This window comes from Panthera onca, chromosome A1 (assembly GCF_046562875.1).
Source record: "Panthera onca isolate mPanOnc1 chromosome A1, mPanOnc1 haplotype 2, whole genome shotgun sequence".
NCBI classification, from domain to species: Eukaryota; Metazoa; Chordata; class Mammalia; order Carnivora; family Felidae; genus Panthera; species Panthera onca.
In genome coordinates, this window is record NC_138339.1 from 227,291,800 (window position 1) to 227,363,888 (window position 72,089).

Here is a 72,089-nt window from a genome sequence, read left to right on the forward strand (position 1 = left end):
GGCCAGAGATGTGGAGATATATAGATTCATGGAAAGTTATTAGTGATTCTGTGGGATGGCCTGAAATTTGTAAGAAAGAAGACTGAAAGACTGGTGATAAGGAGGCCTAAAAAAAGTAAGTCAGAGGAAGTCTCGGAAGTGACCTAGAGTGTGAAAGTGTTCATGTTCCATGTGAATTCTCTCTGAAGGTATTCCAAGGAGCCCTTGAGGCCATTTCAGATGGTCTACACATTCAAAACTACATCAAAATAAGATGGGCGTTTCCAATTTTCACTTACGATCTTTCATGAGTGTAGGGTGGAATTTTCCAGAAGCTACATGATATGTTATATTTCAACGAATTGACTATAAAATCAGACAGGAGACCCCAGCTGTCATCTGGTAGGCTAGATATTAAGAAGACTTGCAAAAATGTAAAATAATGCCATGCTTGCCTGTTGCTACTTTAGTTTTCACAAAAACGTTATTTGTGTTTATATACAATGATATTACTGTTACTTTGAAATGAATTAAATATACTGCAAAATTCCTCAATTTTAATTTCTAATATATATCATTCATACAAATAAAACTCTTTGAAATTCACAATAGTTTTTTGGGGGTAATGAAAGAGTTCCGAGACCAAAGTTTTAAGAATCACTCTCTTAGTCTATCACTTGCTTTGTTACATGTTCTCACACTTTCTCATCCACTTTCCTAAGCATTTGTCCACTGAATCACATTCTACTAAATTCTAACCACTTCTCCAGCATATCAAGGCCATTTGAATCTGGATCTTTATGACTCGAGCTTCACTATTTCTCTTTGTCCCATTTGGTCACTCTATAAAACAATCCCTATTTTACTTGATAGCATCTTAATGAAAATATCTTATTACCCTTGACACAGATCGATTATGGCTGCAAATCCACTGACAATTATTCTTCATCATGGTTCACCAAATGGTGAACCATCAATCCCACACATCTGTGGTCTAGACCACATTTACCCACTTTGTTACTGATCTGGTCTTCTGAGACAAAATCAAAACCCACAGCAAAGTCATATTGGCTACATTAGATTGCAATCTTTTAATATTTCAGGTTTTTCCTTCTAGTCTACAAGGTTCCTGGCAGGACTCCCACTCCAAATTCTTTCTTTTCTGTGCTGGGTAGCAGCTGGAACATGTATCAAGTTCTTTTACCCTTCCAGCTGCTGCTTCCTGCAGGACCCTCTACAGTCTCCTTTGGGCACATCCAGTTCGGAGGTCAGCAAACTGTTCACCAGTAATTTGTAAATGGGTTTCGGGTGATCTGTCTCCTAGCCTTCTAGCTGTCGCCTTTCCAGGATTTCCCCCTTAATTTCAAGAGGAAATTTATAATTGAAGCACTTCATGAGAATGCTACTTTCTACTAGAGTTCTAACCATCTGTGCCTCACAGGGAAGGGAGTGTCCTTGGGAGAGAAGTTGTATAAATGTGGCTCTCGCTCAGTGCAGTTCCTTTTGTCATGTCCCCTTCCTCCCACCTGCAGTCTACATCTGCTTTAGAGACTCTCTGTGTCATGAAATGTTTTTTGGGTTTTTTTTAACAGAATTTATAATAATTATCTGTATGGAGGTTAGTTCATTACAAGATAAGCCACCAGTATCAGAAGACCATTTAATTTAAAACCAGCATTTTTTTTTGCAGTTTTTAAGAGTGGTTTTTAAAAGTTTTAACAGTAGTATAAATTTATTTATATATCAAATTCCCTAGACTAAGAGAACAAATGAATAAAAGGTACTTCGTTTTAAAATTTATAATCAAATGGAAATTGTAACTTCAAGTCACTATTCATCTGGGGCTCCTGGGCGGCTCAGTCAGGCTTCGGCTCAGGTCATGATCTCGTGCTCTGTGAGTTTGAGCCCTGCGTGGGGCTCTGACCTGACAGCTCAGAGCCTAGAGCCTGCTCTAGATTCTGTGTCTGCCTCTCTGTTTCTGCCCCTCCCCCACTCGCACTCTGTCCTTCATTCTCAAAAAAAAACCCATTAAAGTCATTAGTAATCATTTTGCTAACTCCCTCTTATACATACACACACACACACACACACACACACATGCACACACATACACACATGTTCTTATCTTGAAGACAGTTATCTATTTCTATGAGGACTCTATTGGATAATTAATAATGGATAGTGCTTCTTGTGGGAAAGTAAGTAATTGTTTAAGGGAATTCCAACTCTTTATTCTGAGCACACAAGCTGCTTTTAGGACTGTGATAGTTTGATTTCGTGAGTCAACTCATCTAGGCTGTGGTGTCCAGTTCTTGGTCAAACACCAATACAGATGTTGCTATAAAGATGTTTTTTAAGTGTGATTAGCATTTACAATCAGAAAGCTTTTAGTAAAGCAGATTACCCTCCATATAGTGGGTGGGCCTCACCCAAACAGTTGAAGGCCTTACGAGCAAGTCTGAGGTTTTAGGAAGAAAAATTTTTGTATTAAAACTACAACATAGAAACTCTACCTGAGTTTTCAGCTTGACGGTTTGCCCTAAAGATTTCAAACTCAAAGCTGCAACATCAACTCTAAAATGAAATCTGCAGCTAGCTGGCCTGACCTAACCAGTTTTAGACTTGCCAGTCTCCAAAGTCCTGTAAGCCAGTTCCTTAAAATCTCTCTATATATGTGCAGTTGACCCTTGAACAACCTGGGGGTGAGGAGTGCCAACCCCCTGGACAGTCAAAAATCTGTGTATAACTTTCGAGTCCCTCAAAACTTAAGTAATAAGAGACTGCTACTGACCAGCTTTACTGATAACCTAAGCAGATGATTTACACGTATTTTATATGTTATCTGTATTATATACTGTATTCTTACAATAAAGGAAGCTAGAGGAAAGAAAATCAGAAGGAAAAGAAAATACATTTACAGTACTGTACAAAATCCACATATAAGTGGATCTATGCAGTTCGAACCTGTATTGTTCAAGGGTCAGCTGTATATCATGTTGTTTCTTTCCCTGGATAACTCTGACACAAGAATACTTATCAACTTGTATTATTTTTCAGAAACTGATATGTTATGCTCGTTTTTGCCAAATTTTAAAATGTTTCATCCGGATTTCTAGAATGCCTTTCAACTTGTATTGGCTCTGTGATTACCTTTGGTGAATGTTCTCACATTGTGAACCTTTGAGAGAATTAAGATAAACGGAAGGATTTAAAGAATACTTTTTTGTTACTTAGCAGTTAAATAATTTTATATTAAAAGGACAATTTCAAGATATAAAAGGAATTAATGAATTTAACATTAATTTCCACGAGTCAAAGGAAACACACCAATGTTACCCTTACAAAAACGTTCTAAATTATCCATGAACCAGTTTGACTGTTTGCTCTGAAGTTTAAAAAAATGTGTTCAGAAAGGCTGAAATGATTGTATGCTAATTTGAAGAGCTGGGTTGTACAAGACATGACTTGGAAATTCCCTTTTTTGATGTCCTTCAGGAGTTAGATTCCATTCTATGTGTCTTGTTCTTCAAACCTCTGACTTCAGACTGTCGTTGAGCAGGAATATGGCTTGCAGTCTTCCTCAAATCATTCTTGGGCTCCAGACAAGGTGCTGGACCTTTGAGCAAACAGGTTCTAGCAATAATAGCTAGGGAAAGGCAAACCTGTGAGTGACAAAGGTGATTCACACGTGTCATCTCCCCACTCTGTCTTCTCCATTTTGTTACCTTTCATCCCAGATCCAACATTTCCTTCAAGCCCAGTCAGTTTGCCTTTAAAAACCAGACAAAATAGAAATCAAAGAAGGTGACTTGGATTCAATTTTCTGTCATTTTCTTTTCTTGTTTTACCAAGCTTTTCTTTTTTATTTATAAGATATAAAGTTGTTGAATTATTCGCAAAAAACAACGAGATTTTGAATTTAAGCCTGGAGTTCAATGATACCGGTGGCATTGTGTCTCATGCTTAAATGTATGGTAGAAAGAGAAAACTCCCATTAACTCAAAATGACTGATCTGACCATACCAACTCATATGACTGTAGCGTGTGGCCAAATTTCACACTGACTTCCAGTCTGGGCTGATAACACCTGGTCTTTTTACCACTGAGTATTCATTTCATAGGTATCGTACAGATCGTTGCTTATAGGTAAATTTAAGGCATGTGGGTTTATGTCTGTGCATGAAAACCAAGAAAAGTGAAACAGAGCCTTTCACCTTTTTAAAAAATTACATTAAATTACATTAAATTACATTAAATTACATTAAATTAAATTTTATTTTATTTTGGGGCACCTGGGTGGCTCAGCCGGTTGAGCATCCGACTTCCACTCAGGTCATGATCTCATGGCTTGTGAGTTCGAGCCCTGCATCAGGCTCTGTGCTGATAGCTCGGAGCCTGGAGCCTGCTTCAGATTCTGTGTCTCCCTCTTTCTCTGCCCCTAACCCACTCACATTCTGTCTCTCTCCCTCTCAAAAATAAATAAACATTTAAAAATGTGTTTTTTAATGTTTATTTTATTTATTTTGAGAGAGAGGGCATGTGAGCAGAGGAGGGGCAGAGAGAGAGAGAGAGAGAGACAGAGACAGAGACAGAGAGAGACAGAGAGACAGAGAGAGACAGAGAGAGAACCTTAAGCCCAGCAGTGCAGATCCAATGCCGGACTCCATCTCATGACTGAGATCATGACCTGAGCTGAAATCAAGAGTCGGATACTTAACTGACTGAGCCACCCTGACTGAGCATCCCAAAACTTACTACCTTTTCAAGAGAGGTTCTACACTATTTGAATTTGAGGATCCCTCCAATGCATTTCTTGAGAAGAGAATATTCATTTATTAGTAGGCAGACTACCCCACAAGCGTATACATAAAGCCCATGGACTCTCTGTGCTCGGGCATGGAGTGGAGGCATTGTGGCCTGTCTGGTGAGAAACGGGGGCACAGCATTCCTCTTGGGAACAATAGTCCCAACGGCTATTACCTGAGATGTTCCCTCCGTTGTGTTTCTCTGGAAGAGACAGGGCATTCTGATCTTTTATTTCCTATCAAAGGTGGAAGGATTGAGAGTCATTCTTTACTGCTTGAATGGAGAATTGCACAAATGTTTCTTTGCCAGGGAAAAGCAAGCAGAAAATGAGCACAGCTGGGCCACACTTGCCCAGAGTGCAAAGTGGGCTATGGGGAGGCCAGGAAGGCTTTGGAAAACAGCCACATGTGCAGCACCACTAATCACAATCCAAGGGTAATTATGGCTGGGTTTTCTGAAGCTGGAGAATGTATTTTACCTGTTTCCTGTTTTTCAACAGCCTGTCTGCTTCTTCACAGAGGTTAATTCACCAGAGTCACCACTAAAAGTACAATAAAGCTTTCGAGAAATCTGAGATCAGGTCTATTTATGGCTTGTTAAGCAGTAAGGATTTTTCTGTGTTCATGTGAAGGCATGCTTTCTGTTGATGGCCATTTTATAAGACGAGTCTTATGCCGAATGACACGAAGCAAGGGAAAAGGCTGTTGGCTTTTCATCTGTCATTTCCTAGCACATCCCCAGGGTCTAGGTGCAAGACTTAAGAAGGGCCAGCTCCCCACTGTGGAAGCTGACACATTATGACTCCAGTGCTGGTAGGACACAGGCTATTTGGGGTTATGGAAACTGGAGCACTGAGGACTGGTTCTCCACATTCTAAAGCAATGCTCCCACAGCACCTTCTTTAAGGGGTGAAGGTGGTGGACATCAACAAGTAGGGTACAGCAGAAAACCCTGAGGGAAATCATCATGAGCACATTCAAAGTACTCCAAACATTCTCAGATTACTTGGGGAAGTCTTTGCAGATGGCCTATCGTTATATAGGGGAGCCTGTAATCATGTAGGCCAGCAGACTCTATGAATTCATGTCAGTGTGATCGCAATTAAACTTGTAGTTTGGGTGGCCTGGGGACATTGGAGCTACATATATTAATAAAACTGATGAACATTTACTTTTTCCCATTATTTTACTCCGATGATATTGAGTGAACAATCCCTCTAGTGCCTTGTAACTTAATGTCACTCATTACTGTTTATACATTAACCAAACACACTCAATTGAATAATCTTACACTTGATTTATTTCTATTTATTTTTTCACCATTAGAAGCTTTCACATTTCTTTCTATTTCTCTAGCACATATGAAGAGTTATTTATGAACATAGTAAAACAAAGAAAGCCTATTCAAGTAGGCCTGTAAAAAAGTACTAGTCATAGTAATGACTTCTTTGAGTATATTTGTTATACTCTTTGGGGGAAATAGGAAAATAATTAAAATAACTTGCATTTGTTTTACAGTTCATGTTTCACAGCCTTTCATAGTTTAGATATTAGCTTATCTTTCTCAAACTGAAATCTGGGTAAGGCAGATATTATTCTTGTTTTTATTAATAAGAGGCATACAGTAGCTTGACTGCCATTCTGGGCAAGATAGATACTGAACAAGTCCAGGTCTTAAAACCAGGGTGTAAGAGAACCAGTTTGTGTCATTCAAGAAATACTGTCTTTCTAGAACTATGTGTTCCAAGTATTGTTCTGGGTGTGAGATACCCCACAGTGAACAAACTGGACTAGAATTCCTGTGTTCATGAAGCCTATATTCTAGGGGGTAAGATTCAGACTATGAACAAACAGATAAGTAAAATATACAGTGTGGGAGGTAGTGATATGTGCCATGGAAAAAATGAAATAGAACTAGGGGGACAATGTGAGTTTGTGTGTGTGTATCTGTGTGCCCATGTGTGTGTCCGTGTGTGTGTGTGTGTGTGTGTGTGTGTGTGTGTGTTGGGGAAAGGGCTTGGTGTTTTAAGCAGGTTTCACTGAAAGACAAGAGAGTGAGCCATGTTGATATTGTAGGAAGAACATTCCAGGCAGATGGAATAGCTGGTGCAAAGCCCCAGACTCGCCTGGTATGTTGGATGAATGTCATGGCAGTTAGCCTGGACAGAGTGAGATTGGGAGGGAAAGAGATGAGCTCACAGAGGTATGCAGAGGCCGTTAAAGTTTGATTTCCAACTCCTCAATGGCATATCTTTTTCAAGATGACATTTTCTTTGCTTTTGCAAGGGAGTTTGTATACCCTAGGTGGAACGTGGGTTATTTCCCACTGGAAAGAGGCAGCAAAGTTGATTTTGATCTCAGCAGCTATCCAAGGAAGAGCTGAACTGAGGCATCCTGATTCACCTGCAGCAACAACAAAAAAACCTGTGGAAACCATTAGCAACCACTTTAGGGTGGGAGCGGGACAGCAGGGGGAGCCAGGGATCCTCAGCCAGCGAGTGGCATGAGGGCAGGGGCCAGAGCATCCTTTCTCAGGGAAAACAAACACCAGAAATGATGCTGCCCTTCTCAAAGCCTTGCTGCTGGGCAAAGTAGGGTGCTGTGCTGGCACCCAAGCTGGAGCTTAGCCCAACACCTGTGGTGGCCCAGCCCTAGGCAGAGGGGAGGAGACAGTAGACAGGAAGGAGCGGTGAAGCATGCCCACTGGTTCCCTCAGGGCTTTCTCTAGGAAAAACCAAGGTGCCTCAATTTAAAATGCAAATATTTTCCGGATAGTTCTCCATTAACCCACTCTCTGACGCAACAATATTCAAAGCGTGGTGCTAGATGAGCAGGCTCAGGGTTAGCTGAGAATGTTAGAAAAGTGAATGTGCAGGCCCCATCCCCGATGTGCTGAATCAAAACCTTTTGCAGGGCAGGTAGAAATCTGCATTTTTTGTCTAGCCCTCAGGTGCTTCTGATGGAGGGTGAAGGCTTAGAGTCGCTGGCATGCAGGACAAAAGCCAAAGCGGCAGGGCAGTGGGCATTCAAAGACCTCCCCACCTGGGCTCGGCCTCCATCTCCAGCCACATCCCATCACTCTCGGGCTCAGCCAACTCCAGCAGCACCGACCCCTCCGCCTAGGGTTATTTAGGCTTACACCAATTCCATCAGTGTTGGCTCTTTCTTCTTTGCCGGGAGGCTTTTGCTTCAAGTCCTGTTGGTGAAATCAGACTCAATAGCCCAGACCTAGCTAACGCTGTTCCACCTTGGCACCCCCACCCCTCGAGGTTCATCAACAGCAGCCCCCTTCATAACCACTTTCCCTGAAGTGTAAGAGCTAATTACCTATGGGTCTTCCTTCCTTTCCAGATCAGACTCTCTGTGAGGACTGGGGTCATAAGTGTGGGTTGTATCACAGTACCTGGGCCACAGTGACTTGAAAGCCTGCCTTTTGTGCTATTGTTGAGTAAATGAAAAATAATTAAGCCACCATCCTCCCTAGATATTTGAGCAGACGGGTGTGGCCACTCTTGCATGAGACAGCCAGGGGCCTGCTGAGGGGAAAGATTTGGTCGAAACTATGTGGCGTTCTCTAGGGAAGATGGGTTTTAAAGGAGAGCCCTGGGCTCTTGTTAGAAGGGGAGCCTAGGAGGATGCTGTATTCCCAGAAGGAGACAGAAAGGCAGAAGTCTGATCTGAAAATGGTCAGGGAGCCCCCAAAGCAATGTTGCTCCAAACTGTTAGGCAGGCAATTGTGCATAATAGTCAGCGCTATGGGGGAGGCGGGGCTTCCGTTGGCCAAAGCTTAGACTAGAACCTTTTCTCCATAATTAGTCGTGTGACCTGAACATGTAATTTAGCTCTTCTGAAACACAGGTTCCTTTTAAAAGTGGGATGTAATATGTAAAGTGGGAATAATTACGATACCTGATAATAGGAACTAACATTTATTGAGTGTTCCTATAGGCTCTCTCTCTCAATCTTTACAGCCACTCTATGACATTGTAATTTGGACCTCCCATGTCATAGCACAAAGAAGCTCACTGACTTGCCTGCAGTTATATGGGGAGGTGAAAGGTGGGAGTGTGAACTTGAGTCTAACTATTTGACTCTGGGGCCTGAGATCTTTGTCCTTATGCTATAGCACCTCCTGTAGGGTCTGTGAGATAATATATGTAAAGCACCCAGCAAGTGACTAAATGATAGTTACAGTTTTTCTGGGACCAAGCTGGCTTCAGGATGTAGGAGAAATAATCCCAGAATGTGGGAAAGAACTTTGGGACCAGCACCAAACCTCTCCGTGTTTCTATGTCCTTCCCTTGGCTGCAAGAAGGATGTTCTAACACTGTTACATGTGCCCATTAACCTTTCCTCACCTGAAATTAACCATCCTTATTTGCAGAAAGGAAATTGCTATTTCAGTAAATGGCCTTAATCCAATTGTTAAGGGTGCTGTTTCAAACACAGTATTTGCTTCTGCTGAAAAATTTGGGAGCCTCCCTCTCTATACACCTTTGGAGAAAGCACGTGAGTGGAGTGGCATCGTCTCCTGGTCTTTTATGCTTCTAGGAGTGGAATTAAATACTACCTTCCTTGTTTTACTTTTTAACAATGTTTTTTATTATTTATTAATTTTTGAGGGAGAGAGAGAGAGAGAGAGAGAGCAAGCAGGCGTGGGGCAGAGAGAAAGAGAGAGAGAGAGAGAGAGACAGAATCCAAAGCAGACTCCTGGCTCCAAGCTGTCAGTGCAGAGCCCCATGCAGGGCTGGAACTCACCAACCATGAGATCATGATCTGAGCCAAAATCGGACACTTAACCGACTGAGCCACCCAGGCACCCCAGAATGCTACCTTTCTAAAGAGTTCTGGTAGGCTTCTGACATTAAGATAATGCAAAAACACTTTGTGATCTTAAAAGAATGGCCTCTATTAAGAGAGAAAAGACAAACACATCTCACTAGAAATGTTTTCTCTGGACTGCCAAGGATGGACCGTTCATAGGACTGAGGAAACTGCCCAGTCTCGAGGTCTTGGAGAGTATTACTGAACAGAAAGCCAGGATAACATCCTGTCTGTGATTACGGGAAGGGAAACCCTTCCCAGATGATTTTGTTGAGAGCTCCTTGTCCCATACACCTTCCCTTAGAGCCACAGGAAGGGAGACAGGAGCAACTATGAAGCTATTGGCAAGTTCAGAATCATGAAGTGACCTTGCTATCCAAGGCCACAGTGTTGTCTCCATTTCCTCAATGGCTCCATTTTAACAGCTCGACTTTGGCTTGACTTTCCACCTGGTGTTCCGTGAGTTTGTTACACAGCCAGGCGTGGGCCTGCCATACCACAGGCCTGGGGAAGTGATTGTGCACTGGAAGAGTGGGCCTGTTATGAACTGAGTTGCGTCCTTCAACATTGAAGTCCTCACCCCAGTACCTGCGAATCTGACCTTATTTGGAAATAGGCTCTTTGTGTAATCAACTTGAGATCAATTCAATAGGACTGGTATCTTTGTAGGAGAGGAAAATGGAGACAGGCACAGAGAGGAGCACCTCACGTAAAGACACTGCTGCACAGAAGGAAGGCAGCTCAGCGAGGACGGAGGCTGCTGCCCACCAAGGAACACCTACCTGGGGCCATAAGGGGCCGAAGGGGCCGGGCCAGATCCTGCCCTAGAGGCTTCACAGGAAGCATGGTGCTGCCGATACCTTAATCTCACACTTCCAGTCTCCGGAAGGAGAAGAGAAGACATTTCTGTCGTTTAAGAACACTCAGGTGGTGGCACTTCATACGGCAGCCCAGGGAACTAATAGAACGAATACAGGGTCCCATTCTAAAGGCAACAGGAAGCTGGGGCCTGGGCTCTCTGGGAGCGAATGGTGCCCTCAGCAAGCTTCATAGCCTCCTTCAGATGTCAGGCTGAGGACGGTCAGGAAGAAGTCTTCCGGAGCTCCTGGCAGGTGCTAATACCAGGGAGGGTCTTTCCTACCACACAGTGGACGACAGAATTGCTGTACTGCTGAGACCTATCTCAGGATCCAGCCTAGAAGATATCCCAGCATAAATGTCATCTCTCTGAGCCTGGGCTGCTGGCTGTCATGCTTCAGGCTGCAGGCCACCTCTCTACTCCTCCCCTGGTCTAGAGAACACGTCAGCATGGACCACAGGATGCCAGAGAGGCAGCCTGGCGAGTTCCCTTGACAACCTTATGATGTAATGCTTTAAACTACTTCCTGGCTGCAGGTCTAATGAGATTCTAGACACTGCCGGCTCCTCCCAGCCTGGGAGGCAAGCAGCTGAAGTGAGAGCCGTAGAGCTCACTTTTAATGATCCTTTTCAGTGATATCTATAGGATGCATTTGCATTAGCAATGAGAGGGGAGTCTGACTGTCACCGAGCTGCATGGGATTTTTGCCCAGGAGACCCAAGATTATTGCTGGCAGATCAGCGTTTGCTGTGGGCGCCCCCAGTGTGGCTCAGCTGCTGCGAGGCTTTCCTCATTCTCCTTGTTATGCTTTAGTTCGGATTCCCTGCAGCAGTTCAATAGTAAAGAATGAACACGACCCTCAGTAAAATGGATTTCTGGGAACTTCCGCACCCAAACTGAAGCCTGAGTATATCAGAGAATTATCCCAAGGGATTTCTTAACAAAGCAGTTTCTCTTTGTCTCCAACCATTTGTATTCTAGAAGTCTTCAGGGTTTTGAAAGTATGTTTTTAAAAAGCAAAGGCGCTGGAGCAAAGTCAACATCAGCACATTGCATACACGGCTTCCCCTGTGCTTTCTGGTGCTTTCTCTCTAGTCCTCAGGAAGAGGACCCCCAGGCCACATCCTGATTAGACAGAAAGCAGAACAGGGACGGCTTTCTCCATCTACTGCTGCACTCTGACAGATGCCGAAAGTGGGTGCACATTCAGTTCTGAGTGTGAGAAATTTTATTTGTTTGTCCCTTTCAATGACTAAGTGGCCATTCATCGCCTAACAGCAGACAGGAGACGGGATGAGCAGGAAGACCCCACGTGCTGTGTCTCTCCAGCATGGCATTAGTGTCAGTTGCAATACACCCGGCAGACAGAGCCGGAGAAGTGAAAGCCAGGCCTCCCTCTCCAGGGTTTACGCGACGTGAGAGCCAGGGGGCCTTCTGAGAGGAGAGGAATCCATTTTGTGAGGATTCTTTTATCTGCTCAGATGGGCAAGGAGTTCTGATAGACACAGTCTGATAACAGACTGTGGCTGACAGTCCAGATGTCTAGGGTCAGAGGCTCCATATCATCCTTGAAAGCCATACTGGGTGTCAAAGCCAGGGAATCCTTTGTTAAGAAGCTCTCAGGCCCGGAGGGCATTTTCTGGATGGTGGCAGGGAACGTCGTGCCAAGTGGTTCAAAAATCTCCTCAAACATATGGATACTATTTTCCAATGCGAAGCCAACTTTATGGCGACAACAGATTCCTAATTCCTACTGCTGTTCTGCCCCTTGGGTTATGCCTTTGAGATGCTGACATGCCATCTGGCTGGAACTGGGGGCCTCAGTCTAGACCGCAGGACGAATATGAGAAAGAGAGTCAGAACAGAAAGACTCCGGGTACGACCCTCTCATTTGCAAGACTAATGGAGTCATGTGCTGGCTGTGGAGACCCACTTTCTGTGCCTCTGTCTTGGGGTAACATGCCTGATGTGTCTACAAATAAACATGGATACTTTTTCATTTGATTGGGCATCTCAGTATAAACGGGGACCTTAGGATGCAGTTATATGTCGAGAAAACAGCTATATTGGTATGTCACAAGTTGTGAGCACATTTTTTTTATTTCTGTGATGATAAATAATTAACATAAGCATGCTGTGTACCATCTTGAGATATCGCCTCGAAATTGATCAGTGCCACAGGATTTCAGTGACTGCTTTGCACTTTCATTTATGATCTCTCTTACGCTGAGGGAAGGCAAACGATATCATAGCATCCTGAAAAGGAAGATTATACAGCGGTTCGAATCGGGAAGGCGATAGGAGAGATGAATCATGTTGGGGGCTACAGGATATAGGCATGCCAAAATCTAAAGAATTTGTGCTGTAGCAGCCAGTACCGTATTCATGTCGGGAGCAGATGTATTATGCAGATTGCATTTTTGCACAGGCAAACTTGCAGCCATTCATCAGCAAAAAGCATAGCAGTAAAAAAGCAATGCAGATTTTCTGTTGATTCTAGCAGTAAGTGGATTAGATATCTACTTAATGCAGGTTTCAATAACACTGCAATGTGAAACTTATCTTCAAGTGAACAAACAAGACAGTCATAGAGTTATCAAGGGACACCTTATTAAAATTTGTATCCCAGGATTGACAAAGTTTTGGGGTTTTGAGGCCTGATTATTCTGAACAAACAAAACTTTGAAAAGTTATAGCCCATGTTTGTACAACTTATTTATGTCAAAGGTCTCGACTTGCTTTCGTCTCTTTGCAAGTTCAAGTAACACAATGCCAGAGGTCTGTTGAATTTATTTTTTCTTTAAAAGGAGTCATGGTAGGCAGCCTCCATGATGGTCACAATGATCCCAGCTCTTGTTACACACAAGATCACACTCTGTGTAAGCACCTCCCTAATGGTGTTACTGTTAGTCTCTGTGTGACTAATAGAATACGGCAGAATTGGTGGTATGTCATTTCTGAGGTCAAGCCATAAAATACACTGTGGCTTCTGCCTCTCCCTGCACCCAACCCCTCAGGTCACTCACTCTGGGGAAGCCCACTGCCATCTCAGGAAGACCCTCTGGCTGTCCTAGGGAGAGGCTTACGTGATGAGAAACTAAGGCTTTCTGCCAAGAGCCATGGAGTCAGCCATCTTGGAGGCATCTTTCAGCCCCAGCCTTTAGATGATTGCAGATCACGCCCAAAAGCTTAAATTGCCATTGTCACGGAGGTTCTGAGTCAGACCATCCAACTACCCGACTAAGTTACTCTGGGATTCCCGACCCTCAGAAACTGTAAGATAAGTGTCTGTTATTTTTAGCTGCCAATTTTAGAGTACTTATGCACCTACAGATCGATGATGCAGGAGTCTAGATATGACTAAATACTGAGAAGCACTAATGAATGTCACTTCCTGATTTGAGCCCATGATTCAGGAAGTAGATATATTTACTGCTTAGTCACTGACTAGGACTTCAACATGAGCAATTTTTTAGTGCTATTGGCTTTGCCTCTTAGAGTGAGCTAATTAGTGAGATTCATTCCATTTTCATGTATTCTTTCAAAAAATGCATATTGAAACAGATTCAACATTGTCATTCCTCAGTATTGTCATGAATCACTCGGTGCAGGGGTTCATCTTGGTGAGGCAAAAAATGCCCAGTCCTTCTGTGTGTTTGTCCGTCTTTTCCCAATTCTCATATGATCTAGCTACAGAGTAGGACTGAGAATTTCACTCACACTTCAGCTGGGATGTACAGAGAACATATAGCTCTTTTCTTTTTTCTATAACCAATCTGATTTTCCTCCCACTGATCACCTGGGAACAAACTAACCAAAACAACTGACAACTGAATTTAATACTTGGGTTAAAACGTAATCTGATTTGCAAACGTAGAAAGCACTTTGAACTCAGTCCTTTAGGGAAAAACAAAAAACAAAATCAATTTTTTCTCTCTCACATTTGTCCGTCATCTGCTTATCACCTAGCTTCATTTCAAGAAGTCATCTGGGTATGTGGTAGGAATAGTGAGGCATGCGAGATCTCATAGTGGAGGCAAAATCAGGGCTTCTCCTGTGTCTCCCTTTCTCTTTGCCCCTCCCCTGCCTGTGCTCTGTGTTTCTCTGTCTCTCAAAATAAAAAAAACATTATTTTTTTTTAATAAAGAAGAGAAAGAAAAAAGAAAATAATCCTTTTAGCTAAGTTCTGACCAGACAGTGAGTCAACAAGGCTTACGGTTCTATAGTAGACTAAAGACATTACACAGGAAATGGGGGATAGGAGCCCAGGGATAAAAGTGACCAGAGGAAAAGGAAGTGAGAAAGGGGAGACCCTTACACAGTCTATTACACTGTATGATAGACATTGTTCTCTCATGGCTTCAGCCTGGATTGGGTGTGCATATCAGGTATCAAATCAGTGCCTTGACGTTCAGGCTGAGGGCAGATGGGAGCTCCTGGGACGGCACAAGAATGCTGTCTTATAGCTGTCATCTACCAGCCTTGTTCACAGCCACATCAAAATCATCTTGGTTGTTAGGCAGAGTTAGGCAGACGCAGGCCTGAGTTTTGGCTTCCCTGGGCCACTTTGGTTCTAAGCAGCATAGACAGGACCTAGGTCTACTGAGTATCTGGTTGGGGGCCATGGAAGAGAGCGACACCACCTTCCCCAGGGCCAGACGGCTCTGCAACAAGGACCAAGGAGGATGTGGCCCAGGTGGGAGCCAAGTCAGAATTACCCTCAGAACTCACAAGGCTTCATAGCATCCACAGGAGAGGGGCTGGGGACTAGGTCACCTACAACAGACATGGGTCAGGAAAGGAGAAGAAATAGCAGCTAGAATGCTGCCACAAAGGTACACAGGACAAGAGACATCCCTCCAGAAGCCAGGAACCCAGGACCCTGGGACTGGGGGCCTCAGTCTAGACAGCAGGACGAATATGAAAAAGAACAAAAAGCCTCTAGGTATGACCCTCCCATTTGCAAGACTAATGGAAGCATGTGGAGGAAGTGGAGACCCAGGGAAGCTCAGTTGGCTGAGTGCCTGACTCCTCATTTCCGCTTAGGTCATGATCCCAGGGTTGTGGGATCGAGCTCCGTGTTGAGCCCCTGTGTAAGAGTCTCTCCCTCTCCCTCTGTCCCTCCCTTATCTCCCACCCTCAGAAGAAAAAGGGGCCATTGTGCCATCATTGAATCGTTTTTCCCCACCAGGCACACCATCACAGAGCCACCCACCTCTCAGTACTTCCCCTTGTGTTTCGTATGACTTTATTGTATTTGTTGACTTAAAATAAGACCTGCTTATGCCTTCTAGATGCCTTCTTATTGCTTTCACATTGAGCCAAACTTTATAAAAGACTGTTTGGATGAGAGCCTTTATCACTCTCTAGCGTCTTCCATATCAGCTGCTCTAGCTACAGTCTAGGTCTGGCTCCTACAGGCTTTTCCTATCAGAATCCTCAGCCCGCGGGTAACTCATTGTTCTCCCTCTTTGTATTTGTAGGTGACAGTATTTAGTGTCTGCCCCTACTTTCATTTAAAGGCAAAATTTAGGGACCAAATTCTCTAAAGGTGACATTAACACTTGGTGTTGGTCAGCTCCAGGCTTGCCCGTGTTTAAGTCTACCATATTCGTAACAGTGGCCAACCGTTGTTAACCACTTTCTGTACTAGAAAACCCCTTGTGAGCATTTTTTCACTTGGTCTTCACTGACAACTATTATTTTCTCTCTATTTTATGGATGAGGAAACTGAGGCTTGGATAGGATACCTAAGCAAAATACCCAAGGTCACATTTACTGAATGGTGGTGCCAGGGTTCACACCCAGGGCTGTCTGCTCTAGAGCTCTTGCTTCCCCTGGTCTGCTTGGTTCACGTTATAATCTCAACACTTTATCAAATTTGTGTCTTATTAAAAATGACAAATTAGGGGGGCCTGGGTGGCTCAGTCGGTTGAGCGTCCAACTTCGGCTCATGTCATGATCTCACAGCTCGTGGGTTTGAGCCCCACATTGGGCTCTGTGCTGACAGCTCAGGGCCTGGAGCCTGCTTCCGATTCTGTGTCTCCTCTCTCTCTGCCCCTCCCCCACTCATGCTGTCTGTCTGTCTCTCTCTCTCTCTCTCTCTCTCTCTCAAAAATAAATAAAGATTTTTTAAAAATTTTTTAAATGACAAATTAAGGGGTGCCTGGGTGGCTGTGGGTTAAACATCTGACTTTTGGCTTCGGCTCAGGTCATGATCTCACGGCTTGTGAGATCTAGCCCTGCATGGGGCTCTGCACCAACAGTGCAGAGCCTGCTTGGGATTTTCCCTCCCCCCTCTCTCTCTGCCCCTCCACCCCACCCCCACCCCTGCCCACACACACGCGCACATACACGCTCACATGCTCACTCTTTCTCTCTCTCAAAATAAATACATAAACTTCAAAAAAAATTAACAAGTTAAAAGAAGTCAGCTTTCTGGAGAACTCCAGTTAGGCATCTTCCAGGCATCTCTGAATCAGGGAATTGCAGGTGAACCCATCATGGTCCATGGAAAGCCCGCTCATCTAAGCCCACTCATCTCCCTGAAAAGCAGCAGCAATGCTGGCCTCTACTTCTTTGAAGGCCCATATTCCTGTGGAAAAAAGCCATAGAGGTGTCTATAAACAAACAACTGGTGTGTGCCTCATCACGGGTGGGTACTTTGCCTTTCTGAGACTAATTCCCAGCAGGAATCATCTTTTTAAGAGCACTTTCTTAGAGCACATCACAGCATTAACAACCCCGTAGGGCTTGGATATGTCAGGCCCGTGGCCCTTCATTCCTTCTCATGAACTGAATTGCCCTTGCCATGCATAATGGCCTTTTCTGTTTTTGTTTGTTTGATTTTCATTTTGGCTCCAAGAGCGATTGGGAACAGGGGAAAGGGTGAGGAAGCAGGAAGAGATGCTGAGTGGGAATATGAGGGCAAGGCTGTTTCTGTTCCTCAGCTGGCCCACAAAATGGGACCTGACGCCTGAAAGGCTACAAGGACCATTTGACAAGAGGCCTAGAATAATTCCTGGCACACGCAACACTGCAATTAGGCCCGGGTAACACAACATTGCAGAGTTCAGGGGAGGGATGTTCTTTTCATTTCTGTGTAGAATGCAAAGCTGCAACCACAGCCTGAAAGGTCTCTGAAGGTGGAAGTGCCGGCCATGTCTGCTGAAGTTCATTTTTATAGGATATAGAAGCAGCAGTGGAGCAGAGGGGACTAACTCACAAAACCTGTGAGCAGCAGCTTAAATGATAAGGTCAGAGAGTAAGACAGTGAGCGTGCTTGGGAATTCCTAAAATCGACTGGGGACACGAGGGCCAGGGTCTGACAATTGTGTTGGTGGAAACTTCGAGCTGGCTAAATTTTAGTACAGCTGTTGCTGAGACTATAATTTGAACAGCAAACCAGGGTGGCACATGGACACCCAAGTTGATACCTCTTCACAGCAATTGTAAATACCATGTGAGTATAAATGCAATAGCATCTTCTCAACTGGGGATTGATAAACCCTCTGCTCTCAGTGTCTTGATTAGTGTCTCCCATCTGATCCCTCTGTTCCTTGACGGCCCTAGGTTCTGCTTGATCCTTCTTTGCTTCCACATTAATCCACATGCCACGATGATCCATGATGTGTTGACCAACTTCAAGGCTTGGGGCTCATATACTAATGCAAAGGATTCTTTCTGTGATTGTTTAAAATCAATTCCTCCATATAAGAACTTTCTGTCTCGCAAAGTATCAAGCAAATCTCATCAACTACCTCTCCTTTACATTGCTCCAGCTTTAATAGATAATCTCCGAGATTGAGGACGTGATGGAAAGACTGGGGAGTGTGGGTCTTCTTCACTGTAACAGCTGGGCTGATGCTTTCAGTTAAAATATCTGTGAGTATTTCTCATGGCTGCTGGAGGAAGAGTCTCCTAGACTTCCATACTTTTGACTGGGAAAAGATGAACAGCCAGATTATGAGTTAGCTGGGAATACCTACTCTGCTTTTCAGAAACCCTTTCATCTATGGTTGATTCTCCATCCCACAAACAACCTTCTCCTCCACACTCCCACATTATATGAAATTGATATTCTCCATTTAAAGGAGGAAGTACAACTTAAGTATTTCATTCTTCGTATGTATAGATTATGCTACAAGTGTTCATGGAAAATAAAGTACCAGTTCCAGGAAACAGTCAGCTTTATAGCTGTCTATCTAAGATGACAGTTTCTCCAGAATAGTACCTTAAAACAGAAGTGGGTGTCATTTGTTTATTAACTTGGGCCACATGTGCTCTATTCAAATTTGATATGAAAGGAGTTTAAACAATAACAATAAATATTTCTCCATTTACCTTAATCATAGACATTTTGGTTCTAGAAATGGTTCATCAGCAAATGCAGTTTGGTAATTGTTTCTTCGTCTATCTTGAAAACCGGATCACATAAACCATGAAGGTCTCTGATTGATTTTGCAGCTATTGGATTGTTTTAAACAAAAAAGAAAACAGCCACAGAATAATGGAATCAGCCTTGTTATATAGACATAGCTCCAGGCCAAAGCCCCAGGCGTTGCTTTCATTCAGCATTCTGGTTGAAGAAAGATTCCATGGCTTTTTCAGACACTATTTCAGATATTTCCCCCCTGTTTCCAAATGCATTGTATATTCAAGATAGTCCTTTATCTTTACATTTTACATTCTGAGAATTCATGTTTAAGCAACATACTGCCTTTAGAAAAAAATCAGAATGCATTAAGCCTCACTATTTCCCTTTTACAAAGATTCCTTTAAGCTTTCAGATTGTTATTCAGTGAAGTCAAGTGGTAAATCTGCCCTCATCTGTGGGGTGTTCTGACTACTGGCTGGAACGCTTTGGACTGACATGATTCAAAAAAAGAACTCAAGCCCAATCTAATTTAGCTTCACTCCCCTTTGTTTTCAATGATGTATGAAATTCCTTTTAGGATATTACAAATTTTCTTCCAAATTTTTCTTGTCTTGTCAACTGAAAATTTTTCCTTACATCACTTCCCATGGGGGACAGATCATGACATGCAGCTTTATTTAACAAATGCCTCAAAACATGTGTCTGACATCTGTCTCAGAAACCCACCTCAGTCAGCTTTAAAACTTCTCTCTGACAGAGGCAGGACAGAAATAGAGCACGTTTTTGTCCTATTAATCTTAAATAAGGTGGTTTTGTTAGGAAGACAAAAATAGCCTTCTAAAAATCTTGTGTTGAATTTATGTCATCACTATTAAGTTAGCTATAACTTTCTAATTGCATTTTGAAAAATAGTTCCATCAAAACACACTTTAGAAGAGCGATTCTTTACTTATAATTTCATTTTATGGGATTTCAGGGTCATTTTTCAAGATAGAACAAATTTAATTCTTTTTTACTTTTGACTTTGTATTAACGAGATGCTCATTAATTAAGAGGCATTTGTGAAATTTGAAAAAGAGACTGATGGGATATCCGATAGTACTAAAAAAGAAAATTATCCTGTTTCCATCTCGGTTTTCTACATTTTGTTTTTCTATATCATTCACTTGGAGTCACAGTTGGAAAATTCCAAAAGCACTTCTTACATCCCTCTTTTTTGAAAAGGGAAAAATGTTCTCACTTTTGAGAGTATGTCTTGATTTTGCTTTTGGAAAGGGGACCATGGCTTGAACAATAAAGTCTCTTCTGAGACCTAAAGCAGAGGTCCTAATGCCAAAATGGTAAAACTGAAGACTCTTACTTCCAAATATAGTAACTGCTTTCCTACTGGTACTGAATTCACACTATGTTATTTATGTTTCCATTTTTCACTATGATTTTTTTTTTTTTTAAGATAAAGACTGAGCTGTGCCTGTCAGAGCACACAGATAATGAGACTATGTCAGAGGACTGGGAACATACCTTGGCCAATATTCTAGGCTACTGATCCAAATTCTGTCTATAAGTGGTGGCATGGCCATAGATTTTGCACAATAGGACTTTGAATATCAGCTATTATCTTTCCATCCCAGCAGCATTTGGACCTCAGGCCTGGGCAGAAACTTCAGAAGAATGCGTTAAACATGGTGCTCCAATGTAGACTAAAGTCTTGCGTGAAGAAAATAGATATTTCAGAAGTTTAGATCTTTTAATAATATTGTGGTTCACAAAGAGAGTCCTTGTCTTCAGTTACTATAAAATATGCAGAGATAACTCATTATTTTGAGATTGTACAGAGTGTGGTGGAAGAAATGAGGCAATTCCCTAACACACATAAAAACAAAACTACTTGTAATTCACTAGATGGTTGTTTCTAGGGCTAGGGTTGTTTTTAGAATATCACGTTAGAATTATTCAGAATAGTAACTTCGATTCTTTACTTGACATTTTTATAGTAAATTTATTTGCATAACATACATACTTGCACAAAATGCATATAAAAAAGTACTCAAATCCTATGTACATGACTAGATTAATTATCACAAAGTATACACACCTATGTCACCACGTCTTGGGTTAGAATATAGAATATTCTAAGCATTAAAATGCCCTAGTCACTTAAATCCCCTTCAGGAGAACACAGTAGGAAGAGTGGCATTATCCACAGTTTCCAGTTGCCATACTTTAGTGATCTATCAGTGTCTATACCAAGGCAACTCTCTCCCTGGGCTGCTCCCAGCTAATGACCACACCAAGGCCCAAACCCTAGACCAGACCATTCCTGCACAATCCAGTACTCCTCTCACAGCCAGTCTCTGCTCTGGGCCTCCCCCTGACCCCACAGGTTTGGCCAAGATCTTTTCAGAGCTTCACTATAGTCTAAGGCTCTTCCAACCAAATTCTCAGCTGTGTGTCTCTCTCTCCATGGGAGTCAGCCTGGCCTTACAGTTGAGGCTCTCCCACCTACTTCTGATTTCTCCCCCCTTTACCTTCACAGGTATCTCTCTAATAAATGTCTTTTACTTCTAATTCTATCATGGTGTCTCTTTCCCGGAAGATCCTAATGGAGACACTTGGTACCAGGAAAGGAGATAGAAATATCGGGGACCAGATCACTCACCATCTGGCTTGCAAGGAAGAAGCCCAGTGGAGGCTCCATTGTGACTGGTATGTGGAGCACAGATAGCTCCTGGCACAAGGTGGTGAGCCAACTAATAAGACTTTCACTGGTAGAAACCTGGGGAAACATCCTGGTGAAAGAGAACATCCTTACTGCTGCAGTGATTCCAACATTTGAAAGACATTGAAAGAACAATGCACAAGGACAGTGGAGTTGGTTGGTTATTACTAAGTTGTACTGATGGCTTATAGAAGGATAAGGAGCAGAGGTAGTTTATGGAAAGTTGAAAGATATTTGAGAACCTGATAGCTTACAAAGAGGTCCTCATGTCCTATGGTAGAAGAGCAGACGTAGCTGAGCATAAAGCATGGGACTTAATTAGAGTTATGTCACATCAAGTCCGGGTCACTGGCTAACAAATTTAGACTCTGAAATATAGATTTGGGACATCTTTATGGATGTTCCTGAAGACTCTCTCTCTGTAAACTCGCCTGGACCAGAGATGGTCCTCATCTATTCTAAGAACTGGCACCTTCCCAATGTGGGGAGACACTGAAGAGATTTCTCAACAAGGCAACAGGTGACAGCCCCCCCCCTCCCCACCTTAGGAATTGTTCTACCACCTCTCCTGGATGTCAGGCCAAAAAGCAGAGTTAAATCTAAAGTAGTGTAACCTGCTGGAATGTGCTGTACATGGAAAGAGGAGAAGGATATTATATGCCAAAAGAGCAGCAAGAATTAGCTAGCAGGTACTAGCATGAACCAGGGGAATACCCTTGGGCCTGGATTTTGGGGGTGCTTGACCCAGGGGACTGCAGAGTAAGACTAGTTAAGGAAGAATTTATTGACTTGGGGTCACTCTTTTGAGACACAGGATTTAATACTATGGCACAGACCCAAGAAGGTAGGAAACATTTAATGCTAGGGTGAGTCTACGAAGCCTGGAGAGAATGTTGGCCTTTGTTGATGAAGATGAAATGCCTGAGTGCCATGGCAGATGACACATAAAGGGATGAAAAGCCCAACAATCTTGGCACACTAGAATATACACTGAGGGGATACGTGAGGCTGAAAGACCAAAAGATTCTTTCTATGAAAAGACCCAGAGGACATACCATTCACCAAGGCCATCAGGAATGCATGGATGAGAGGCACACCAGCATCCATAAAAAGTTCAGTGGAGGCATACTTCTGTAGGCAGTAGGACAGGCAGTCAAGAGCCAAGCTTCGTACCATCCATGGGGAGGATTGAACCTGAAGCAATAGAGAAGCCAGAGATCCATAATGACTGTAATGACTGGCAAGACTGGAGGGGCTGCCTACAAAGCATTAACTGCAGGGAGTTATGGAGATGTTAAAAAATTGTGTTTCTAGAATCCAAGGGGATGGGAAGCCACTGATAAATCTGTTTCACATCTATAATAAGAAATACTGGAGGGGAAGAAGGTCTGGAACCCATTGACAGAAAGGATGCCCCATGTCCCCAGGAGGAAGGATACAGCTATACTATATAATAAATATAAACTGCGCTCATTCTGGCAGTTCTTTCCCAAAGGCAACCATGCCAATTTACTTGGGTGATTATATACTGGGTAAGGGGGGATACCAGATATTTCAAGAACTACTGGACAAAGGGTATGAATTGACCCTGATACCCAGAGACATGACGTGTCATCATGGCCCCTTGTTGGAGTGGAAGCCTATAGTGACCAGGTAAAAAGTAGAATCCTAGCCGATAGCTGACTTACAGTGGGACTGCTAGGTCCACAAACTGACTATAATTCCTCAAATCCTCAAGTAATAATTGTGATTGATATACTGCCAAGTATAAATACCTGGGCAGTATATACCCTGATATCGTGTAGCTCTTTGTTTTGTGGGTTAGTTGCTGTCATATTGGCTAAAGACAAATGGAAGCCTCTGAAATTATCCCAGACTCCAGTCAAGATAGCAAATAAAAATCAATATAGCATCCCAGGGTGAATGATGGTGATTAGCATCTCCATTAAAGTCAACAGGAATCAAGAGTTGTGGCCCCTATCATCTTCATTTAATTCACCCAGTCTCCCTAGTGCAGAAACATGATGAATCTTAGAGAACTACAAGTTCAACCAACCAGTAGCACTGACCATGGCTGCCATGCTAGATGGTATTGCTGCTAAATTAGATTAATAATAATAGTACATGATAAGGTGCCATTGAATTAGTGAATGTGTTCTCTAGCGAATGTGTGCATTAGGGAATGTACAGACTGGAATGCCTTCTCCTTCAGAAACAGTGCTTATTCTCATGGATTAAACATTCATTTAGAGTTTAACTCTAATTAACTCTCCCAAAGTATATCACAATGCAGTCTGAAGAGATCTAGACCATATCAGCATCCTGAATATAATCCCGCTAATTCATTAAATTGGTAACATCACATTGATCAGGCAGAACAAGCAAGAGATGGCTTGAAGTCATAGTAAGACATATAAGCTGCAGAAGGTGGAAAATAAATCTGAAAAAGATTCAAGGACATACCATTTTAGTCAAGTGTGTAGGGGTCCAAAATAAAAGTCAGATGGCTGCATCTTGAATCCTATACTGTAAAAAAAAAGGGGGGGTTATCTGATGGGAATGTTCAGGTTCTTGTAGGAACAATTCCACACCAAGAAATATTGATCAAGCCCATATACCAGGTGATTTCTTAGGCTGTCAGCTTTGATTGGGTTCAGAGCAGAAAAAGACTGTATAGCAGGTCAAAACTGTGTTCCAGTAGTGCCTTATGATCTAACACATACTATGGTATTTGAGGAGTCAGTAGTGGGAAAAAATATGGAGAGTACTTCATCACAAATCTCAGTCACAAAATCAGCAAGACCATGCCACCTGCAGCCCACTGCAGGCATCCTAAGCCTTTCTAGAAACAGTTGCTGTGTGTAACTAGGCCCTGATGGAGGTGGTATGTTTGACCATGGAGCACAGAGTCACATTTGGACTCATTTTGAATCAAGAATATCCATTTTGAGCTGGGGCAGAGTTTACCAAATTACAAAGGTCTATCAAGTCATAAAGCTGTGTGGGTTGACCAGCATTCCATCATAATATGGAAAAGATGTATTTAGGTGAGCCCAAGAAGGACCAGAGGGATGAGGACAGCTGCATGAGCTGGTGAACCAGACATCCGTGTTACCATGGTTGCACACATGTACCTCCCTCAGATTTGCATCTATAGCTGAATGACAGGAAAGGAGAAAATACCTCAGACTTGGCTTGCAGATAATTGCAAGCCCAAAATAGATGGTGACTGCATCACAGTCACACTGGAGTTGCCCTGAAGGCAGAAGGGAGGGCGACTCTTCCCAATGGGCAGAAAGGTGGGCAGCGCATCTGGTCATATGCAAGGAGAAGTGGCTTGAAGTGAGAATATTTTGCACTTCCATGAACATTGTTATATATGTCATTTTTGTAACCATAAACTCTAATTTTCTTGGGTGAGTACCAAAGAGTAGAATTGCTGGATCATAAGAGACATTAATGTTTAACTTTAGTAGCAACTACCAAAGTGTTTTCCAAGGTACCTACGTACACTACCAAAAGCAATGTATAAAAGTGCCTGGTGCTCTACATTTTCCTCAAAATATATTCTAAGTCTTATTAATGTCAGCCATTCTGGTGACGTATGTTGGTATCTCACATAATTTTAATTTGCATTTTCCTGATGACTAATATACTGAACATCTTGTCATATGTTTATTGACCATTTGGATATCCTCTTTTATGAAACGACTGATATGTCTCTTGCACATTAAGAAATTGGTTCATTCTTTTTTGGAGATATATTCTGGATATGAGTTCTTTGTTGGATGTATTTATTATAAATACCTTTCCCAGTTCTGTGATTTGTCTTTCTACTATCTTAATGTTTTTTCTTGATGAATAAAAGTTTTTAATTTTAATTAATTCCATCTTATAAATCTTTTCTTTATTGTTACTGTTTTTATGTCCTATGTCAGAAATTTTTGCCTACTACGAAGAAATAGACCCCATATTAGTGATCTATTTGTTGTTTTCTGCCGAATCACATGAATTTTGTGAAATATGGTTAACTCTGTAACTGATATTGTATTCTGAGACTTTGTTAATTTGCTTATTATTTTTTATAGTTTATTTATAGAGTCTTTTGAATATTTTTTTTACATACACAATCATGTTTTCAGAGAATGATGACTTTTCCTTGTCTTTCCAATCTTTATAATGTTGGTTTCTTTTTCTTGCTTTCCTGCACTGGCTAGATACTCAAGTACAGTGTTGATATAATTATTTTGTTTCCAGCGTCAGGGAAGAAGCAGTCAATACTTCATCTTTGTACCAAAGTTGGACGTAAGGTTTTTTAGATATCATTGATAAAATTAAGAAATTCTCCCTCTGTTCCTACTTTGATGGGAGATTTTGTATTGAAAAGGGACTGAATTTTATCAATGACTGTATCTTCATACATTAAGATGATTATGTTTTTCTCCTTTATTCCAATCATGTAATGAATTATATTGACTGATTTTCTAATATTAAGCCAACCTTGCATTATTAGAATAAATCTTACTTGATTATGGTGTATTATCCTTTTTATATGTGATTGGATTTGATTTGCTATTAACTCATTCAGGGTTTTTTGCAATTTTGTTTATGAATGATGTCAGTTTGAACTTCTTTCTTTTGGAAGGTTTGGGGTCAAGGTTACGCTGGCATTGTAAACTGGATTGAAAAATATTTCTTTTTCCCCTATTCTTTGGAGAAATTTGTGTTATTTGGTTATGTTGTTTCCTTAAATATTTGACCAAACTCATCAATAAAACAATCTAAGCCTAGAGCTTAAAAAAAAAAAGTGTTTTGTTGGGGTGGAGGTAAAGGCTATAAATTGTGGATTCAATTTATTTGACAAATATGGGACTATTCAAATGTTTATTTTTTTCTTGATTCCATTTTTTAATTGTGTTTTTCAGTTGATTTGTCTATTTCATCTAGATTTTCAAATTTATTGACATAAAACTGTGTAAAGTACCTTTATTATTCTGCCAATGAATACAGGATGTCTAATGATTATTCATTCATATTATTGATAAATTATGCCCTCCTTTTCTTACCCCGGTTCAGTCTTGCTAGAAATGTACCTATTTTATTAGTCTTTTCAAAGAATTGAGTTTCAGTTTTATTATCATTATTATTACTACTATTATTGTATTTTCCTTCTAATTCATTAATGCTTTATTTAATTGCTCAACTTTCTTTGCATTAATTTGCCATCCTTTTTTTTTTTACTTCTCATGGTAGATACTTAGATATTGAATTTTCAACTCGTCTTCTCTTCTAATAGATACACTTAAAGCTATAACATTTTGTCTAAGTATGGCTTTAGATGTATCTGCAAATTTTGATACACTGCATTTTCAGTATTACTTAGATTGAAATGTATTTTCTTTGAATCTGAATGAGTCATTCAGAAATGAACTGTGTAATTTTGAAACATTTGCTAGTTTTCCACTTAGAATATCTTTATAAATTGGTTTCTAAGCTAATTCAAGTGGTTCAGAGAACATTCTTTGTATGATTCCAATCCCATGAGCCTAACTTATGGCTCATTTTGTTAAACACTACATGTGCACCCCAAAAGATTATGAATTCTGTAGGTGGAAGATGCAAAATATATTGAAGTTAGATTTAATAATTATGGTCCAAATCTTCTCTACCCTTAGTAATATTTTCTTTATTCTTTTTAATTATGGAAATAAATATATTAAAAGGGCCTACTATAATTTTGAATTTGTCTTTTTTCTGTGTATTCCGCCAACAGTTTTATAGTACATTTTGGAATAATGTGAATAGTAACACATAAATTTTAAAGGATTATAATATCCTCTATTTTTTTTTACAATTTCCTCTTTTATTATCGTACAATTACATACTCTATTCTATTTTCTACTTTTTGACTAAAAGTCTAAGTTTTTTTCTATTAGTATAGCTACAGCAGCGTTCTTTTCATTAAGTTTTATATGATATAACCATATTTATTCTTCTACTTTCATCCTTTATGTGCTCTTATATTTACGATGTGTCCCTTGTAAGCAAAGGTTTTGCTTAGTTTTGTTTTTAATTTCATCTGATAATCATTGTCATCTAATTGGATAGTTTAGTCAGCTTATATTTAATGCAATTACTGCTATATTGGCATTAAATATACCACTTATCATTTGTGTTTTGTGTCACATGGTGCTTTTTCCTTGGTAAGGTAATTTTTATTATTCCATTTCACTACTCTATTAGCTTTCTGGTTACACAATTTATTTTTATTCTTTTTTAAATTGCGATGAGATTAAAACATGCACGCCTCATTTTTAAAACCTCATATAAATTGTACTTTTACATTTTTCTGGATAATACAAGGCTCTGAAAACACTAACTCTATTTATCTCCTTCCCGCATTTAACATTATTGTTGTTCATCTTAATCCTGGTATATAAAATGTCACCATATGCTATTATTTTATATTGTCAATATTCATTTTGATTTACCCACATAATTACCATTTTAAATGTGGTGTTTTTTTTTTCAGGCCTGTGCTTCTATCTGAAGTTATTCAACCTGTAAATTCCATTTAATAATTCTGATTATATCATTTAAAGGCTGATATTGGATGATTATATCATTTAAAGGCTGATATTGACATTGGATGGGCTGTTAAACTTTTCAAGTTTCTGCCAAATGAGGGCAAATTGGTACCTAATTTATATAGTTGAATAGTCAAAATGAGATAATGTACATACAGTTCTTAGGCTACTACCTGACATATAGTAACCACTCAATAAATAGTAAATAAAATTTGAATTGATTTTGCTTTTACTGTTTGTTATTATTTTAGATTAACTATATGCTTTTTGCTTGTATATCGTATTCAAGCTAAAAAACATAGCTAACATGTTAGCTTTTGCTTATATATCACATTCAAGCTAAAAAACATAGCTAACACAACAAAAACTGTGTTGTTTGTTGTCCCATTCAAGTTTCCATCTCAAACAATAAATCAATTTAAATATATTTTGAGACCATGTAGTACTGTAACAAATTGGTTTATGTCAAATAGCTTCTTCAAAAATGATTTTATAAGAGATAGATACTTGGAAAAATTAAATAGTTAAGTTGAAATATGGGTATTGCTTTGCATGGTCAACAAGGTGGTTTCCAGTTTGTTGTAAAATATTTAAACTGTGTGGTCCATAGTTCTGCATATACAAAGCAAAAGAATGTTGTATAACAAATGAAACTAAAGTCAAGAAAAATCTTTCTGATATAGCAGTTCAGGTTATTGAATGGTAGATTTGAAAATGTGATTATCATTTAAGATGTCAAAACACCTGTTAATTTGATGTCAAATGTGTATGTAATAACAATAATTATTATTACTTGAAATCTAAAGTGCAACACTTAGTTATTCCAGTTTAATTCAATTAACCTTTGAAGAGCTAAGTGCTCTATATGTGAGGACCAATTATCATTTTGTTTTAGCTTCTTAAATTTGGCTACATATCTGAGTACCAGAGTAAAGTAATTGTTTATATTGTGTTCCTAAATTAACAGAGTGATATATATTTTCAGAAAATATAGTAATTATACATTCAGTACATGCCAGACATTCACCCAGATTCTGGAGATGTAAGAATAAAATATAGCCCTTACTTTCAAAGATCTCATAGGCTAGTGGATATGCTGGACAATTTCAGAATTGTAAATATATATCATAGTGGCTAGTTATTATAGAAATATATTATATCAATAGAAATATTGATATCCTAACTTACAAAAAGTAATCCTTGATTCTTGTGATAGTTAATGTTATGTGTCAACGTGGCTAGATTTTTGGTATGCCTGTGAGGGACTTTCTGGAAGAGATTAGCATTTGAATGGGTAGACTGAGTTAAGTAGATTGTCCTTCCCAATGTAGTGGCCATCATCTAATTAACTGAGCTTGTATAAAACAAAAAGGAGAGGAAGGGAGGATTCTCCCTCAGCCTGACTATTTGAGCTGGACAGCAATTTTCTGTCCTCAGATCTCTGGTTTTCAGGCCTTCAGACTCAGACTGAAATTTACAACATTTACTTTTTGGCTCTTAGCCTTTGAAACCACTGGATTTCTTTGGTGTCCTGCTATAGATATATAGTAGATAGCTATAGATAGGTATAGATATAGATATGGATAGATATAGAGAGAGAGAGATAGAGACAGAAGATATAGATGTAGATGTAGATGTAGAGATAGAGATAGAGATAGAGATAGAGATAGAGATAGAGATAGAGATAGAGATAGAGATAGAGCTGGAGATAGAGATAAAGATAGAGATAGATACAGATACAGGTTTAGATTTAGATTTAGATTTAGAATTAGATTTAGATTTAGATTTAGATTTAGATTTAGATTTAGATTTAGATTTAGATATATAGTCCAGCTTATATAGATCATGGAACTTCTCAGCCTCTGTTTCTCTGGAGAATTCTGACTAACACAATTCTTAAGCCTGATCTGAAACAATCAATAGAGAATGGGCCTGATACTGGTGGGGCATAGACATTTAGGTAGCAAAACCTTAAAACAAATGCATTCAATTACAGGTTTTCCTTTTGAGTATTTGTAGACCCTAGTATGGCAATGTGACAAAACAAGATTTGCCCATGTATAGTGGATATATCTACCATTGCTAAGCCAAAAAGGACATAGACAGAGGCCAGCGATATTTTTAATATTTTCATACTTAAAAAATTCATTAGAAAAAACATGTAATTATCATACCGTGACATAATGATTATATATGATATAATATTAATATATATTATATATAAGTATCTATAATAAAATAAATATATATTTGTTCTTTGTCCCTGGTTCCTGGCACAGAGTTTCAAAAACGCTTGGAATTTCCTGAACGATGGGAGTGTCTTTTCTCATTCATAAGGAGCCCCTTTCAACCAAACCTGAGTTTATGCTAATGAGAGAGGCCCTTGGTAGCTTGAGGTTGCAGGCTGGTCACCATAAAAACCAGTCATGTGATTGAAAGGTTGGAATTCTCAGCTCCTTTCTACCAACCTTTCGGAAGGGGAAATGGTCTAGAGATTGAATTCGTCTCTTAGCCAATGATTTAATCAATCATGCTTAAGTAATAATACCTTGATAAAAACTCTGAAGGAGGCTTGGGCGTTTCTTGGTTGGTAACATGTAGATATTCTGGGCAGACAGACTATCACAGTTTCATGGGGACAGAGCTCTTGCCCCACCCCCTCAAAACCTTGCCCTGTATATCTCCTTCCATGTGGCTGTTTCTGAGTTGCATCCTTTATAATGAAACTGTAATCATGTATTGCACTTTCCTGAGTTCTCTGAGTTGTTCCAGTGAATTATCAAACCAGAGGGGTTTATGAGAAGCCATGAATCTGTAGCTGGTTAGCTACAAAGTGCAATGGCTTAAGGATATCCAGGACTTGTGCCTGGGATCTGAAGGGGGGCAGTTTTGTGGAATTTGGCTCCTTTCTTTGTAGGGTCTGCACTAAATCTGGGTAGTGTCAGAACTGAATTGAATCATAGGAGACTTGGCTGGTGTCAGAGAATTGGTGTCAGAGCACGTACACTAGAATGTCATTAGGATCAGGTTATGTAACAAGAATAAGTTACTTTAAAGAAAAACATTAAGTCAATTATAATGCAGGAGGGATTCTATAAAGGTAATTTACAATGACTGAGAAATTTCTGATTGAGAAATTCAACATAAAAAAAAAAAAAGATACCGAAGCCACCCCTAGGCCACAAGCCCCTAAAACATTCTGCTCTGGCTGGAAGGTGAAGCTGTGCAATTTGACCCCAAATTTCTCGGAAGGCTTGGTTTAAAGGTGGTGTAGATGTTCTTTTTCACTACCACGTTATATGTAATGGTTACCTTGATATAAAAATAAGATTTCTTCCAAATCTTCAAGTGATATGGATCCTGTGGGTTGATGGTCCCGGTTCATTCTATGGCTTTTGTCCCCTTCCTTCATACTACCACCTACCCCAGTGGGTGACTTGTCTGTACCCCCAGCCCAATTCCTAGGCTACATGGGAAATACAACTGGAGGAGAAGAACCTCTGAAGAAACTGATTCTGAAACATCAATGTAGGCAAGATTCATCCTAGGGAAGTTTTAAAAAACTGCAGATTCTGGAGGCTCTCCTAGAAACTCTTATTATTAGATCTGGCAGTGAGTCCTAGGAATCTGTATTTGATCCAATACACAAAGCATTCTAACATAAATAAGTTTTGGACTAGACTTGAAATAAAACTGTCCTAGGTTTTGGTCCCAGCAAAGTGTGTGACCCAAGTTAAGCCACTGACTTCCCCAGTCCTGCTTTCCTCATCATAAGAGGGTTAGTTAGGTGTACCTGACCATTTCTTCTAGTTCCACAAAGTTCTAGCCTTCTTTATCTGTCATACTCATTGGCAAATAAATCATGAGGAAAGTTATAGGACAGAAAAGTCAACTCCTCACCGATCATGGGATACAGTTATTAAAAGATAACCCTGCTTTATTCATAAATAATGGTTAAACTACCCTACTAAAGTCCTTTCCACTTTGAAAAGCTGTGCTTTATCATACCAGTGCATTAATTTTTTCTACTTTTGTGTCTATGAGTCATTTAAATGAAATCTCAGATACTGCAAGAATGTTACAGAATTTCATTACTGGGTTTCATGTATTTCATTATTGTGATAGTCAGGACTGTGTCTTAAAATTTTCATCAGCATACTAATAAATGCCTTAAAGAAATATGATTTATTTATTCATTGGCAGAGAAAACTACGAGAGATTTTTATAATATTTATGTTTTAAAAATTCTCATTATAGCATTTATATTATTCCCAAGCAATTATTTTATTCCTACTCTACTCCCCCCCAAAACATATCATCTACTGCTAAATATGGGATAATCCAAAGACACAGACTTTTACATTAAAGTCTAAAACTTTAACTGGGGAAGGAAGTACATATAAGAAACAGGAGAGGCTGGTTTATAGTAGCCAGAGGATGAGACACTGAAGTTCCAGAAATGTACTTACTATTTTTTCCTATTAAATACAAGCATTAATAATGACATACAAAGAGGGGTGCCTGGATGGCTCAGTCAGTTAAGCATCTGACTTTGGCTCAGGTCATGATCTCATAGTCTGTGAGTTCGAGCCCCATGTCTGGCTCTGTGCTGACAGCTCAGAGCCTGGAGCCTGCTTCGGATCCTGTGTCCCTCTCTCTCTGCCCCTCCCCCTCACTTTCTGTCTCTCTCTCTCTCAAAAATAAACATTAAAAAAATTGTATATATAAAAAAAAACAATAGGGGCGCCTGGGTGGCTTGGTCAGTTAAGTGTGTCCAACTTCAGCTCAGGTCATGATCTCGCAGTTCATAAGTTCGAGACCCACCTTGGGCTCTGTGTTGACAGTTCAGAGCTTGGACCCTGCTTCAGATTCTATCTGTCTGTCTATCTCTCTGCCCTTCCCCCTCCCCCCCCACCTCATGCTCTGTCTCTCTCTCTCTCTTTCAAGAATAAACATTAAAAAAATTATTTTAAAAGCCCAATAATATACAAAGCATGGCAAAAAAAGAAAACAGAAAAATGTAGGTGTAATTAATAGCTGACAAGAGTATTTGTGTAGAAAAAAATAATATGCAAATGGATCAGTATTCCTGGTCTTCCCTATTTCTAGCACATTCACAGCTGGAATACAAAGATCCACCCTTCCTTCCCCCTAACCCCCTCCAAGAGACTGTTAAAGGATATGAAGAAGAAAACAAATTTTGGAGATAAACCCACCAGTAGAGACAGGACAGGGAGGAGTAGAAAGGAATGTCATAAAGACTTCAGAAATATTGAAAAAGGCGTGCTTCCAAAGGAATACTCTATGCACACACATTCTAGACGTTTATTTACTCTTTAGAAAGGAAGAGCAGGCTTCAGCCAGTTTCTGGCTTGCACCTTCCCACATCAAGCTAAATCCTTTGTTTTCCTCCTTCTCCTATGTGATCAGGTCCTCATTTTCCTTCTTCCATGTGATAAGGTGCTGGGTGGATGAACAAGAAAAATTGATAGTATTCCAAATTGAAGAAAAATTACTGGGAGGCAATTTTTACCCATTCAGTGGTTGTGCAGAATCTGGTGGGACGAAAGGGAATTTCAAAGGGTTTTCTCTCATTGGCAAACAGCTAGCAGATCAACCGCTCCCTTTCCCACGCCCACGTTCAGCCAGTTTTCATCTTATTCTGTATGGGGTGTGGTGTTATCATTAACAATATGAATAATGTGATGTTACAGTATTGATTACTATATCGGACAGGAAACAGATGGCACTCTAAAAGGGATGACTGAAGAGGGTTTCATGAAAGGCCATTCACAAAGTTGCGGGCGCTGGTAAGGGAAAGAGCAACAGTCAACGCTAAGGGCGCCAGAGCCAGAAACTGGTGGGCGTGTCATGGTCACCCCTGGGCTTGAGGGGGACCAGGAGAGAGCTGTGACCAAAACTCAAAGAGAGCTCAGCTGTAGGAGAGGGCTGCCCGGAAGAAACTAGAGCAGAGAATAGCGATGGTTTAGCCCTGGTCTTGCATGGAGGGAAACCTGGGGCGGACCGTTTCTTGCTGCCCCAAGAAATCCTGCTGGTCCCCCTCTCCCCATCCTACAAACCCCATGGTCAGACTCCCAGGGCTAAGAGTAGAGTGAGAAGGGCAGAGAGTGGATCTGGAAGACGTATGGAGAATATCCTGCACAGCTGACCTAAAACCAGGGAAATCAAACAGACCTTTCTTCAATGCAAACTTGATGTCTGCTCCATTGCTTCCTCATCTGCCTGTAGAGATCGGCTGACCATACCTTCTCCTTTACTGCTTATCTGTGGCCGCTTTGCAGCTGCAGAGAGGAGGGGTGCAATACGTTCTGGTTGGGAGAACATTAGCAGAAGGCTGCTATGAAAGTCCTTGGGAACTGAGGAGGTCTTTCCCTTTTATTCCTACTTTTAACAAATATATTTTAAACACTTTATACATTTTATTTATTTTTTTTAATGTTTATTTTTTTATTTTTTATTAAAAAAAATTTTTTTTAACCTTTATTTATTTTTGAGACAGAGGGAGACAGACCATGAATAGGGGAGGGTCAGAGAGAGGGAGACACAGAATCCGAAACAGGCTCCAGGCTCTGAGCTGTCAGCACAGAGCCTGACGCGGGGCTCGAACTCACAGACTGCGAGATCATGACCTGAGCCAAAGTCGGACGCTCAACCAACTGAACCACCCAGGCGCCCCCACTTTATACATTTTATATTTACTATATGTTAAAAATTTTGTATTGCCCTCTTATTCTGGCTCTTAATGCTCACTGTATGGATAACCATCTTGCAACAAAAAAGTAACAATACTTGTCAAGCTATTGATCCAGTGCCAATAGTGCTTATCTCGAGATATTTTAAGTGAGAAAAATAACCTCTGATTGTTTTCTAAGTCTTTGTAAATTGGGAACTTGGTGCTGATCACATATGGGCTGAGTGGGGTGGGTGTCACATATTGACTGCTGTCAGGAGCAGTTGGGCAGAAGATGCCGTTAAAGGACACGAGAAACTATGGAACTAAAGCAGATCTGGTGACAAAACTCAAACATTTAGGTTAAATAGGTTAAATTAGAGTATTTGTGAGGCAGCTATGAGGAAACACAGAAACATGCAAGTTGCATTCACATGTCTAAAAGAAAGGATCACTTAGACATAAAAATTTAGAAATATATGTCATATGATGATAATTTAAATCTTAGGAGTAAGATGAAATCGTCTATTTTATTCAAAGAAGAGTGTCAAAGATCAGTCTGAGAACTTCAGTATTTAGGGCTTAGATGGAAGAAGTAAAGTCCCCAGAGGTAGATTTAGCCAAGAACAGAAGAAAAGTCAAGGGAAGAAAGTATTTTGAGAAAGGAGCAGACAACCATGTTGGATGCCATGGAGAAGCAACGGAGGTGTTGGTCACTGATAGTAAAAGGAAAGCTACTTCATGGTGGCCGATCTGATATTTCAAGAGAATAGTATGCCCATTATCAAGGGATGCCATACCCCGCATAGCTTTGCTTGTGAAACCAGTGCCCAGAACTTATTTGTTACCAGCACAAGTTAGATGTTAAAAGAGAATAAAGGCAAAGAATATTATTTTTTTATTTCCTGTTTTATCTCTAAATGTTGTTGTTGTTTTTAAGGTCAGCTGTAACATCTGTTAATGAAAAAGTTACAAGAAAGAAAGAAAATATGTAAAGAAAAGAGAGAATAAAGTCAATCTCTTATTGCCAAAATTCCATAATTGGATTAAAATAATGGTCCCAGCAGTTGAGTTACAAAAGGAAAAATCTTCATTAAAAACTCAGATGCTGTTTTTATCCTTTGTCATTAGAATGACTGGCCAAGAACTGGAAAAGCATGCTGAAAGTGCATGAAGAAGTCTCTCATAGTATGGAACCATATAGACAAAGACTTGAAGGTGTCTGCCTCTTATTCAAGAATAGCTTGGGGTGAGTTGTCATCCAGGAAGCACCTCATTGTTCTGAATTTGGCTATGCTTCTTTTCACTTTAGTGGTGAGTAAGACCTTGATTACCTTGAAGGGCCTGGGTGAAGGAAAACTTGAAAATACTTCCTCTAAAGGAACACACTTCCAGCATAGAGCCATCTCACCTGGTGAGCCATCTCACCAGCATCGTCTGCTGACATCAGTTCTAACATTCAATGTCAGCAACTGCCTTTGTCAGCATTACATATGTCAGCGGTGATATTATTCTATTGTTGATTTAGTGCTATTTCTACATGTGCATTGCCAAACCACATTTGGGTTTAGTTATGGTTATATTTAACCTTATTCTTCTCAGTAAACCCTTTAAGAAAAAAAGAAATAATTCTTTCTGTCAGTGAGATGGATGTTTATAACCGCTCGAAACTTCAGATTTCTTTCAGGATTCAATAAGACAACGTGTTTGATGACTCTAACCCTGGGTCAGCATTTTTGAGACAAGGCTCGCATTCCTCTTTGGCCCTTTTCTGCAGTACATCTTGAACTAATAAGTTGAAATGTTCTTATTTTCTTTAGAATCAACATCTGGGGTCACAGGTATTTCTGGGGGAATTATCAAGACAGTATCTCGATAATCCAGAAGCAAGAAACACTATTATTTGACATACTTAATTTTTGACTGTCTATTATATCTACAGCACTGTGCTAAATGCAATAAAGATACAGAAAATAATCAATAGATTCTCCCTTGTATGTGCTTATATTCTTTAGATAAGATAAGCAAATGACTTCATACCCCCAATATAGCAAATACCATATGATCTGCAAGGGGATTCAGAGAAAGAACTTATTTCCAGTGGAAAAGATTGCAGCAACAAGACAAAAAAGTCTAGATTCCTTGGAATTTGAACTATATTACAGAGGTTTTTTTTCATCACTCTCCATCTCCTTATAGGATCTTGAACTAGTATATAGGTATTTCCCTGATACGTTCTTTGTTTCCGAGTAACCATATGCTTTTGCATGTATAAGTTAATGCCCATAATGTCCCCTTCTCCTGAAAGGTAAAGACTCTTCCTGGTAAAGACTATTCATTCCTTAAAGGCCAATTGTTTTTTTTTGTCTCGCCTGTGATGATTTCACTAACACCTCCCTTAACCATTCTGACCTATGGGTCTCCAGAGCACCTTATCAATAGTTGTTAACTAATGTTTCATGAAGAGTTATTTTTCATGATGGATGATAGAGTTATCATTTTAATTTGTGTATCTCCTACCTCGAAAGTGAGAGATTTCCTAGGGAAAGGACCTTGACCTATTTATCACTGTATTCCTAGCAGCTAGCAAAATTCCAGCAACATAATAAATGCACATAATAAATGCTTGTGGAATAAGATAGAATTTATGTTCGGATAGCATCCTGGCCAGACCAGGCAGCGTGACTTCCTTACCCTCTCCTGGGGGAATGCCTGGTACACCCACAATCCTCTTCTGAAGGTTCTCATACATACAAATCACCATGTGGTCTTTCCACCCTGGCCATGGCTTATTGGATCAAGGCTATAGTATTTTGTTATGGCAGCCCAAACTGACTTAGATAATTGCCTCCAAAATAATATGTATTAATTATAGAAAATTTGAAAAATATGTAAACATACAAAGAAGAAAAATCTAAACCTCTAAATAACCACAAGAGATAACTACTGTTCACATTTTTGGTGTATACTTTGCATAAATACTTAATAAATTCAAGTTTAGGCCCTTTATCTTTTAGACAGTGGGAAACAGTTAGAAGTGACAATAAAAATTGTGTTTCAGGATGATAGATCTTGGTGTTTTTTAGGTAGGATTAGAAAGTTTGGAGATATTGGGACAAGTTAGAGGTTATTTCATCAGATTAGACTATATCAAAAAGCATTGAATGGACCTTGTAATATGAAAAATGGGACACATACACAAAACATTTGAGAAGTACAAATGTTGTTGCACATAAATGTCTGGGTGTGAAGATAAGGGATATGGAGAGTCAAATATGATGGACCATTTGAATACCAAAAAATAAAGATATTAAAAAAAAAAGAATACATTTGTATGAGAAAGTGTGGGGACTATTGCTAAAAAATAATGCTATAATTATGTATAGCTGTATAATAGTACATATAATTTTGGAAATTTACATCGGCTTTTGTGTGCTCTTCAACTTTGCGGACTGGTATTGGTCTGCAGACCATACGCTGTATGGTCTTCGTTGCTTAGTGGTTACTGGTCCCGAGGAATTTGGAAAGCCAGAAGAACAAATTCCGTTTGGTTTCAAGGACTGAGAATAATTCTTGGTGACTTGAGACTCCATCTTTTGGTTGTGGAGCTCTTCCCTCTTTACCCACAGCTCAGGCCACTGCCTCTGCACCCGTGCCTCTGCTCTGAGTCATTCTCTCCTTTTCTTGGAGGGTAGCACATGTTTGTAGCCAAATACTTTTCTCAGCCTGTTTCTTTCCTGAGGAATTTGTAGGAGTCTAACAACCTTTATACTTCATCCTGTCTCTGTACCTTTCAGTCCAAGATAGTGTTTCTGTTGGTATAACATTCTTTAAAACCTTGTAGGTTTCCTGTATGTCACCCAAGTTCACATTATTAAGTAGAGGACCTTTTACAGATTTTCCTGGATAATCTCATCTCCCTTTCTGGCTTCTGCTGAGATGGTTGTGTGAATCCATGAGTCATACACCTAAGGTCTTCAGCACTAGCAAAATGTTGTCCAGCAAAAGTTTATCAATTGCCTTTTCCTCTATGTGTATTAAATCTCTCCTTGCTTCTCTCTTATAAGAACACTTGTGACTGGATTTAGAGCTCAGTCAGATAAACCAAAAGAATCCCCCCAACTCAAGATTCTGGTTTTTAAAAAAATTTTTAATGTTTATTTATTTTTGAGAGAAACAGAGAGACAGAGACAGAACGTAAGCAGGGGAGGGGCAGAGAGAGAGGGAGACACAGAATCTGAAGCAGGCCCCAAGATCCAAGCTGTCAACACAGAGCCTGACATGGGGCTCAGACTCACGAACCTTGAGATCACGACCTGAGCCAGTGTTGGACGCTTAACCGACTGAGCCACCCAGCCTCCCCTCAAGATTCTTAATACATCTGTAAAGACCTTCTCTTCCAAATTAGAGTAATGGCCAAAGTTTCTGGAGGAAAGACAAAGACATATTTGGGGGAGTTATTATCAGCCTACTCTACCATTTCTATGCAATTGGATAGAAATTGCTCACATTTTATAGCTAGAAGTAAGGCTGGGAAATACAGTCTCTACCCAAGGAGCCATGTGCTCAGCTAATACTTGAGGGTTCTGTCACTGAAGAGGAAGGGTAGAATGGATATTGTGGGAATCATTGCTTGTCTGTCTTTTCCTGAGCCATTTCCTATATATATAAACCGAAGTTTTCTTGGTTCTATGGAGTGTTGAAAAAATAAATCAATTCTTCCTCTGAGGAAGTGACCGTCTTGGTGTAAAGACCAGCATCTGCCAAGTAAAGCCTATCAGACAGTATTGAATTAGGTTCCAAATGGAGGCCCAAGTAATACATTTTTAGAAAATGACATGATCTCTGTGGATTGAAGTTGTTTTTTACTGAAGTCTTTCAGGAATAAATGGGGCTTGAAATAAGACTTGGAATATAAGCAGAGTTTTAATGAGGTAAAGATGGACGTACTGATAGGGTTGGTTCAAGATGGTCTTATTGGAAAATGTAATCTCCTATAGAGGCCTTTCTAAAATTGGAAAGATGTCGACTTGACTTGTGGGTCATCAAGAAGGAACCAAAGGTACTTCTGGCCATATTCAATAAGTCATGAAAAATGTCTGAGGTGACAAAGTGGGTAGTGAGTGTTCGGTGAACAGGAAAAGATAATGCTGCGCTTGAGTCTAGAGAACAGGAACAATTTTGGAAGACCACCAGAGGTTTCATGAGAAAACCTTATGGTCACTTTTTGACACTAGAAAGAGATGGGTTTTGTAGTTGACGTTGATGAAGAAAGTATGTGTTGAAGAAAGTATCGGTTGGTACATTCCAAGTACGGACACACTTCTTCCTCACTCCACCACACAACTGAGGGATGATGTAGTACAGACAGACATAGCTTTCCCAACCTTGGACCAAAATTCAGACAACCTCTCCACCTCTCCTGGCCCAAGTTTTTATTGCTTCCAGAGAAGGGTCTGAGGGCTGGGGGCTTCGGAGCACTTTTCTTAATTTCTGGTAGAACACCATTTCTGATTTGCTTCCATATGTGCACAGGCCTGTTTCCCTGTGAGTGATAGAGTTTGCTGTGCAGACATGGGAGATTAAATGGGGCCAGAAAAAGAAATGAGTGGGGTCAAGGGTGGGGATGCAAATTGCATGGGGGTTGTATGCCAGACTTCCTCTCCCCCCACCCCAGGATCTCACATAATAATTAGCTTCCAACTTGCATGTGATCTGAGAAATAAAGTGGTAATAATCAGCTGCCAATTTACACTGTAATAAAGCAATGCACAGAGATTGGAAAATGAAGGCTGTGTCTCTGCGGATGGCATCTATTAATATCTTCGAACCCTACATTTTAAAAGGCTTAACACCTTTGTTGATTTAAGTTGTCAGAAGCCTGATGAATCGTATTTTTGCATATTTTCTAGGAGAAAGAAGTCCGGAGTGTTTCTTTTCTCCCCAGGAGGTGGAAGAAGCCACCCTCGGATGCTCTTTACAGGATGTTCCGAAGCCCTGAGGCAGGCTGCCTAAAATTGCACTGGGTGGATTGTTCCCCAATTAGTCAGGTGACACAAGACAAGCCCTGGCCTTTTGGAGTAACAATAGGATCGCTGTAAAATAAACAGGCACCTAGAAATCCACAGCCTCAGCTTACAAAGCCAGCTTCCTATTTGCGCTGAAGAGATGTATGTTTCTGTGACAGATTCCACTGGGAAGAAAGAGCTTGTTTGTTAGCATATGCAAGAAGCACAGACCGGCATTGTGTGTGAGATCCAGAGCTTGCCACTGGAGATGAATTCCCCTGTGAAGGACCATTAATAAAGGCCTGTGGCAGGGCCCAGGAGCTGTTAAAGGAGAGAGAAAATAGAGGTGCCGGAAGACCTCTGTGCATCCTAATAGGAAGCAGACCATGCCCAGCCGATAGAAGGGGAGTCCAAAGAAACGGAGTCCAAAATTTAAGCAATATAAAAAAGTAGAATATATAAAAACACCAGGGCATATATAGTTTCTATACATACATATGTATATACATTTTATATATACACCTATTTATGTATGTATATATGTATATATGTATATATATATATTCTTTATAGAGAGATTCAGGATAAAAAATTCAAATAACACTGTTGCACAATATGATAAAATTTAATCATGCTTATTCTCATTTTTAGTAAAGTGAAAATACTCATCTGATTTCTAATGGATGTGCAGGAGGGGAACTTAAGCACAAAACTACTTGAGTGGTATCTGTTTTCAGGTCACGGTTGCTCACGAAGATGTGAGAAAGTGGTGGATAGTGATACAAACATGCTATTCTTGAGGTAATGTTAACACCTTCCAAATAGAAAACTCTAAGACTGGGTAAATACAAAAGCGCAATGAACGAATGCATTATCTGAGAATAGGAAAAGACAAGCAACTGTGTTATTCTGCTTGTCTCAGCCCGGGTCCTCACTGCTTGTCTGGATTTGGTAAATATGGTCCTCAGGGGTCCCTCTGCCTGTAGTCTCTCCCACCACCAGGTGACCCTTACAACCCCCCGTACCCTATTTCGTTCCGAGTTCATGTTCACAAGAGCCCTGAGGGGAAGGCAGGGATTACTATCCCATTTTGAGGTTTAGAGAGATTGGAGCCACGGTCACAAGAAGAATATTCCAACCAAGGCCAGAACTCAAATGTTCTGACTCATATTTGTCTTCTCTGCTACACCGTGTACTTGAGCTACACTTCCACAGACATGGTGATTATACCCTGTTCTTACTAAAAACACCCACTGGGGCGACTGGGTGGTTCAGTTAGTTAAGCGTCTGACTCTTGATTTTAGCTCAGGTCATGATCTCACGGTTGTGAGATCGAGCCCTGAGTTGGGTTCGACACTGAGCATGGGGTCTGCTTAAGATTCTCTCTCCCTTTCCCTCTGCTCCTCTCCTGCATGCAGCACACAAGCTCTCTCTCTCTCATTCTCTCTCTCTCTCTCTCTCTCTCTCTCAAAAATAAAATAAAATTAAAAAATCAATGATTTCCTACTTCATCCTGAGTCATGTCAGCCTCCTCAACCTGCTGCATACTGCCATTGATGGGGCAGTTCAATCTATCTTTAATTTTTTTTTAACGTTTACTCATTTTTGAGAGACAGAGACAGAGCGTGAGTGGGGGAGGGGGAGAGAGAGAGAAAGAGAGGGAGGGAGACACAGAATCCAAAGCAGGCTCCAGGCTCCAAGCTGCCAGCACAGAGCCCGACACAGGGCTCGAACTCATGGACTGCGAGATCATGACCTGAGCCGAAATCGGACGCCCAACCGACTGAGCCACCCAGGCGTGCCTATCTTTAATATTACTTCCCCCCACGCCTTTCCCTCATAGAAAGTCCAGACCTGTCCTGGGTATCCCTGTTTCCGTGCCCTTGTTTGAATTCGTTCGTCTTTCTCAAACACCCCTCTCTCTTTGACACATCCTTCTCTTGTCCTCAAGAACCTTATTGCTCCCATTGCTTCCCTTGCATTTAGCAGTTGTTTATGTTTTACCACTCACCAGAGTCTCTCTTAAACTAGAAGTATTCATACACATGTTTGTAGTCTTCACCAGTCTCAGTTCTTGGAGCACAGATTCTGCTATTTATTTTTTCTGTATTGTGTGCCCCCCATAGTTCCTATAAGTTATGCCTTTCAGATAGGCACTCACTAAATATTTCTTGAGATCTAACATCTGTTCAACTGTTGTATTACTATTTACCTTGTCACTCATGCATGCCTTTCCTACCCAACTAAATTACAAACTCTGAATATTGTTCTTCTACTTTGTAGGAGCTGAAAAGTATTATGATTGTCATTTGGGTGATACAATGAGAAATGATACGTGCAAAGATGATTTTTTTTTTTTAAAGCTAACATGTGTCCCAAAACTTTGTGTACTTGGCTTATAGAGTCACAGTTGTTATGTTGTCCCGACCACGGCAGGGTAAGTTAATACAGAGAACCATTTGCTCATCTTAATTATGGGCGTTCCAGCAGACACTAAATATTTTAAGTGGAGAGATAATACGTATTTTATTTGACAGTGATATGACGATTTTGCCAAGATTCTTGTATTTTTTGGAAAATAGCATCTGGAATTTACTTAAGAGGATATGAGATTCTTCATGCTACCAGACAAAGTAGAGGATATTGTGAGTTTTAGAGTTAACGGTCTCTAAAGTTTGCACATATTAATCAGGGATGTATTTTGAGGGCTTATTATGCATTAGACAGTCTTCCAAGCAAGGGCTCTCCATGTATTATCTCACCTAATTCTCATGACAACTTAGGAAGTAGGGTCTGTTGTTTCCCCCATTGTTTTACAGATAAGGAAATTGAGACACAGCCTTTTTTGTAACTTGCTCAAAGTCACAGTCACTCTATGTCAGAGCTGGGATTCGAGTCCAGGCAGCCTGACTCCAGGCACTGCAGATTATCCACTAGATGATATTATAAGAGGGAATGTTGTTCTCCTTCTGCATTTATGGGCAAGGTCATCCATTGAGAGGTCACTGCGGCACCAGGCTAGCAAGCCTGCGTGGTGCCAGGAAGCAAGGAGGCCATGCAGTGAGCCTCGCAGAGCTCCCTCCTATCTACACACCATCTTCAGGGACTGGTGAATGCAAATTATTACTGGGAAGCTAGGGAATTCATGGAGACCATAGGAATTTAATAAGAAAGTGAGCCAATCTTCAGGTGAAGTCCCAAGTTGGCTAGAGTTGATTCAGCTTAACAGGGTGTCAAGATGTAAACCAGGATATTAAGCATACTGTGTCCCCCGGCCATGACTCCTACTCCTTTATGGGAGCTGGCACCTGAGTGCCCAGGGAAGAGTGCTCAATACTCCCAAAGCTACTCTGTAGGGCTGCTTCCATTGCTCTTCCCACTCCTATTGGTACCTTGCCTCTGTCTCCACTCTGCCATCTCTCTGCTCTGTTCAGCCCCACGCCATGTACAAGCTAGAGTCAAAACAATGCCCAGAAAATACAGCCTTACGGTAAAATTACATGGCTTCCATTTTAAATCCAGTTGGCTAATGTTGAAAAATTGCAACTGTTTTTTGTGCTGTTGTTAATTTTTAATGTTCATATTGGTTATGCATATGACTATACAATATAAAATATATATCATATATGGTGTGTATGGAATATAGATGATTTGTATAATGGTGTGCATATATACATGATTGATACAAAGGCTAGATAATAGATATTGGGCAGTTCATTACATTTTTTAACTGATTATTCAAGTCTAATACACCAAGGTTAGAATCTCAGCTCTGCCATTTCTGGTTCACTATTAGCTTTTTAAAGAGCTTCAAGCTCTTAAATGAAGATAATGCACCTACCTCATAAGAAAAATTAAGAATTTTTTTCTTTACTAGATAGTGAGTTTCCTGGCTTTTTGAAAATTTGATTTGAGGAAATCTATGTTCTCTGACCTTGAAATAAAAATCCCGCCCTCCTAAAAAGAGGCTCAGATGTCAACGGAAGAGATAACCATTCAGCAGCAATCCCCCGGTGCCCTTTATGACAAATTTCCTAGGTTGAGCTGGAATCTACATGACAGATTGTTGGTGGCAAAGGGCAACAAACTCCATCTATGTGAAGTATGAGCCTTTTGAAAAACAAAGAAATCCAATTAAAGAACAAAACCCAGAAAGAGGAAGACAAAAGGTTTTGGTTTGTTGTGTTTATTATGCCAAATCAACTAGAATGCAAGAATTGGAAAGCCTGCATCTAGATAGGTTAGTAAAAACACATACAGATAACTCTCAAATCTTTGCTCTTCATTTGTTGGCTTCCAAGCCCAATTATATCTGCTCTTTCAAGTCAATGGATTAATTTTTAATGTTTTTTCCCTCCACGGAAAGACAATACAAAATGGCAGGAGCATAATTCTAATTTATTTCCATTTCAGATTTTTATACCTGCAATTATGTTTGTGTTAAATTAGATGAAAATGTCAATCCACCAATTTGCCTCTTCCTTTGTAACCTTTTGCATACAAAGTTTATCATTCTGACAAATAAAAGGCCTCTCCAACCTTGACGCTTAAGAAGAAATGCAAATTCCAAATTAGAAAACAAGTATCAATCGTGTCATTTAAAAAATTAGGTGAGTTATCCAATGAAGTTTAAATTCATCTGTTTGGAGTTTATAGAATTAAAATGTGATCTAATTTGATGTTAAAAGAGCGAAATTAGTGTGAGTAGTTGTTATAATTTTTAATGCAAGTAATCCAAATATTAATTGAGCATCTGACTAAATTTCACATTCCATTTTAGGAAAAGCATTTTGAATCTTTTGCTTTGATTCTAAAGTGTGCAAATAACACTTAAAATACAGAATTCCAGTTTAATTTCAAGGAAATAGAAGCTAGCATTTTTTTAAGATATCTTACCCTAGCTTCCTTCCTTCTCAGAACTACTCCATTTCTTATTTATACATAACATTTCATTTCACAAATTGCTACATCAACACTGGCCTTTAAAACATGAGAAAAGCCTTTCCTGGCTCTTAGCTGTCCATGAAGAGTATACCTTCTGAATTGTCAAGCCCAGCTAAAGTGAGTCCCACAGGAGAGAAGCTCTTTCTTCAACTCCTCTCCTCAGTTGAATGTGATTTCCGGCACCAGCGATCTTCTGTGACTCTCTTCCCATTAGAGGCTTTGTTCTCCCTGCTCTTGTGCTCAACCAAGGAATTTAGGAAAGAAAACAGATGCTTCTTGGATAAGCCACCCTGATTGGAATTAACACCAACATTTCCAAGGTTATCACTTTCCCTGAATTTCCTGTAGGTAGATACTATCCTATTTTATAGGTCTTTAAACCAACAGAGAGATTAAATGACCAGATCATAATGGAGAGACAAAGGCAGAGGCAAGACTGGAAGGTACATATTCAGGCTGACACCTGGATCTTGAGTTTTTCATTTCTCCAGGGCAGGACCTGTGCTTGTTTCTGCTGCTTTGAAGAGTTCTTATAAAGCATCCCCCCCAAACACTATGATGATGCTATGGGGGCACCTGGGTGGCTCAGCTGGTTAAGTGTCCAACTTCTGCTCAGGTCACGATCTCACGGTTCGTGACTTCGAGCCCCACATTGGGCTCTCTGCTGTCTGCACAGAGCTTGCTTTGGATTCTTTGTCCCCACTCTCTCTCTGCCCCTCCCCTGCTCATTCATTCTCTCTCTGTCTCAAAATAAAATAAATAAACTTAAAAAAACCCAAATTCACTCAATTCCCTAAAAAAATAATAGATAGATAGATAGATAGATAGATAGATAGACAAAATGATGATGCTGTGCCTTGGCAGGAGCTATGTGGACTGCTGCCCCCCTGGTGGATTTTAAGGGACCCTCCTCGTCTGTCAGTTTAGCTGTCTTCCTGTCCCAACACAGTGCTTTTTGGATTAATTTCTGTCTTTAGCAAATCTGTGTTCAAATGCAAATAAGTTTCCCTGGAGAGATAACAAAGTATTCCCTCTTTAAATTTAGCATATGTCATTTAATCATGTCACAGAAAAAAAGCAGAATCTAAATCATCTCTTCCTAACTCGAATTCACAGATGTAAAATGAGAATGGCTGAGACAGGCGTATGGATGTATTTAGGTCTGAAAACCCTACCTTGAAACTCTATTCATGATTTTGAAATTATCCCCATTTTTCTGAGGAGATGATCTATCATTTACAGAAGATTCTTGAAAAGGTGTGTGATTCTCCAAAATTTAAAACTATAATTACATAGGCTAGCTACCTGCATTGTATCTAAGACCACTAGGCCTTCTTGAAATCAAGGGGGCTCTTAAAAGCCACCTGTCCCTCTTCCCCAATATTCCCCCTCACTAATTGCCTTGAATCCACTTACATAATCTTACCCTTTATTCCTGTGTATGTCAGCCACCACAGCCCCTGACTGCCAGCTCACCCCTCATAGCCCACACTATAATCCCTGTAAGTCTCTGGACCTGTTTTCATTGCTTTCTTCTCTCACCCTTGCTCAATTCTTGACGCCTTCCACTCTGCTGTCTGGAAATCCAGGTCCGTTATCAGCAAAATGCTCTATTTACTCCCTCTATTTTCTGAATGTTTTTTCCATCCTCTGGCTAAAAGGGCTAACTCTCTCCCCATCCCACCCCCAGGACCCTGCTCTCCTGTACCCCTTCAAGTAGTGGCTTCCACGGTTCTCGAGCCCTTGGGTCTGCAGGAGGGGAAAGCTAGATCTCCTTTCTCCTTGTCACTGCATTCTGCTTATATCCCTTCTCTTCTCCCTGAAAACCCATTTTGTATTTCCATCATAAAATCACACCACACTCTACCGTTCATTCTTGTTGTTATCTACCTACTCCTGGGTCACCTCTCTTCAGCTCCAATACTATTCTTGTCTTAATTCTTGGAGAATTCAGTAAACATATGGATGATTATATCCATTCCCTGGTCCCTCTGTTCCTTGAACTTTTTAAATACTCCTGTCCTCTACTTCGGACAATTATTCCCGTGGCCACGCCCCCAGCCTTTCTCAAAAGAGGCCCCGCATGTGATCCACAAGACGCTATGCATGATTTGAGAGAATATGTTCTCAATTTCATAAGGACGGTACATAGCTAATACTAGTCTAGATTCATAGGAGTGAAGTTAATGCATCACATATTTTAGATACCTTAAGGTATTAAAGCTTAATCCTTTTAGGAAAGCCAGATTGAGAGAGAACGTCTGCACCAATGACTGCAATTCTTTATAATCCTAATTTCAGGTATCGTATCTCTGACAGCAACATTCTATCTTTTCAGCATATTCCTATTGCCCTACCTCAATGTCCTTAATTTATTGGCAACTGCAAAGTCCCTTTTACTATATGAAGGTTACACATTCACAGGTTCTGGGAATTAGGTGAATCTTTGGGGCTGTTATTCTGCCTACACATAGCCCAATTTCAACAGTTGTTATCGAGATGATAGATGGTGGTACGTTCGTTCATCCTGAGGCACAAAATGTCTGTTCGTCCCTCTTTTGAGGATGTTCAATGCCTATTAATGAATCCGTTAATTCGTCGAAGGCTGTAAAATAATGATTTTCAAAGCTTTCACTTCATTTTAAGAGTTGGAATAATCTATGAAGAGACACTTCATCTATGATTTGTTTTCCCATCATTACAGTTTGTCTAGGAAAGGGAGGGTACCTGGTTGATACCATACCTTTATTTATCAGTTTTTCAGAAAATGAGCTTATTTCTTACCATTCTTCAAAGGGGACCTTTTTTTTGTATTATTATGTATTTAAAAATTTAAACATACTTGACAGGTTCTATCCCTTCCAATTATTATCTTTTTAAAGCACAAATTGTCCCCTTTGTCTGGTGTAAGCCTATTCAAGTTAGTGCCTGGATCCTTTGGACAAATGATAATGGTTTTTGGTAGCTTCCTTGCTGTCATCTGTGAAAAGATGTTTTAGGATCACTCTCCAAATCAGCCATTCTCCAAAAATGCCTGGTTTCTTTTAGTGAGAAATGGTATTTCAGGATCACAATCTGTGCACCAAGAGATGCTCATTGCTACTGGGTTTGTTATTTTTCTGTGCTTTTTTAGTGGACAGAGTTAGAAAATAGAAAAAAATTTTAAAGATAAAATACCTCATTTGTTCATTCTGACATTTCCAATTAAAATTTAAGGTATAGGGTGTTTACTGTTCAATACAGAGAATTCTGGTTCTCAAGGATTAGAGAATGATAGAGTATCCTGTGAAGTACTCCTATGCCTCATCTCATGTTACCTACACAACAACCAGGATAAAAACACCAATACTACCCCATCAATAAAATTCCCCCAAAACAGTTACCCTTATTTGGATTTTTTGTCCTAATTCCTCCCTCTCATATTTTTATAATTATAGTATAGTTTTCAAAGCATAGAGCCATTAGACGCTCTCTCCTTGTTAGCCCTTATTTAACCTTAATTATTCAGGTAAGTATATACTGTTTATTTCCAGTCATTTTGTCCATGTCTCAAATCATGTTATTGTGTTAAACTTGCTACCTAGAAGATTCTTCAGGAAGATTTCTTGAAAACAATATTCCACATGTTTATAATGTACAATTTAGACCTGAAAGTCATTTCAGCTGGATATAAAACATTCACATTTCTTTCTTTGAGTGTATTAAACGTGTTACTCCATTTTCTCTGGCATAAAGTATCACTGTTACAAGTCTGATGACAATCTAATTTCCCTTCTAAATCACTTATTCTGTCTGACTAGATATCCAAACCACCTTGTTTTTTCATCCTTAAAGTCTAGAATTGTACTAGAATATGTCTCATTGATCATATCAGGTGCATAATGGGCATGTTCAATACATATTTTCATCTATTTTTAATTCCAGTTTTCTTGAGTTCTAGTTTTTAGTATTTCTTTGTTTTCATTTTCTTCTTCAAGGATTTCTATTATCCTTTTTGTTTGTTTGTTTGTTATTGTTAATATTTATCACTTTCTCTTGAATTTTTTCATCTCTTCTTTTCTGATTTTTTAAAGGTTTCTTTATTTATTTTGAGAGAGACAACATGCACAAGAGGGGGAGAGGGAGAGAGAGAGAATCTCAACAAGCAGGCTCCATGCTCAACACAGAGCCCGATGTGGAGCTCGATCTCATGAACACCAATATCATGACCTAAGCCAAAACCAAGACTCAGCTGCTTAACTGACCAAACCACCCAGGCACCCCTCTTTTCTGGTTTTTAAATACTTTCTTCTTTTGGGGAGCCTGAGTGGCTCAGTCGGTTGAGCGTCCGACTTTGGCTCAGGTCATGATCTCACGGTCCGTGGGTTCAAGCCCCGCGTCGGGCTCTGTGTTGACAGCTCAGAGCCTGGAGCCTGCTTCGGATTCTGTGTCTCCCTCTCTCTCTGCTCCTCCCCTGCTCATTCTCTGTCTATCTCTGTCTCTCAAAAATGAATAAACATTAAGAAAATAATAAATAAATAAATAAATAAATAAATAAATATTCTTCTTTTCACCTTCTGCTTCTCTTAGGGTATTATATGTTGTCCTTATTCCCTCTTGTATTCTTTTGTAATAATCTGATATGACCATGAGTCTAATAGTATAAAATGATGTTTTTCTTTTATTTCTAATTCTTTATTGAGTTATGTCACTTCATTTCAGAATTGTTGTAATTTTAGCTTATGTTGTTCTTTCATGTCTTATGTTGGCTGCTTAGGCTTTTAATTTGTTTCAAAACAGTGAGGATAGATTTTACGTGTTTGGTCAGCATGACTTTCTTCCGTGTGGATGTTATTCTGTTTCTTCTTATTTATCTCCCAATAGCTTGGCCTGGGATTTGATTTTGATCGTTTTCTGTTGCTCACATTTGAGAAATTAATTTTTCGAAGTTTTAAAGTAATTTCTGGAACAAAATAACTTTTTTAACTTCATAAAATACCCTCCTTTGGTTTGCTGTTGTTGTTGTTCTCACATAGAATTAAAAAATAGAGCAGCTTTCTTTCTGAGATTTCCTGGCTCTGTTCTCTCTTTCTACTTTCTAGATCCTCTTTTTCTTTCGTCTTTATGTCCCTCCCTTGCTCAATTTTAATTTCAATCCTAGCAGATTTTCCTCACTAAGTTGTCTAGTCACGGAAGGGAGCCCTGGTGGGTCTGTCTGGGACATTCATAGGGACACTGATGCTCCAGACCCTTTATACCCGATTGAGGGGTCTTTGTACTCACCCACTATTATATTGGGCACAATCTCTCCCAGTTTCAGGTGCTTTTATCAAACTTATTGGTCATGAGCTCCTGTAAATATTGGTTGGTTATTTTGGAGTTCTGTCCTCAAATCCATCTGAGGCTTCCCTCTGCTTCCTCCTACATAGATAATGCTATTTGCATGCTGGTGGCTGGTGGCAGTTCATCTCCACCTGCTGGCATTTTAGCATTCATGGGGATACCACATCAACTAGATTTGTTGTAACCTTCGTCACGAGTGTTTGTTTTATGTTAGCTGCTTTGTCTTTTTTACGTCTTGATTCAGAGAGACTGAAAACTACACCATCACCATCACCTTTCCAGAATGCTACATTCTCTTCTCTATCTGAAGGATAAATTTATTTATTAAGAAATAATAAATGTACATTTATTTATTGAAATTTTATTTTAATGTTTTAATTAAAAATAAAATTCTAGTTATTAAATATTTCTGAAATGTATTAATGTTTTCTTTTTGTTTATTAAAATAATAGACATATATTATCTTAATAAATAAGCTTTTTGTTTTGAATCATTTTAAATGTGTAGAAATACTACAAAGATAGTGCAGAGAGCTCCCATACACCTCTTACTCGGGTTTGGTTTCCCTTAATGTAATCATTTCACATTACTCTGGTATACTTGTCCAAACTAAGCAACCACCATTAGATATTATTCTCAAACTCTAGACTTTATTTGGATTTCACCAGTTTTTCCACTGATGACCTTTTTTTCTGTTCCAGGATCTGATCCAGGATACCATGTGGCATTTACTTGCCATGTTTTCTCCTTCTCCTCTGGTCCATAAAGTTAATTCCTTAGTCCTTCCTTCCTTTTCATCTCCTTAACAGTTTTGTAAGTGCCGGTCAGAGATTTAGTGCAATGTCGCTCAGTGTTTGCCTGATACTTGTCTCACTAATAGACTGTTCTTCTTGGCAAAAATATCACTGAGGTAGAGTGCCCTTCCCACCACATCATATCTGGGGGTACATGATATCAAAATGGCATTAATGATGATGTTCCTTTTGATCATGTGGTTAAGGTCCCATACCTTAACCATTTGTTGAATTATTACATGAAAATTTTCCTTCTACCCTCCTTTACACTACTCCAAATCATCATCTCTTCAATAGTTTCATTGATCTCCTTTAAGATATTAAAGACTGCAATTTTCTTCCTCAGGGCCTAGGCATAGTTTTTTGTTTTTGTTTTTTAATATAATTTATTGTCAAATTGGCTTCCATACAACACCCAGTGCTCATCCCAACAAGTGTCCTCCTCAATGGCCATCACCCTCTTCCCCTGTCCCCCACCCCCCATCAACCCTCAGTTTGTTCTCTGTATTTAAGAGTCTCTTATGGTTTGCCTCCCTCCTTGTTTGTAACTGTTTTTTCCCTTCCCCTCCCCCACGTTCTCTATTAAGTTTCTCACGATCTGCATACGAGTGAAAACATATGGTATCTGTCTTTCTCTGACTGACTTATTTCACTTAGCATAATACCCTCCAGTTCTGTCTGCATTGCTGCAAATGGCCAGATTTCATTCTTTCTCATTTAGGCATAGGTATTTTAAACATTCAGAGTTTTAACTCCCTATCCAGAGAAAAGTAGATACCTCTAAGCCTATTATGGTATGGTGATGTGAGGAACATAACAAATGCTATTCCAGGAAGGCTTTACTTTTTGATAAACTTCAATTCATAGAAATAAAATTCATCTGAGGAGCTTCCAGACATTATAAGTTGTAAAATTAAGAGAATGTATTGAAAACTTTAAAGTGGATCATAGATTCACCCCAGAGCTTGGCTGACATCTGCCAAGGTTTGGTTTGATCTTAATGAAACCCCAGGTCCCAATGCATTTCTTTGCAAGGGATATTTCAGTGACAGCAGGAAAGTGAGGCTCTTATTTTTTCTTGACCCATCAGGTTCAATTTGGGCATACATGATTTACTGGTAGTAATGGATTTTTTAATCTTTAAACTAAAAAGAAAATGACACATTTCAAATACATGACTACAGTTAATTCATCAACTTAAAAACACTAGGAAAATAGAAAAGTAATGTCAGACATCTATATTCCCCCACTTTAAAAGCATAATAATACAAAATTACAATAAAAAGCAACAACTTTACTAGTGGAGTGGAAAATCAGATACCATTTGGGATAGTAATGTTTGCATTAAACCTACTTGTTTTTGTGGGTTTAAAATGGTAATCTGTAATAACAACCATAGATTTTTATGGAACTCCAAAGACCAAAGAATACGTTTACATTTGTTGCTGTATTTTATCCTCACGCATGCCTTGTGAGGCCTGGGCTCTTATGCCTGCCTACAAATGAGGAAACTGAGGCTCAGGAAACTTAAGAATGGTACCCAAGGTCACATATATTATAACTGATGTCCACACTGGATCAATAAATTTCTCTTTCTTCCCATCGAAGATTGATACTGCATTGTTGCTTTCATAAATATGATTTATTCTCTCTTCTCCAAGGGAAAAAATACTTAAGTTTCAAATTATGACAAAAAGATAACTAATAAAGGGAAAATGTGAATAAGACCTCGTATAATAATGATGATAATAATAATAATAAATAATTGCTATTTAATTAGCACTTATTGTGTCCCAGACTCTACAGTTAATTCTTAAACAACCCTGTAACTTAGATACTATTTTTTCCTTTTTAATGAGAAGAAACTGAAGTTCAGGTGAATTCAGTTCATGTAAATGATGCTAACTGCTATAGCACATAAATCTCAACCTTAGTGGTTTAAGACAATAAAATACATTTCTTGCTCCAGCAGAATCCAATACAAACATTCTTGGCTGGAGAATGGCCTTTTGTGTTGTCAGTCAGGGCCCCGGGTTCTGCCACCCTTTAGAGACCTACAGTCTTCTGCTGGATACTTTGTAAGTTCCTGTTAGAAATACTGTTCACACAATTTATAAAGGCTTTATAGGAAACCCCAAATTAGATTTCAGTCTGGCTCCTTCTGGGTTGTATCACTTCCAGATTGATGTTCAAATTAATGCAAGCTTCCTGGGTACAAGGAGTTTTAATGGACCAAACCTGGAAGTGCCATATATTAGTTCAGTCCATGGTGTATTTGCCAGACTTCAGTTATATGGGCACTATTGGCTGCCAGAGATAATTAAGCTGTGTGCTCGGTAGGGAGGGGAAATAGGTTTTAATGAACATGTAACAGTCTCCACATTAAGCAACTTGTCCAAAGTCGTGCAGATAATAATTGACAGTCGGAACCTAAATTCAGTTTTGACCCAAAGCTTATGCCTTTGTTTACTATATTATACGCCTTTCAAATAGTTTTTAAAAGAAATTTAGTTTTATTATTTTCAGGGATAGCTCACATTTTCTGTGGCGTATCAATTATGGATATAAATAATGCCACTTTAATTGTAAGAAGCCATATGGACTGAATCCTTAAGCTCTACTCCCCTATATCCCCAAATACCTTTTCTAGTCCCCACATTGTCCCCTACCTGTGATTATATCTGGGACTCTCACATTTATGAATCCCATGCCCTTATGAACACATCCTCACTACCCGCAAATGGCAGCCACCTTGTTTTTCTCCCCAGATTCACCAGTGATGTGAACTCATGGGTACTTCATGAAGAAGGGAGACTTTTCTCCTTACCGTTCCCTCGATTTCATCACCTAATGAGTCATCTAAGGACATAAAAGCCAGATGCTTTATAGAATCACTGCTGCAAAAAGCTCTTTCAGATTTATTCTACCACCCTGCTCTCCTCGGTCTTTAAATAATATCCATTAGGCTGCCAGGGAAGTAGATTCTAAGAGACACATGTTTCTGTCCCTCCCATCACCCACTGTTTCATTGTGGATTCTTTCCAGCTAAGATCCCTCAAAGAGTCAGCCCAGATAAATGAACTGGTAGGCCCTCCCCAGCAGCCCAGCTCACATGTCCACTCTTCCCAGTCCAAGCTGTGGACTTCAGTTTACATTAAGCTGGGTTTCCCACTATCCAAGGACACATTATACTAGAATCCAGATAAACAAGCGTGTTTAGTAAATGTTCTAAACAGACTTGTTTTGATAAACTAATAGGAATAGCTTGTTTGAAAAAAAAAGGGGGGGGGGGAATGCTTTTTAACTGGTATATCAATCATTTGAAATTGGAATCTTGAATTGCTTAAGACTATTTTCCTCTTATAAGCATGTTACACATTCTCCTTGAAATTCTGTGTATACAATTAATAAGGGCTTTATAGCTAATCCAAAAAGAAGTTTCACCATAGCTGCCTCTGAACTACATCAGTTTCCAGATTGGTGTTCAAATTAATGCAAGTTTTCTGGATACCTACACTTCAGTTTGACTATATACAAACACAGAAGAATATACGGTCTCATATAAAAATACCCGGAAGCATGGGGCACTACACAATACTGGGAAATCCAAGTCTTAGGCTCCCCATAGACTCACTGTCTATGCCTATGCACATTAAATGAATAAGCCTTCAATTGGCTAATCTATTAATTCCAGCCATTTAATAATCAATAAGGATTGCTGAATGAATGAGTGATCTATTATGGTGATCAATTTTCATCATGAAGATAGCTGTAATGGACACCAGCCACATATTGATGTGGCCTAAATCAGAGAGAGTATATGGAAAACCCATGCAAACTCAGTCCCCGGCAGTGTTTGAGGTAACATTTCCTTCTTTTAGAAGACCACTGTGGAGTCTCCCTCCCAACCTTATAGATCCTGCTGTGTGAGGACCCAACCTGGACATGTTCTTTTAAATTCTAGATCATTTTATCCCCCATGTCTCTTTCTTTTCTTTTCTTTTCTTTTTTTTTCAATTTTTTGATTTATTTCTTCTTAAAAAAATGTTTTACTGGGGGCGCCTGGGTGGCGCAGTCGGTTAAGCGTCCGACTTCAGCCAGGTCACGATCTCGCGGTCCGTGAGTTCGAGCCCCGCGTCAGGCTCTGGGCTGATGGCTCGGAGCCTGGAGCCTGTTTCCGATTCTGTGTCTCCCTCTCTCTCTGCCCCTCCCCCGTTCATGCTCTGTCTCTCTCTGTCCCAAAAATAAATAAAAAACGTTGAAAAAAAAAAAATTAAAAAAAAAAATGTTTTACTGTTTATTTATTTTTGAGAGAGAGACAGAGAGACAGAGAGACAGAGTGCAAGTGGGGGAGGGGCAGAGAGGGAGACACAGAAATCTGAAGCAGGCTCCATCCAGGCTCTGAGCTGTCAGCACAGGGCCTGCCGTGGCCCTGCAAGCCATGAACCACAAGATCATGATCTGAGCTGAAGTCAGACGCTTAACCAACTGAGCCACCCACCCAGGTGCCCCTAAAACTGTTTTCTTTTTAAATCTGTTTTAAAATGTTTATATATTTTTGAGAGCGAGACAGAGTGTGAGTGGGGGAGGGGCAAAGAGAGAGGGAGACACAGAATCTGAGGCAGGCTCCAGGCTGTCAGCGCAGAACTCGATGCTGGGCTCAAACTCACCAATCGTGAGACCATGACCTGAGCCCAAGTCAGATGCTTAACTGCCTGAGCCACCCAGGCGCTCCCCCCACATCCCTTTCAATAAAACGTTCTTGCCCCAATATCTCAGGGCCTACCTTTGACTTGCACGGTAAGTTTCCTGATCTACTGACATATTTCTGAACTCTTTTGAGTATTGTTTTCATCATTGTTTTATACCTACCTTGCCCTACTTCAAAAAAGGGCTTGATGCAGATACACGTCTCATTTAGTAGATGATGTCTCAAACTGAAGCAGTAAGAATCTAGCATCTCAGGAGAGATGATGCGTTTGTGTAGGCGGTCCCTATTGCTGTAGCCAAAATCACCATATTGTAGGGCCTGGGCAGCAATGCAATCCGTGTACAGACCTAGCTCTGGTCCAAGGTTTTCAAGTTGTCTTTCCCCCTACCAGCCTGAGAAATCTAGAATTGGTGATACTTAGATCTACATCTTGGGGAGATTATAGAGAATACCCGGGAATGTGCTGAGTTTCTTGGAAGTAAAGAACTAGCTAAGAACTACTAATGCGACAGCATGGCCTTGAGAGAGGATCACTGTGGGTCTTTTCCTAACAGCCACCTCTACAGAAAATTCACAATTTCTCTTAATAAAAGGTTAAGAATTCAGGAGTGCCAGAGTCCCTGCATTAAGCCTCAGCCCAAGGTTAAGCCTCAACCCAAACTGCCATGGAAATTATGAAAAGGCCAGATGGTTGAGAAATAAAGGATACCTGAGTAATTTGTTCCTCCTTTTTCTTTTATCCACAGAGCAAATAGGGTTTTGTCCCTTGCCTCTGAAGCAATCATACTCTGATTGACTTTAACATCTAGGGCAGAGATTTTAAAAAAGAAAAAAAAAAAGAAAAGAAAAGAAAAGAAAAAAGAAAAAAAAAGAAAAACTAGAGAGGGCAGAAGGTGAGATTTCCAGCTGCAGGGTTGGGTTTGGAAAAGCTCAAGAAGAAGGTGGAGGAGCTTTGCCTCATGAAATGAAATGGTGACTGTGTCAAGTCCAACCAACTAACTTGGCCAGCGACCTGAAAGGGGTAGGGTGCAACCCTACCCCCCCCCCCCCGCCTCCCTCCCCCACCCCCCTCCCACCCCCGCCCCCTCCCCCCCCGCCTCCCTCCCCCCCACCCCCCCCTCCCGCCTCCCTCCCCCCCACCCCCTCCTCCCCTGCCTGCCCAGGGCTCCATGATTGTCCTCGCTCTTATCATCATGGCTTTGGAGTCCCTCTCTCGGCAGGCAAGATCTCTGACAAGAAGAGGCCATTCGGATTTTTCCGGTCCTCATAACGCAAGAGGCTGGACATTCTAGTATATTTTTAAACTAGTTGCCATGGAAATATGTTTCAAAGTTAACGAATACTCCCAGGGGAATCTGACTAGCAGTGCCAGCAAATCAGGCTTCGATTTAACCTCCTAATACAGTCTGTTGAGCAATTTCAGAACAGGTGTGCGTGTAGCATCCGGGTTTCACAGTTTGCGCCGGGTTTTGCTGCAGAGGGTGGGGAAAGCGCTCTGTGTGATTATTCGGAACGCGATTATGAAGCCGGAGGGTTTCCCGTGCCCTTGCTTCTCCTTTTCCTCCTGTGTGCTGTGCCTTGGCCGTTTCATCGCTTATTAGCGGAGAGTGGAGAGGATATAAAATTCCAATCAGCCTCTTAGCTCTCATAAGAGATCTGCTGAGGGAAGAAACTAAAATCATTGGCTGAAATGAGGTTTGCAGATGATCTATGGATTTCACCTATGATTTTTGTGTGAGCCATCTGATCTTTTAGCATTGGCTGCATGTGGCTTAGAAACAGCAGCTTTGATGAAATCACCCTTATAAATATGCACATTGGTTTCTGTCTATACTGTAATAAAAGTCTAGAAACCCTGATTTTTAAAATAATCTGTGCAGAGAGGCTGACCTTTCAGGCCTTCGAATGTTTGCTGTGATGTAAATCATCAGTTTGACTCTATAGATTGTTCAAATTTACCTAGTAATTTCCAGATTATTAGCAAAACCAGACATAAATAGATTTAACAAACAGATAAGAAACCAGAATGTAGAAACTTCTGAGCTTCCACTAAGGCTCTGATAAAAGTATATATTGTCATATATACTATAATATATATAATCTATACATGCATATATATGGTCACACACATTTATGGATCGTGGAGCTTTTTATTTTTTTTTTTTTGCTCTGATGAATGTCTCTCATCAGTAAGTTGCAGATTGTCTTTCTGTAATACAGTATTATAACAATGCAAAATGAGTTAACATCTGAAGAGTACTTTGAAAATGGACATCTTCCTTTCGATGCTATTATTTCTACCTCTCACCCTTCTGTTGAGGGTGATCATTGCTAATGTATTTCTTGAGATGCAGACATCTACACCCAATATGTTCTGTACCCTCTGCTGATTCATCTTTCCAATGGGAATGATTCTTGTTCCTTTCTTTTCTGAGTAAAATACAACGTAGGGACCTCTAGGGAGATTCCTTACTTTAAGAATCACCGGAGGGGCGCCTGCGTGGCTCGGTTAAGCATCAGATTATGGCGTTCCCGACTCTGGATTCCGGCTCATGCCATGATCTCGTGGTTAGTGGCTTAAAGCCCTGCATCTGGCTCTGGGCTGCCCGTGCAGAGCCTGCTTGGGATTCTGTCTCTCTCCCTCTCTCTCTCTTTCCCTCCCCTTCTCACATGCTCTGTCTCTCTCTCTCAAAATAAATAAATTAAAAAAAGAATCAACTGAATAATGTATCCTTCGCTGTTCCTTTAGAAAAACTTAAAACAAATTTTTTGAGTAATGTATTTTACTTCAACCAATGTATCTAAAATATTAGTATTTAATATGCAATTGATATTGGAAATCATTGAGATATTTTATGTTATTTCTACTAAGGCTTTAGAATTCAGGGTGTATTTTATACTTAGCAGGGCATCTCAACTAAAACATTTCACTTTCATTAGGGACACCTTTGTGTGTACTTGGGTTTCATAGCAGTAATAGTTGAAAGAGTAGGTGCCATATCCAAGTTGATCCAAACATACTTAAAATGTTTCCAGTAGCTGAATCAAGTTTACATTTTTTAAAGTCAAATTTAAATAAATTGAAATGAAACAACAAAATTTTATTCTTCAGTTTCGCTGGCCACATTTCAAGTGCTCAAAGGCCAGACAAGGCTGGTGGCTACCATAGGGGGCAACACAGATTCATAGGTCCTTTACGAGCCATCTCAGAGACTTTTTTTAACCCAACAGGATACAAAAACTTTATTGATAAGGTTTCAGATTCTACTTTGCCACTAACCTTTAGGAAATCACTTGTTGAGTTTTGGTTCAGGGGACAGGATGTCTACAATTACTGAAAAGACTATTAAACACTCCTCCCTTTTCCAGCTACATGCCTCAGTGAGGCTGGGACTTCTTTTTTCTTTTCAATTGTTTTTATTGTGGTAAAATACACATAAGGTTTATCATCTCAGCCACCGTTAGGTGTACTGTTCAGTGCTATTAAAGGTGATATTTAAGGAGCACCTGGGTGGCTTAGTCGGTTAAGCGTCTGACTCTTGGTTTCAGCTCAGGTCTTGATCTCATGGCTCATGAGTTCAAGCCCCGTGTTGGGTTCTGCACTGACAGCATGGAGCCTGCCTTGGGATTGTCTCTCTCCCTCTCTCTCTCTCTCTCTCTGCTCCTCCCCTGCTTGTGCTCTCTCTCTCAAAATAAATAAATAAACTTTAAAAAAAAAGTTTTTTTTAAATATTAAAAATTGGTCTTTGCCCAGCTTCTGGCTGCCAAGGATCACTGAATGGCAGGGTAGGCCTTTGTAGTTTTGCTGCCCGGCACAGCAATGCTTTTCCATTTTTGTTTTTAATGTTTATTTTTGAGAGACAGAGAAACAGAGAGAGACAGAGCACAAGCAAGGGAGGGGCAGAGAAACAGGGAGACACAGGATCTGAAACAGGCTCCAGGCTCTGAGCTGTCAGCACAGAGCCCGATGCAGGGCTCAAATCCACGAACCGTGAGATCATGACCTCAGCCGAAGTCAGACGCTTAACGGACTGAGCCACCCAGGTACCCCTATGACTTTCCATTTCCTGCTCTGGGGAAGCCCCCTCTTCTTCTCAACACACACACACATACTCACATAGTATGTTTGCACACAGCCACAGAGCCCCCAGCAGGGTGTAACTCTCTGTTTATTGAGCCGCTATAAAAAAGCAGTTCTATCAAATCTAATTATAGAGAAAACTGGATTCCTAAAAGTTCATTTAAAATGCCCTAGAAGGGCGCCTGGGTGGCTCAGTTGGTTAAGCGTCCCACTTCAGCTCAGGTCATGATCTCACGGTTTGTGGGTTCGAGCCCTGCGTCGGGCTCTGTGCCGACAGCTCAGAGCCTGGAGCCTGCTTCAGATCCTGTGTCTCCTTCTCTCTCTGCCCCTCCCCCTCTCGTGCTCTGTCTCTCTCTCTCTCTCTCTCTCTCAAAAATAAATAAACATTAAAAATTTTTGAAAAAAGAAAATACCCTAGATATATGATGATTTATCAAAAATTCTTATGTTGTGCTCAGATAAAGCATACCTTTTTATTTAATATGTTTTGTTAATAAATTCACTCTAGGAAATATTAAAGAAATACATAATTAAAATATTGAAATGATGGAATAAACATTACTGATAGTCATTTTTCACTGAAGCAAAAATCAGTCCAAATGATAGTTACTTCAAGAAAAAGCATTAAGCTTAACTCATCTAGATTTTGAAGGACCTGTCAGTTCATCTGCAAAGAACTGCATGGATAAGCACTCATATAAAACATTTAAATCACCAATGCATTCTTGTTTCTGACATTTCTAATACATATAACTCATGTACCTGAAATAAACATCCTTCAAAAGAGGAGAAAATGAAGCTCGTGCAGGAAGACAAGTAGGTTTTTATGGTCTGTACCTTTCCTTCACACGGCCTCCTTCTCCTCCTTTTCCAATATTCCCTTTGTCTCCTTCCACTGTCAAGTGTTCTCCAAAGGTAGCAAATAGAAGTGTGGGCAAAGCTAGTGGTGAAAACGAAGGTCCAGACTCTCTGCATTAACCAGCTGAAATAACCCGTCATAATTTAGGTTGGGCTACAACTTGCCGGCTCCCCGGGGCTTGCGGCTACTGCCAGTCCTAGAGATCCAGCTCCAAGCTGTGTTCTCTACCATGCTTCAGCACTGAGATCTGAGGCTGTTTATACCCCAGAACGATACATGGTCACATATGCCTCTTCGTCCTCTCCATTTCACAGATGGCGAGATTGAGACTCAGGAAAGTGAGCTTCCTCATTCACAGTCACACCACTGGGAAGTAAGGTTTAATCCTAGATTTTCCTGGCTAACGAGACCTGTCTACTGACCATTCTGATTCCCACTCTGCTGGTGCATGGAGAATTATTGCTATTATGCAAGGGCCTGCCTGTTCTTCCTCCCCTATATTCTCAAAGGGATTATTCATCCACAAGGAAACATACAGCTTATCTTGGGATTCCTTACCCTCCAAACTACACCATAAGCTATCCAAAGATGTCTGTGTTTGCCTTAGTCTTGAATAGCCTTGCTGTGAGCCAAGGAGCAGGGCCCGACTTGCTGTTGGGTGGTGGACCCCAGGAGTCTGCCTGCTGCAGGCAGCTGACAAGGTCAGCTGACACTGGAGTCAGTGGTGAAAACACCGATTTTAAAAGTTTGGGGAAATCAGGTAAGTCATTAATTAAATATCCGCAGCAGATAAAATAACTTCAATGCTCTTGAGAATGAATCTTTGCTCTCCTCCAAGTTCATTAAGCTATTTAAAATTTCAACAGACGTTACTGTAGGAATCACATTTTCAACCTGTCTGCAAAGATTTAACAGTTTCACCATTTTATTGGCATGGGTTTCAGCATTCAAAGACGTGTAATTCTTGACGCTTTTGCATTAATCAATATGATGAAGAATGCTATAGATTCACAGTCTGTTTATGACTTGACAATTTCCTTGGTTTCTTTACAACTATATTGCTTATCTATTTCTGGAGGTCTGTATACATGCATAAAGATATATGCTCTTGATAAAGAAAAAATACAAACTAAAATGCGTAATAGCAGGAAGAGAAAATGATTAGACTTGAAATTTGGTTCTTTTTACTACAATTTGTGTGACTAGTTAATTATTGTTTATTTAAACAGGGTCATATGTCTGGCATTGATGTCTCAGGCACATGGAAGTGTAAAGTAAACTTGAATTTCTGGTATTAAATATAATTTTTAAAGTCACATACATTTGCTGGGAAAAGTGCATTTGCATTTATGACAAGACGATTAAAATAATTAGCTCTGGATGAAGACATCCAACCAGAAACAGAATGAATGGTGTTGCTAAATTTTATACTTGTTGCAAACATTAGCATCTGGTCTTGACTTATTGGAGATAGAATTTATTTTTATGTTTCATTCAATATAATGTACTAAAATGTTTATTGAGTACCTACTTTGTGCCTGGCACTGTTACATGGTGGTTAATTGAAGGACTATTAATTCTTCTGGGAAGGGACCAAAAACTCACGTAAGAATATAACAGATGCTTGGCTAATGTCGTTTGAAAGAGAACATTAAGAGAATGAGCCAAGTCCAAGTGAACAACACCAAAAGCTAAAGTCACCCTTTGTCCTCCCGCCCCAAAGAGAAGAACTCTTTTTCTGCTTAGCAAATAATAATTGTTTTGTTAATGTCTGCCCTGAGCTTTCTCCACAAGGTTTGATTTTACAGATGAGAACCTTCACTTCTTATAAGCTTTAAGTTTCGGTAACATCTGATTATGTTCCATTCCTGGCCAATTTGTGCTCCGTGGCCCCTAGATCCCACTGGAATACAACCTTGAACCCCCATCCAGCAAAAATGGATCTCCTCCATGTGACCCCACCTTCTCTCTCTCCAGCCTCTTCTCTCACTAATCACCTTCCTGTACTTCATACTCTGGTCTACTTGTTTCTCCCCAAATCCCAACCAGGTCCCCATCACTTGCCGAAATTGTCCCCTCAACATATAATCCTCTATCTCCTCATCCTTGTCTGTGAAAACTCTACCCATCCTCTAAGAAAGACTCAGATCTTGTCCCCAGCCTCATGCCCCCCAGTAATACTTACTGATCTCAGCTCTGACAGGGTTGGTTTGTTTATCTTTATGCTATATATTCCCTACTCTGCAATGCTTTATTGTTTGAGTACTTGTCTTAATTTTGTATTAAATTGTAATGACTTGGAAATGACAGACATAGTAGACATAGTATATATATATATATATATATATATATATATATATGTGTGTGTGTGTGTGTGTGTGTGTGTGTGTGTATTCAGGTCCACTGTCATGCCTTGCCTACCTGCATCTATGCAGAAGTGTTCATGTACTGAATTTTAGGAGAGCATTAAACTATACAAGTTATTTCAGACAAAAAATAATAGTAGCCAATTGTATGTCTTCCTGGCAGATGCCTATTTATGTCAACACTTCGAGGGATTTGGGCCTCTCGGCATCACAGATGGTGTGACATTTATTTCATCTTTGCACTATGAAACATGCCAATGGAATGATCGAGTGCACGGCTGCCCCCAGAGAGAGGTAGATCTATCACCTTCTCAGCCACACACTCCTCTCTGTAAACCTGGAGGAACTCTATCTATAGATTTCTCAAACTCTTTTCTTCTCCATGATGGAAAGAACTAGGCCTGTACTGGGCCAGCCCTACTAAAAAATAGGGAGGCAACAGCGTGTCTCTCATCTTTCCTTTCAGTATCTCTATGCTCCCTGTCAACATCTTACTTCTGAGGCTAGGTCTAATTCATAATCAGGTTTGGGGATAAAAAGAACTTAGTATAGTACCCTTCCCAACAGTACTGGCAGCATTTAAAAAGGAGATATGGAAGAGACAATACTTCTTAGAAAGCAAAGTTTCTCTCAGGATAGAATTTCAATCTCAGGATCCCTTGTGGACATGTCGATATAATTTAGTCATAAAACTGTGATTACATGTGACCTGGAAGAATATATATCAAATCAGTTTCCTTATTTGTGAAATGGTGGCAATAATAGTACCTGTTTAAGGTTGTTCAGAGGATTAAATGAGATATTACTTCTGTCAGGAACTGGGAAGAGTCAGATTTTACCCTACCTGCAATCTGATGAGTTATCCTGCTGCTGTTTCTCATGCTGGTAGAAGACTTGAGACTCCTGGGTCAGAGACAAAGGACTTTTTGACTCATAGTAAAAGCAGTAGCCAGAGTAGCGGTATTCTCTTATGCTGGTTTCACAAGCTCAGTTCCCACAGGGCAACACAAAAACACCTGCACACACACAATGGGCCACCTTCCAGAAGAACTCTGAGCTTAGGGAGCCTGAATCTTAGGATGGGCAGGAGCAGTTCCAGAGGAAGACATTATGTTGGACAGTAAGCATGCATGCTCCTTGCTCTGGAGGAAGATAGTATATCCATGTTCCAAAGCTGTTTGCTAGACAAACATCTTGGAAAAAAAATAATCCAGAACAAAGACAGTCAGTCTTGCTTGCAAGACGTGTAGCAATGTGAGTGTCCCAGGGAGACTTGACTCCCAACTTGTAAAGCACTTATAACGGCACCTGGCACAGAAGAAGTACTCAGGAACTGTGATTACTGCTGTTATTTGTTCACAAAGAGGATTCTGCCTCATTAAAAGTTGACTTCATTCAGTTACTGATGAAATAAAAGGAAAATGCAAACAGATCACCATGCATCCCATATGTTTTAAAAATTCAAATAGGGGCTCTTCATTCATAGATGTTCAAACCAAGTCAGAAAACTTGAGAGGAGGTTTTGTTTTTCCTGCCAGTACATTTGATGTCAGCACTAATTTTGCACGTATAGTGCACTTGCTGTGTGGTCTCTGGGAGAGAATAACTAAATTGGGGCCGCTGCTCATTCACTGGTGACTTTGATTCGCCCACCTTGAGGTACTGCTCACTGCTTCAGTACACAGAGTCATAGCCTACTCTTTTTTTGCAGACTGGATGAGATGTGGTCCGTTTCCTTCTAAAAATAAATATGCACCTGGACATTTGGTCTTCAAAATGCCTTTGGGTTTTTCCACTAAGTTGAAATGACAAAGGATGATTTTGAATGGAAATGGAAGCATTGGCTCTTAAACGTGATAAGCTCTGAGAGGCAAGTTGGGTCAAATCAAGACAGACCTGAGGGTCACACTTCTCTTAGGAGTGCCCACTCTTCTGTCCTTTGAATCATCCTTCCTTCCAGAAAGAAACCTGCTGTTCTCTGAATGACCAACTCTCTTTCTCCAGTAAAAACAACTAACTTACACCGATCTCAATTAATCCTAGCATCTGGTATTATGTGTGGCACATAATATAGGCTCAGTAAAATAAAGAAATAAATAAATAATAAATAATTTTCTTATTTTTTTGACTAAGAAGTAGGGGATCCCAGGTACTCTCCTCCCAGGCGCTGCTTAGATGAAAAAGGAAAGTCTACAACAATGAATTTCTAACCATCACATTTCAAAAAAAAAAAAAAAAAATGAGAAAGATAATTTGGGACAAGGTTGGGAATGAATCTGCATTCCAGATATTCTTCACACCCCTGTGATAAGAACTTGTCCCGTTTACATCAGGAGATCTTCCGGAGTGTGGTACTTGTAATGTGCATATGAATCACTTGGGGATCCTGTAAAATGCACGTTTCTGCTTCAGCAGATCTGGGTGGAGTCTGAGCTCCCGTATTTCTGTCAAATTCCCAGGTGACCGAGAGGCTGTGGGTCCACTGATCAGAATTTGAGTGTCCCGGATTTAGACAACTTTGCTAAGGAGGCTTGGAGTGGAGGAAGGGAAGTCGGCCTTCTGTGGCTGCTTGGCTTTCAGACAGAAGGCACTCCGCGGGCCTCACTTGGCTCCAGCAGTCTCCCGAGAGGGCTCAAGCCCCAGTGCTTACCCGATGCTCTTGCACACCCTCCCAGGTGAATTCAGAAAAGCAGGTCTGGCTAAGCGGTGAGAGGAAGAGGGAGGGGGTGAAAAGAACCCCAGACAGCACCGCTTCTGGGTTCCAGCAACTGTGGCTGGACAGCTCGGGGCTCTGAGAGCAGATGGCAGACGGGCGGCCTCCCGTGGAGGAGCCCCAGGCACCGCTCACACCCTTCTTCCCTCAGCAGCCCTCACACCTCTCTCCTCAGCGCCTTCCCTGGATGAACAGAGAATCACCTGCCAAGCAGACTGCTGATCATGAATCACATTCTCAAGTCCTCGTGTCCATGGCCAGACGCCGAGCGGGCAGAAAGCGGTCCAGCTTCACAACAACCTGCTGCACTTCCAGACCGAGCGGCCAGTCCTGTGATGTCAGCCCTCCAGGTCTTGGGTGACGTCTCTGGGTTTACAGAGCAGGAAGCAAGGACACCAACGTGTTCGCGTGCCATATATAGCTTGACATGCTTCCTGAAACAACAGAACAAAGAAACAAAAGTAGTTTCTGGTGTGGTGCGGAGAATTTTGATGCAGGTGAATTCAAGTCAATTCAGCAGTTATTCGTTGAGGGGTTTCGGGTAGTTAGCCAAAGTCTGACCAAGGCGGATGGACCCATTTTCTCCTCGGATTCCAGGGCAGAGGTGTCCCCTGGGCCCTGGCTGGCCCGCTGCCTCCTCTCCTCCTTCCCATGGCTTTCCTCCCACACCTGTGCTCCCTCATACATGCTGAGGCTCCTCTCCCAAGCCAGGCCTGTGTAAGTGAATTCCCTTCTCCCACTTCTCACTACCCTGCCGTCCCCGTTCAATTCCTGAAGCTAATCTGGCGAGCAACCTTGCCATAGTGTTTCAGTGAGAAAGGTGGGGCGATATGTCCTCTGACACCCTCCACACAAATAATCCTGTATTGATGTTTCCAGAGGAAGGACTGGAGGCTAGGAGAGGAGTTCAGAGCAGAAGTACTGCCTAATTTATGAAATCAAACAAGAGGAAGGAGCACTTTGAGGGACTGGGAGAGACAAGACCAGCCTGGGGCAGGGAGGGAGGTGGGTGTGTGAGCTGCTCTACTACGGCAGGTCTGACCTCAGAGGTCCTGGCAGGCAGCCCCAGGCTCAAAGAGCTTTTGAAAGGGGGCGGGGGGGGGGGGTGCATGCTTTTGGAATTCCTCAGAATTCCACAGATGACTGTTCTGTTTCCATCGGGGGAGAGTGTGCTAAAAAGCTACTGAAATTAGTGACGACCAATGAGAAGAGACGTTTTTCAGCATCCCCTTCCTCTTTGCTTCCTGCATCCTCCTGGGCTGCCTCGTGTTCTGGCTCCTCAGGGTTCCAGGGCAGACAGTGCCGTCCTGGCCTCCTCTTACCGAGGTTTGGAGAATTACCAGGTGTTTGAGAGAGACGCAACACAATTTGTAATGTTGGACTTTTGTTTTAAAGTCTCCCCCCGCCACCCCAAGATGCCTGTGAACAAATAGAAAGCATCTCAGGAGGAGGGGGAGAAAATTAGAAATTTATGTATGGCACATATTCCTTCCACTTTATGTGTTGGGATCTGTGAAATCTGCTCAGCCTTAGCAGTACTCCAGGATTCTACATAAAGTCTTAGGCTTAATGCAATGGTCCTGGCGGGGTACTCCGCAGAGCCTTAGACCATGATGCCCCCAGATTCATGCAGGATGCAATTCACACTTCTTGGATTGCGCTATACCAGACTGGTCTCAACACACTGAGGAGACTCTGTGTGCGTGTTGCGGGAGATAGTTCTGACTTGGCTGTCTGCTCCCTGCCTCATAATCTTACAATTAAGAGCATGCCTGTAGAACCAACTGGATCGAATGCCATTTCCACCCCTTACTATCTGTGACCCTGAGCCAGTTACCCGACCTCTTTGTGCTTTAGTCTCTCATTTATCAAGTAGGAGTAATAATAATAGGTTGTTATGAGAATGAAATCAGTTAATCCACACAAAGCACTTACTTAATCTGTGAGTAAAGGCTTCTCAAGTGATAAATAGTTTCTTACAAAGATTAGTAAGTGTGTGTGGAATCATCTAGCTGATTGCCTGCACGTCTTAGGCAGCATATGAGGGACAGCTATTACTATAATAATGCAGAACCAATAATCATATTTTATTTGAATGGTAATGGACAAGTATACTTACAAGTGCCTGCTATCTGTCAGGCCCTCTGGTGGTCTAATGTAACTTACTCATTGTCTCTACTACAAACTATAATAGTTGGGAAAACTTTGCTCAGAGCAGTTGAATCACTTGTCCAAGGTTACTGAGCTAATAATTGGGAGAATAAGGGCTTATACTTGGGTATAAATGAGATCTCAATGCCATATAGTCTTTCCTCTACACCGTAACTTTTTAAAGAAAGAATATATTTTTTGAACATGAGATCAAGGACTGACACTCACGTCCTGGAAATCTGGTGAATATAGAAGTGTTCCTTTTGTTATTGGGGTCAACTATAAATGTCTATAAATTGGCCTCAGACATCTATAGAAAAGGGCTGATTTTGAGAAGAATGAAAGTGAGAGCATGATGTAGAGTGAGCAGAAGAAAGCCGTGAGACAGAGAAATAGGGTGCTCAGGGCACATTGTGACTTCAGCGCTCACATTGTTCCTATGTGTCATGTGACTCTGCTCCTTCACAGCGTGCTCCACATACACTTGCAGCATACAACAGTCTGTGGCTCTCAGGGGGTTCTAGCTGACATGGCACAGGAAGGTGGATCTCTGCAAACCCAAATCCAAGGCTACGTGATATGAAAAGAGAGATTGCAGTGCAATTAGTACCGCAGGTTTTTATGATTCCATTTTCCATTCACTGCCTCCATCAGACTGGTGGTGAGGTTTTATTTTCATTTATCTGAAGTCAGGAGGAGTAGGTAAAGCAGGGTTGAGCTGCTCCTTCAAGACCCTCTGATCTCAGAATATAAGATCTTGCCATTACCCATTCAAGCATAAAATGTAAGTACACTTCATAAGAACGTGTCTAACTTGGTAAAACTAACAGATTTGGAAAACTCCCTGTGGAGATTTCCTTACTCCAGGCTTAGGCCATCCCTTGCTATCTTGAGCAATATTTTTTAAGGAACATTTATATATTCTCCAAAGTTTTCTTTTTACTCTCTTAGATGCCCTCTTGAAAGCATTGCAGGTTAGAAAGAAGACTGAGCAGACTGCTCAGATGGCTGTTATATTTGTTTGCAAACCTATCTCCCTTTACAGAAATGCTAGCCTTTTGAGGGTAGGTTGTATGTCATATTCATCTTCTTATCCTCAGCACGTAGCACACTATTCGGCAGATAGTGAATATGTAGCGGTTGTTGAATGAACTAGTAAATCCCCAGGGAAGAGAAGAAGGAGACCTGTATCCTATGACTATGATATGTCAGGTATGTACTGGGCTCTTCACTCACTGATTTTATGTATTCGTCACAACAATCTCAGTTTATTATTTTTTTAATGTTTATTTATTTTGAGAGAGAGAGAGAGACAGAGTGTGAGCAGAGGAGGGGCAGAGAGAGAGGGGGATACAGAATGCATAACAGCCTCCAGGCTCTGACAGCACAGAGCCCGATGCAAGGCTCCAACTCACGAACTGAAAGATTATGACCTGAGCCGAAGTTGGACACTTAATCCCACTGAGCCACCCAGGTGCCCTAAAAAGGTTGAATAGAGCGCTATGACTTGGGGGTCATAGGGTGATCTTTATCCCTGTATCACCCTAAGGTAATTATCATTGCCACTGCATTCCTGAACGACTTGCAAAAGAGCAGGCCAACTGTGCGGTGAGAGGGAGTTTCTTACAGAGGCACAGAGAAGTGCTTCAGCTAGTAAATAAAGTTTGGCTCAGAATTTAAATCGAAGACTTTGACTCCAGAGCCTATTTTCTATGTTTTCTTATTTTAGAGCGGGAACACATGCATGAGTGGGGAAGAGGGGCAGAGGAAGAGAGAGAGAATCTCAAGCAGGCTCCATGCTCAGTGTGGAGCCCGACCCCAGGGCTCAATCCCACAACCGTGGGATAGTGACTTGAGCTGAAATTAGGAGTTGAACACTCAACCACTTGAGTCACCCAAATGCCTCCCCTTTTTTAGAGCCTATTTTCTTAATCTTCTTCACAGAAGTTAGAAGGACCTCATGCTTAATTTTACCAAGAATAGTGAGTGGAGAGTTCGGTAGGTCCCTCCTCCACATTAACTCTTCCATCATCTAGCTAATACCATTCATCTACCCTACCCCTCCCACCATCCATTCATCTACTCCTCTATCTATCCATTCAATCATCTCATCCACCCATCCATCTATCCATAATACGTACATACATACACGTACACACACGTATACTTACATTTACTTATTTGCTCCCCAACTGCCACCACTACCACGAAACATGTAACAATTCCTTTCAGTAACAGTTTCTTCTATATCATCATGAGCCTCACCAAGGTGACTAATTTCACAGAATGATTTGAGGATCTGGACTTAGAGATTGGCATTGGGTATCACTGAGCAAACAGCAGACAGATGTTCACAGGAACTCTGTTGTCTGGGGTGGTACTTTCCTGGAAGTCTGTTAAGAAGTTTTCCAACTAAAATTAACTTCGTAGTATCTGAGCCAGAAACACAAGATGTGCTTCATTTCTATCTTCCTATGTGAGCTGTTGAGTGCATCTGCCTTGTTCTGTGTGTGTGTGTGTGTGTGTGTGTGTGTGTGTGTGTGTGTTGGGGATATGACCAGACATAGCACCTTGGAGAACAGTAAGAGTGGGTGGTAATTGCATTAATTGGTTATCTCTCATAAGAATGCACCCCGCATGTAGCTCGCACTACAAGACTCAAGTGTGCTTTCTGAATTAGATTGAACTGAAGGCAGAAGCCAGGCTTAGTCTAGGGAATGTAGTCACTCAGTCACCAGCACGGGTGGCTAGAACCCTGGTTATAACACACCTGTTATAGTTATCAGGGAAACAATAATGAATGACAGGCATGGCACTGGGGGATCCTGGAACTAGCAGTCAGAAGGCTTGACTTTTTGTGAGGCTGACACAACAGGCCATCTTTTGTGGAGTCTCCCTTCCCAGGAGTGCTCCCTGGAGGCTATTGGAGAGCAAGAGGATTTTGCCACCCAGGCTTGCTTTGGGCTGGTTGCATCCCTTGACTGAAGTTCATCCTCCTTTTAGGGATCCCTTGGTATTTGCTTCGTCATCTTGTCCCTTTTGGCCTTTACCAGCCCCAGCTTCTCACACTATCCCCAGTTAATTCTCTACCATTGCCTACGCCTTTGTAATAATTCGCTTCATTAAATTTTCTTTAAATTATCCAAATTTCCTGCCAAGATCCCTCTGATACACGATCAGTTGGAGTTATGGAACCCCAAAGCAAGTCTTTGAACCTATTTATGTGTGATTATCCTCCATTGAAAGTTATGTAATACCGGTTTTCCCCTCTCACCAGGAAGTTGTGAAGGCAAAGTGAG

The 72,089-nt window shown here is 40.6% G+C and overlaps 1 long non-coding RNA gene across 2 annotated transcripts; it reads right to left on the reverse strand.

Moving 5' to 3' along the window:
- Nucleotides 1-3,242: 3,242 nt before the first annotated feature.
- LOC132682179 (uncharacterized) lies at nucleotides 3,243-10,914 on the reverse strand. 2 transcript variants are annotated; one of them, XR_009611520.2, is made up of 3 exons: nucleotides 10,391-10,914; nucleotides 7,827-7,980; nucleotides 3,243-3,749 (listed from the first exon to the last, which is right to left on the reverse strand). It is a non-coding gene; the product is annotated as an uncharacterized LOC132682179 (long non-coding RNA). The 2 variants fall into 2 exon arrangements; XR_009611519.2 differs by lacking the exon at nucleotides 3,243-3,749 and having other exon boundaries at nucleotides 7,529-7,980.
- Nucleotides 10,915-72,089: the final 61,175 nt, after the last annotated feature.